Raw genomic sequence first — 72,089 nt, forward strand, 5'->3', positions numbered from 1 at the left:
TTGTTTTCTGAACAGCTTCTTCCAGAGAGCAAATGTCTTAACTTTGATAAAGTCCAATTATCTTTTATTTTTTTCATTTATCATGTCTTTATCTGGTATTTTAAGAAAGCATTGCCTACCCTAAGGTCACGAACGTTTTTTCCCATGTTTTCTTCTAGAAGTTTAACTCTTACGTTAAAATCTATGATCAAGACGTGATGCGTCTGTACGATGAAACACCACTCAGCAAGAAAAAGGAACGAATCACTGACACACACCGACTCCCACCATCATCAGGCTGAGTTCAAGAAGCCAGCCCCAAAAGAACATGTGCTGTGTCATTCCATTTATAAAAATTCCAGAAAATGCCAATTCATGTACAATGACAGATGGCAGATGAGCGGTTGTCAGAGGCTGGGGATGAGGGCGGGGTGGGCTGATATGGGCATGAGGGAGCTTGAAGGGCGACGAGACTGTTGGGTTCCGGTTGAGCTGGTGTGGACACAGCTGTCAAATTGACTAAATGGTTTGTTTTAAATATGTGCAGTTTATTACACGTAACTTGTGTCAATATAGTTTTCTAAAATCTATACGTTTGAGATCAAGGGGATCTGAAATTGTGCTCAAGCTAGAATTAAGATGCTACGCTGACACCACGCCAACCCCAGCATCTGTCTGACTCTTTATAGCACCCTGACGCTCTGCTGCTCACCTTGGCTCTTGGTTTGCATGCAATTCCTGTCCTCTAGGGGTCAGGCTCATTCTAGAAAAATAATTTTGGAAGCTGGTCAGTATACCCACTCATCTTCACATTGAGAAACAGCCTTAAGATATATTGGGGGAAATCTGTGTGTGGTGCACGTAATTTTTAAAATTGATTTTAGAGAGAGAGGAAGGGAGAGGGAGAAAGAGAGAAAGAAATATCAATGTGAGAAAGAGACATCGATCAGTTGCTTCCCATAAGCACCTGATTAGAGATCGAACCGAAATCATACCTGTGACCTTTCGGTGTATAGGTCTACGCTCCAACCAACTGAACCACACCTGCCAGGACTATGTGCATTTAATTTGCATCAAATAAAAATGAATGTGGTTTAGTATGAGAGCCCCCTCCCTTCCCCTCCCCCAAAAATGGATTCCTCTAGAGCAGGGGTGGGGAACCTTTTTTCTGCCAAGGGTCATTTGGACATTTATAACATCATTCACGGGCCATACAAAATTATCAACTTAAAAATCAGACTGCTATATTTGGTCAAACAATTTAACTGAATTTATTGAATTTCGAGTCCTGCCTGCCGTTGCCTTGGCAGGGCCAAGCCCAATGATATCGCAGGCTGTATAGGGCCCAAGGGCCGGACGTTCCCCACCCCTGCTCTAGAGTGAGGATGGCCACAGTTAACATTTTATGGGAGAACATGTTAGTGGAATCTAAAAGGGATCTTAAATTAGAAACCTCTGGTTCCATGAGGATTTTAAGTCAGAAGCACTTTGGAAAAAACAGACACACAGCTATTCAAATTATTTTCTGCCAGAAGTAAATGTTGGAAGAATTTAAACAAAAGCAATTATTTACTGAGGGTCTACTGGGACTGTACTAAGTACGTTATATTTGCTATCAAATTAATCCTTACAACAGCTCTCCAAAGCTGGGGCTAGTTGTTCTGTTTTTATGGGGGAAGAAGCAGAGAATTATAGAGGCAAATTAAGTCTCTAAATTCCCACGGCTTCAAGCCCTGGTCTTGTTGCCTTCAAAACTTAATTGATTACCACTGCAAGATACTACATTTTTATTTTAACAAGGTTTCTCAGGCCTTAACCCAGTGGTATGTATAGTTCATTAATATGGGCAATTTGCAGCCATGGCAGAAGTTTTTGGCCAGAGGGTTTTTAAGGGCTACTCACACCACACTTAGGGAAAACAGAGTCATTGGATACATTATTTAATGACTTTGTAGGGGCCTTGATGACAAATTGTTTGAATTTGTAGATGACAAGAATCTAAGAGGAAAAGTTCAGATAATACTTTCAGGATATCAAATCCAAAAATAGAAAATTTAATAAAGATTAATTTTTAAAAGCCCTGCAAAACTTTGCAAGAGTGGTTTAGAGGGAGAATTCAAGGGTCTGAAAATGGGAAATATTCTTGAGGGTCTGAGTCTATGTCTCCCATGTCCTCCCTGTAGGAGTCCACTGGCCCAGACTAGAAAGGGGATTACATTCAGGCTACTTGAAAGCAGCAGGGAAAGGAGTATTTTGAAGCAAAAATTCTCTATGATTCCCATTTTGATGATGAAACAATACACTCAGGGCACATGTATTTTCTACAGTTGATTTATTTATTTTAATATTATTCTATTTGAAAACTGCATAGTAATTTTTTAAACTCCACCATAACAAAGTCTATCATCCTGGGAACCTTGGAAAACATCTGTAATGAACCAAACCGAAAAATTCTAGTAATGACTCATTTTTGTTATCAGAAAGTTAGATATTTATGTTTAGAAAGTTTTTGGAATAGTATTTCTCTCTACTACATGTCTAGATAGAGCACTTCTTCTCAACTAGAGTAATAGCAATGTCTGAGACATTTTTGAGGGTCACTACTTGGGAGGAAGTGGTGCTGTTCACATCCAGTAGGGTAGGGGCCATGGATACTGCTATATATCTGTATATCTTTTAATGCCCAGCATGGCTCATCACAACAAAAAATCACCTGGCACAAAAAGTCAGGTGCTGAGGTTGTGAAAACCTGATAAAGACCAGGCAACCCCTTTTTGGAGAACTATTTAAAAACTGCAGATGCAACAAAGAAAACACTAGGGGTCAGTAAGAACTCATGAAATGTCACTTCCTGAGTAATCTTCGACCTGGTAAAAAGAGTTCCACATTGATTCTAAGAGTTTTTGTGGTGTGTATTTTCGGAAGTGAGTAAATAAGGTTTTGGGAACCAAGTCTTTTCACTGTGGGGGAAGGGATCTACACACAGGAAAAGGGGCACAGTGAGGAAGAACCTTGCATGGTTGGATCTGACTTGCAGATATCAGTGTAAATAAGTAAACACACACTGTACAGGCAGAATTAGGATGTCCACCCAAATTGGGGTTCCATTTCTAATTCATTTATTTTTCTCAGAAAAGCCTTCTCTGAGAATTCACTCTGAGAAGATTCCCCCTTCGGTTTTTCTCCTAACACCACATTTTTTCTTCAAATGTGGTGTGTTTCTTCAGCTTTTGATAGTGTTCCTCACAATGGGTAATTGTGTACACACTCCTGCGTTTGCTTGTTAAATGTCTATAAGCTCCATGAGGGCAGGAGTAGGTTTGTTTTTTCCCCACTGCATATCCAGTACCCTGTGCTGTGCCTGACCCCCAACAGGTATAAACAAGCATCTGCTGGCAGAACGACCGGGGAGGTTGGTTAGATGGCTCCTAGTGCATCCAGAGCAGAAGACACTGTGTTTGAAGAAGGCATAGGTTCAATGCTGACGGGGCTCTTGAACCCCCTCACTCAGGCACCTACACCCCCTGGGAGCAGGCGAAACCTGCTATAATTCAGGGACACACTTCAAAAGATGAAGACTTAATAATGAAGTTCCATATGATTTTATTTAATATTAGAATTTCTCCCTCTGCCTCCCCTTCCCCCTGGAAATCACTGAAATTTCTATTTGTTCACTGTTCCTCATACAACTTACATATATTTATGTTAAGTATGGGTTTGCCCATTTAAGCTCTTTGCTTCATGAATGTGTGACATTCAATATTTAGCTCGTGGAAACTCAGAGAAAACATATCACCACTCATTACAACTCAATCACTGTGTCTTTTTGCAACCACTGAAAGACAAAATTTTCATATTTTATTCTCTATTCATATTTCCATCCACCATCCACCAGATGGGTGTTTTCTAATGATTTGGTAACTCTGAAGAATCCTTAGGCTCAAGGTCACTGAAGATTTCCCTCGGGAGCCTAAGACTATTTTTTAAAAAAACTTGCTTTATTTCTATGTCTAGCATTTTCTAGCCAATGAAATAGAGGAAACATCGTTTTTATTGACTAGACGCTGTGATAAACAGAAGGAAAGTTGTTTAATAGTATAAAGGATTCTTGTTCCGTTTGTTTTCACATGAAAAGGATGCTGACTCCGTCACAACACGCTCCCTCTCTCGTTGTCGCCTTGGGCCTCGGACAGTATTTCGTGAAAGCGAGACTAGTCTTCACTCAGCGCCGTCACTCATTCTTCCTAATTCTCTCCGGTCCCCCCGCGTGTGCCACGCACAGCTGTGCCCACGTCATGCTACAGGCTGGCACATCCTCAAAGGCATCATTAAAAACAGGACTGCGCCACTTAGGGCCTGCTTAAAGCATGGACTTGGAAATTCTCTCTCTCATCCCAATCCCTTTATTTTCTAAACATTGCAAATAAGCTATAACTGAAATGAACTTTTACACTGAGAAAGGATTTGGCCTCCGCTGAAGTGAGAGTGGCATCAGCAGCACAAGGGAATAGCCGGCCTTGAGTATCGTCTTCATGGACAAGTGTTTTGAGGGGAAAAACTTTACTGAGTTTTCTCCACTGCGGCTGCTGCTTTTTTTCTTTTCTGTTTTGTTTTTTTTTGTGTGTGTGTTTTGTTTTTTTGAGGTAATAGATAGTTGTTGTTTTTTAAATTTATTTTATTGTTGAGAGTCCTACAGATGTCCCCCCTCCTCCCCCCTCCCCGTCCTCCCCCTGGCTGCTGTGTGTGTCCGGGGCTGTGCACAGACGCCCATAAGTTCTTGGGTCAGTCCCTTCCCGCCTCCCTCCCGCCTCCCCTCTGACGTCTGTCCACTGCTTCTTCCCGATTTTACACCTGAGTGGCCCCACCCAATCCCCTAACTAGCCTGACAAAATATATTACAATAATAATATAATACATATAACGTACATCTTAAATAATTTTGTAATGTTACAGTAAAGTATAATAATATGACGAGATCGAGTATATGGAGCCTTATTTATACATTCCCTAGAGCTTTTGCAAGATAGCTATGCAAAAAATAAATCCTCTGGCTTACCTCTAAAAACTCTCTGCAAAAGGAGATATTCATACAGTTTTAAATATCTTTCCTCACTTTATTAATTCGTACTTTAGTCACTCACATAGAGTGATAACATAATGAAAAGAACGCTATAACTTAAATAAAGATCCCTGGCCTGTCAGAAAGTAAACTCATAGGCCTAGGTTGTTTCTTTAAAGAGAAAGTGCCACATGCCACAGAAAGGAAGCTGTGGGCCACCGCAGGGAGTGTTTTCAACTCCTTAGCAAGCTGCATAAATTCAAGGCCTTTACCTCATTTCAATCTTCTATTTTATTTCTTCTGTGTTTCCTCATTGATCAAAAGCCCTACTCAATTTTAGAAATACTTGTGCCAGCCTCTGACCTAAGTAAAATCATGAACCAGATGAAATGATTAATTAAAATGGGAGGCAAATAAGCGCCATTCCTCTTATTTTTGTTTTAATTGCTCCTATTGAAGTTGCTCATGAAGATGACGGTGATGTGTGTGTCATGTGCTGCTAAAATGCTGTAGAACAGTCACATGGGTGCTGGGGCGGAGGGAAAATGTGAGATTGCCCAAGCGACAGTCCGTAGCTTTTATGGTTTTTTGTTTTAGAAACAATTCCTAAATAGAATACTTGTTTCCAAACAGCACCTTATGAACACATTTACAGTTTATTTTTTCAGACAATATTGTTCTGCATAAAGAACTATATGATTATTCTGAAATTTTAATTACTGCCATAGAATTCATTACAAGAGTTTACTCCTGATCCTCTGGCCACCTAGGTGTCTTGGTCTAAGACCGTGCCACGTGAAGCTTATTTTAAGTGTTCAACTTAATGATAATGATTTATTTGCTATTTTGGCAGATTTCCTCCCCTTATCCCTTGTCCTTAATTTTTTAATGTCAAGATCACAGAGATTAATTCATAAGATATTGTGTTTCAAATTTCATCTTTCATCATGTGCCATATTTTTCTTAAAATAGAGACACAATAAACCAGCATTTATTTGCTAGCACAGAGTTGCACATGGAACAGCCCTCAGGCAGCCCGCCCTAGAATGACGGCTGCGAGGGAGGCGAAACCTTCTTGAGCAACTGAGTCTCCTGGTTGCTCTGCTGAAGGTGGGGACATCTTTGGGTGGCACCATGTTCCCTATAGATGCTCAAACAACAGGTGGTGGCTGACTAATTTCTCTAATACTATCACTGATTGGTTCGAGTATAAATGCAAATGTAACTATACATTAATGAACCAAGTAGGCCGTGTGCAAGATGAGGCACGTAAACATGTAAATGCTGATGATAGAAATGAAATATTTTTATTAAGTACCAAATAAGGATTTTTTTAACCTATCATTCATGCTAATATAAGCTGGGCCAAAAGTAGGTTTACGGTTGCGAGTACATGAAACACAGAGTTTATTCTTGTATAATTATTTGTTCAGCATTGTATTTATTATTTACCATACAAACAACTGTAAACTTACTTTTGCCCCACCGTGTATATGATGTCATAGTCACTTTGGCTTGTCTGGGAGTGCTCCACACACATTCAGGCTCTTTCGAAACATGTCTTCTTTATTTGAGGTAAAGATATTTTTCTTTAATCTATGCTTTCTACCAGAACCACTGTTAATTAAAAAAAAAAAAAAGCATTTATCGATTGTCATAACTATGCATGTTGCCAGGTGGGTACTGGAAAAATCGGGGGGAACACTTTGTAAAGTTCTATGATTGTCTAACTACCATGCTGTACACACAAAACTAATACAAAATAATGTTGAATGCTAAAAGACGCAAATGTGTACTATCTCGGTGAGGAACAATTTGGTGATGTAAATAAAAATCACAAACGCACATTGAAATTTATCCAGCAGACGTGATTTGCACGTCATGGTTAAATTATCAAACCTAGAATAACAGAAGCTCTAAGACGCATTGTTAAGTAAGAAAAAGTTAACATTTGTTTTAAAGGGGGAGGGAGAAACTAAGCAAATGTGATCATCTGCGCGAGACAGGCCTCTGGAAAGTACGAAAGAGACTCACTGCGCTGGCTGCTTCCCCAGACCTTCCGGGGCTGGGGGCGGGGGAGGGGGAGGGGGAGGCTTCCCTGGACACCCTTTTGTACTTTGCTTATGTAGGAATCATATAAAAGCAATATTTATTCAAAAATGATATTAAACATTTTATAAACAAAATAAAAAATAAAAACACATCTTCAAAAATCAGTGCTTGTTAAGGGTCATTCTAAATGGTATATAGATTTCTAGATTGTCTTTCTTTTTTTTTTTTTAATGATTGATTTTTGGGTCCATTCTTTTCTGTTTTATACAGATCCTCTCTTCTCTCTCTCATTCTCTCTCTCTCTCTTGCAATGAGTGGAGATTTTTCTTGTTTTGTTTTGATTTGTCTACATCAGGCAGGTAGAATTCACAGACTCCTATTTCCATTCTGTCTTTGGGTGCTAAGAAATTTAGTGTATTCGTGGGTGATGGTCAGTTTATGTGACTCTTGGTGTGTCCTGTATGCAATATTCTTATCTACACCAGCTTTCAGAAAATAGAAATCACACTCTAATTCTGATCGCATTGCGTTTCTGTGTATCAAGGGGGTCCTATGCTGTTTAAAACGAAATATACTAATCAAAGACGTCAAACTACTTATATATTCAGCAATGAATTTATGATTAAAGTGATTCTCTAATACGTTATAGTGGAAAGCAAATGTCCTATCCTTACTTAATGTTTGGCACCATGTAGTTTCATTGAGCACTATTTCTGTGTGTTTTTTAGGGGGTAAGTCTATAAGGAAATGCTTGACATTCTAGCGGACCAGAAAAATTTTCTCTCTGCCCGAAGGAGAAGCAGAGGCTGACCCTGGGTGAAAGAATAAAACTGGGAGGTGGAGAGAGGCAGCAGCGGCCGGAGCGCGAGCATGGGAGCGTGTGGCCTGCGGGCTGGGCGACAGACACACGGTCTGCAGGGAGGAGGCAGGGGAGCGTGAGGAGTAAAATAACAAGTGCAAAGATGAAACCACAAGCCCACATTATCCAAGCACGACCGAAGGGCAAGTCTAGCAAAAACCTTTCAGTGGCCTGACTGTTCGGGGAGAAAGAAATACTTCCAATGGCGCAGGGCAGCTGATCAGGTAACTGATGCCATAACCCAGAAAGTATAATCCATGGGTTCCTTCGGGGACAAATCCAGGCATTCAGTACATTTATTTATGGGGAAAAAAAAGAAAAAGAAAAAAAAAAGGCTAAAGCGATTTAAACATCTCTCTTTTTTAAAAAAAAAATCAATCACGTTTTTTGAAATGAGTGGAGCCAAAGGCAGCACATAAAAAGTCATAGCCAATTAAGCTTCATGATTGTACTTGCTGAGAAGCGCAGGCTCCCATCCCGTGACAAAGGGCCCCCGACGGCCGTCCGCCGAGCCGGCTGCCGCACCCTCCAGAAACATGTCCCTGGCAAGGGAGTCTTGGCCAGGACACTGTTCGTTTTGTTTACGTTGGAGATACACTGGCTCAGCCCTCGGCCTCTGTGCATTCTGTTGGAACTAGATTCAATTCTTTGAATTTGATTCTTAGAGAAAAGAGTCCCCAAAGCCGTATGAGTCCCCTTTTCCCAAGTATAGTGTTCTTTTCTTTCTCCCTGTAGAGCTGAGGAGGGGAATGGATGCCAAAGCTTAATGAGAAGAAAAGTTCCCAGCATTAAAATAAAAATAATCCACAGCTGAAATGTTTCACCCCATTGCACACTCGCCCTTGCCCCTCACCTTTCTTATCAACGGGCTGCTTCTGCCAGGACTTCCTTTGGAAGCTATGGTGACTCAGAAGTCAGCTTAGACAATGGGAGGTATTTACAACAAATTTTGGGAGTGTATTATTGGGGTGTATAGCATAGTACTCAGTGCAAAGTACTCTAGGCAACTAGTAAATGTTTGGTAGTACGATATTACCAATGTTTTCCCGTAGCTACACATTACAGAATTTCTGTTCCCTTCTGTCTAAATGTAATTGCTGTGTCCAACCTAAAGCTATTAAAAATCTCAATTGTGAGGTGGTGGAGATTGAGAAGCAAGTTGTTACAATGAAGGAGCATCATTGGAATGATTCACCTGATAGAAGCTTCCAATCCAGTGAGTCAAGAAAAGTGGTTAATATTAGATTTATTACATCAGTAAATTTAAAGTTGAATGTTAAGTTTTGACATGAGCAAGGGTATTGAACTAGCTGTAAACTGGAGTGTGTCCCCAGCTCACTTAAAAGTGGAGATATGATTCAAATTTTAAATGCCTGGGGAAAATACTCAGAACTTTCCCTGAATCATTGCCACTAGATAAAACTAAAAATGCAGGATGCTTGCAAAATTAACCCAGGGAATGCAGTTGGCATTAGATAATCAAGCCTGCAGACAACACAAAGGAGTAAGACTCTTCCCGTAAGAGAAAGCAGAGAGGAAAAGAGGGAGAGACCCAACCAAAGAGGGGATGGTCCCAAAGAGGATCCTTGGGGGCCCTTTGCTGCGCTTCTAGACAGCTGTAATTAGAAAGTTAACAACTATCAAGCATTTTCTTTTGTGTTAACTTGTGAATCTTCCAGCAGCCTTAGGAAGGGGGCAGGATCGGAAAGTCCATTTTGCAGAGGAGGAGACTGAGCCTTGAGTTGTTCCTGCCTCACCCAAGCTTGTCACCTACCAAGTGTACAAAGTCAGGATTTCAACTCAGATCTCCTGGTGCCACATCTCGGCTCTTTCTGTCCTGTTCTCAGTGGGATCCTCTGAAAAGGGACTTGAGACACTGGGCATCTAGAGGCCAGGAGGAATAAGAGCTTGATGATCAGAAAGTGGGAATTAAGAAGTGGAGAGAAACACACACACCTGCAAAGAAAGAGCATGAAATAAAAACACATTTTCCTATGAAATAATTTCAAGTATGAAACTTCTTTGTAAACTTGAAAAATTCTGCAAGTGCCATTTCTAAACTGTGCCCATTCCTTTGTGAAATAAAGAAGAAAAACAACTTTCTTCTTTTTCTTTCTGCTTCGTTTTTTAAAAATATCTTTTTATTGATTTCAGAGAGGGGAAGGGAGAGAGAGAGATAGAAACATCAATGATGAGAGTCATTGATCAGCTGCCTCCTCCTGCACACCCCCTGCTGAGGATGGAGCCCGAAACCCAGGCCTGTGCCCTGACTGGGAATCGAACCGTAACCTCCTGGTTCATGGGTCAAAGCTCAACCACTGAGCCACACCAGTGGGGTTCTGCTTCATTTGTCACCATAGAGGCTGTGGCTCCAAGTCTCAGAATACAGACTTGTGGACAGGACAGGGCTGATCATGGTTAAGAGTTGGAGTCTTATATCAAACTTTCTGGGTTTGAAAATATAATCACTTATGTGTTAAATAACTAAACTTAAGTCTCAGTTTCCCTTCTTTAAAATGGAAAAAAAAAAAAATCAAAACAGTAATTCCTGCCTCTCAGGGTTTGGTGAAAATTAAATTGGGCCGCCCATGTGAGTGCTTGGTAATGCCACGCACCCAGGGAAGGTTAGCTCCTCTTACTCAATACCTGGTTCAGCTTCTGCTGAAGAATATTATTTCCTTGGAAGAGGCTTTCTGAGGGTTAGTAACAGTTAAATGAAGTTCTGTGCGAGTTCAAGGTGACATAAGAAAGAAGTGGTGCTGATCATAATTTTTTAACGGCATGCTGTAATTTGTGTAACCAATGTAAACCAAACCAAGGATGGATATTATATGTGAGATAATTGAAAAATAAAAACATTGTTAATAAGTATGGTTTATTTCCTTCAGTTGCACTTATACTGAGTGTTTTCTACAAGTAAAACTCAGCTAATTTGAGGAATCATAAAGCTTTTTGATTATAAAGTCACTCCCTTGCTTACAGGGTGAAAACTGTGCCATAGAAAAGAATAGTCTTGTTCCCTTGTGAAAGACAGGGAAGAAGAAAGGACAGTCCACCTTGAAGGTTTCAGGGTTTTCTACTTTGCTTGTCCGCTTGGTAAGGGTTAACTCCGAATCACCCTCAGTGACCTCTAACATGGCCTCACGGATTAGCTTGGAGACTAGGAGGCCCCTCCTGCAGTTATGCCAGGCAAGTTAGCCCTGAGTGGCCAAAGACATCAGCCATTCCCAACGCTGCCAGCAGTGAAGTCAAACCTCGTGGTGCCCATCAAGCCTGAGCTGGGGCACGTGTAGAACCATAGCTGTGTCTTTCATGTTGGCTGAGCCTATCCAGCTTTTAGTTTCTCAGAAATGAGTTCCTTGGTAACCTATGGGAGAGAAAGTGAGAAGCAACGAAGAAATAAATTTCCCCTAGAAAATAAAATTATACTAAAACGTGAAGCATCCTAAGGGTTGCATGTGAGGTTAGGAATAGGTAAGGCTACTTCCCACTGTCATTCTGGGAAGCAGATTCTATCAGAGTAAGTGGGGAGAATTCAGCAAGAATTGCAGTCAGAGCATGTAGCCCTGGAATTGATGCCTTTGAATCTATGATACAAAGCATGGAGTCTAGGCCTGGGCACACCACCAAGAGCCACTCAGAGAAACATGGGTCATCATGGGGCGTTTCTACTTTTCTTCCTCCTATGATTCCTCTATAAATTGCTCAACTTATGTATTATAACTGTACACTTTGTATATAAGGGCCCACCCTTTTCTGTTGGCCACATTAAAAGATGTCTTTGGAACCTGAGATCCTTCAATTCTGACAGCACAAATTATAAGTCTAGACTGACCAATATAACAGTCTACCTCAACTCAACTCAAAATTCTCATTAGTCAGGTGTCCGGGAAGACTGAATTTATATCAAAGTAAGTAACACACAAAACAATGACCAACTGGAAAGACCAAAAGAGGAAGCACATGGCTGTGCTTTGAATGTCAGAAGCTTTTACAAGTGCAAGCAACACATTCTAGTGCGTGGGTGTTCTTTATTTAGGGGTGCTGCTCATTGTTTAAGCGGACATTAGCACCGCCTTCAGTAGCATATACTCGGTTATTTTTAATGCTCCGGCCTCCTGCATGTGTAATTCTAAAGCTCAGAGCCTTCTCTTGTGGCTGTGGCCGCGAAGGCTCCGTGGTTTACCTGTCCCAGGCCGATGTCCTTGCTGAGCAGGAGGATGACCATACTCAGGTGATCCTCGGTGTCAGGCATCTCAATGACCTGGACCCCAGGCTCCTTTATGAAGCCCAGTTTCCAGTCTTGCAGCCTTGCTCTGGGACTGTAAACTTAAAAACAGAGAAACAGCACAGCTAATGCCTTCTCATTTTTCCATTTAAGACAGGAAATTTACATTTATATTCATTCTCCAAAATTGCTCGCATTGAGTGATCAAAACAAAAGCTGTTCATCTTTCCACAGAATTATATGGGATCATTATTGTGATGACTTAAAGGGAGGGGAGCCTAAACAAAGAAGCTATTGAAGTACAAAGCATTTTCTGTTTTTATTCAACTGTCTTTTTTTGATGCCCACAAGCAGTTAATTCACTTCAAAGAGCTGAGAAATATGCACCGTAAGATCTTATCAGGACAACCATTTTTTAAAGTCAAATAGATCCTTTCAAGAATATAATTTAGGAATCTCTCCAGCTCTAGTAAAATCTAACCAGTCTGCCGCATTGAGTTGCAGATTACAAAATAGTTACAAATAAGCCAAGAATGTAGAATTCAGGTTCTACATAATGAGACCATTTAAGGAAATTTAATTATGACTGTAACCATATTTTATGTTTGTCTCTTTGAAATGCCAGTTAACTAGTTAAATATATCTGTATTGTGTATGTCAACCAAATAGACCAGATTTTACTGCAAAATTAAAGATTCTGTTTTATTAACTGTTTTCTATAGCAAGTCTGTTTGCTTTTGGAGTATGTTTACCTCTTCAAGTGCCTCTCTATAAATCCTGCTAAAATATTTTATTCCATTTTCCTTATACTGTGGTACCTCCAACTGGGCTGATTCGTGAACGAACCTGTAGAAGCTACTTAAAAATACACGTACTCAAGTACTTCTTGCAAATTAGAATCTTCAGGGATGTGGCCCTGGAATCTTAAATTTTAAAAAACAGATATTAAAATATATAATTTCACTATTTGTTTTATGTCCTCAATATCTGATGTCAATAGTCTTTGGAAAGATAGTTCTAAGATACTTTCAGATGTGACTAATACGTTTAGCTAGAGTATTATATTTTTCTTTGAAGTCATTCACAATTTCTTTTACAAGAAAAATATTTATTCACAAGCATAAACTCTCTTTATTTTTACAGTTTACTGTAATAAATTTTAAGTTGCCCAATAATTTCAAGCATTTGTTGGTAATACATTTGATAGCTTAAGGACTTAATTATAATACACAGACCCATTCTTTCATGTTGAATAACATGTTTTATTTTGATTTTAGCCTGATATTTAGCACACTTGTGGGGCACTAAGAAAAGAAGTTGAAGACTGAGGGTGGTAGGACAGCGTACCTAGAACCTTTGATTTTGACTGTGAATCTCCTTCACCAATTTTGATGTGCTTTTAAGATGATACCTATTTTACAAATGATCTGCCTGTTTTTTTCTTCTTAATATTTTCTTTTCTTTAATTTAAATTTTTTTTCAGTTAGTATCAGGACCTGCTTTTGATTTCAGGAGTTACTATTAGTTCTTGCCGGTCACCTGACTCCATTTCCAGTTTGCAGTAACTACCTCATAATGGTTTAAACTTAGCCCAAAGCTTAAACTTTCTGTAAGGCCTTTCAAGGTCTACATTTTTCATTCGTTTTTAATTTTACAACTACAGTGCTAAAAAACAGCATGCCTACTTTCAAAATAGGATAAAAGTACTATGGAGAATATGTTTGAAAGGTTCAATAAGTTTCTTCAAAAATATCTTGTAAATCTAAACCAGTAGTTTATTGAGTATATAACTAGGGTAGTCACTTGGAAATTAATTTACCTACCTAATGCCAGAAATAATTAACATATTTTAAGGGCAAAAATGTTGAGAATTACCTTCGAGAGAAAAATAAATTAAATCATGAAACTACCTCATGCAAGCTGAAAGCCATAGTTTTGGTTTGGTCTTTCTGAAATGTGTACTTGCAGGTCCCTCCGAAGGAGATGGCACTAACCAGCACCAGCTGGTCAGAAGACATGAGGCTGCTGGGTGGCAAGAGGTCTTTGATTTCACCTTTGAGAAGAAAAACAGTAAGATCACACCTGGTCAGCTATGAAATATGAATTTTTTTCACCAGTTTTGCTTTGAGTTGACATAAGTCATTGCCACTCAATATCTTCAGCTGCACTAAAAAGATTTTTGAGCAAATAGGTAAAGAATTCATAACTATTTAATAAGTCAAGAATGTGGGCTGCAGAAGAAAACAAAGTGAGTGTAGAGCCTGTCTACTGAAAGGGTAAGGTCTGTGGTGCACAGGGAGCTAAAGAGCCATCTCAGACAGTGAATAAAGAAAAATTAAATTTATTTAAAAAGGATGGGGTTGGTTATCCAAGGGGAAGGACTACGCAGCACTGAGCCAAAAGGTATTGAGTCCATGGTGGCAACAAAAATATACTTGGGACAGTGAAACAAGGAAGAGCATAGAAGCAGCAGGAGAGCCTGGCTGGGCTGCTCGGGCTCCCTGAGAAGTCAGAGAGAGACGGGGCCTTGGAGACAGGTTCAGGGGTAAGCCTATAACCAGTCACTGCTGCCCATTGCTCCCCTGGTTGCAAGTCTCATGGGGTCCCTTCAGAGGGAAGAAGGGGGATGGAGATGGCATTGGCCTGCTCCCCTGCTGGGGAGCATGAGGTGTGTCCTTTGTCTTGAGCATATTTATCTCTTTTTTGCAGGCAAGAATTTTAGGGAAGGACTCTTGGGAATGTCTCAATAGAATACTCATCAGCTTTCCAGGGGTGCTCTTTGGGGATCGTGGTCTCCATTGATTGGTCAGTGCCATGGCAAGGGGTCATTAGTTAATGTATCTGGTCTTGAGGCAACCAGAGTACCACTTGTCTGGTTTCACTGCTTTCCTGGGCCTGGGGCTGAAATACAACTGAGGCCTCGATGTTATATTTAGGGAGGACATGCTCAGGGGTCTAAACCACATGATCAGCAATATCCTAGGGGAGGACAGGTTACCCTGGGACAAGGTTCTTGTTTTCCCAGTCCTGCCATTGCAGGGTTCTTGCCCTGGTGAGTCTTCGTACCCTAGTTTCTGTTCCTGGCCCATCTAACACCTACTTTATGGCTACGTACATAACTTTTGATGAAATTTATTTGTCTTACTTTATTAATGAATGATATGTTTCTCTACCTTTGGTAAAATTCTTACACTAATAATAACTTGGATGCCAGATAGGACAAAAGGGAAAGGACAATGAAAATCTCCTGAGGAAAGGTTATGTATTTTCTTACATGTACAGTCTTAGAGTGAGGAGGACCTTCAACAATCTGTACACCTAGAAGCTATAGAAAAACAATAGTCATGTTTGACTTTAAAATTTTAAATGTACATGGCAAAAAAGAACTTAAAGTAATAAAAAATAACAGATTTAAACTTAGCTGCAAGACATACAATAAATGTTAATATCTATCATATGTAATAAGCTCTGACAAATGAACAAGAAGGGGGCTAAATGACACATAAATGAACAGAGGACATGAACAGGTAATGCACAGAAGACTAACAAAGAATTTATAACAGTTGTGCAGAAGGTTGTTTATAAGGGTGTTGCTTAAAATTTATAAATTTATTAAGTATGCTTATTTTAGTCTTGTTAATATTGCCAAAACATTTTAATAAATAATAATCCATCTACCATAAGTTTTTATGCAAGTCAACTTGAGATGGATCATAAACCTAAATGTAAACACTAAAACAATAAATCTACTAAAAAACAAAACAAAAGAGAATATCTTCATGACCTTAGGGTAAGCAAAGCTTTTGCAAAGAATATACAGAAAGCACAAACTGCAAAAGAAAAATACTGAATTATTGGACTTTATTAAAATTAAAAAATTTTGCTCATAAAAATACAGTTAAAGTAACTGCATGAACAGGAGAAAATATTAACACTATATGTATCTGACAAAATATTTATATTCAGAATATTTAAATAATTCCTGCAACTGAATAATAAAAGATAAAAACAATTCAAAATGGGCAAATAACTTGAACAGGTGCTTCATGATTAAAGATAGAAGGGCTAATAGACATAGTTTTAAAGATGCTCAATGTCATTAGTCATCAGAGAAATGTGAATTAAGGCCATAATAAAATACTACTACACACCCACTAAAGAAGTTAAGTAAAAAAATATTTAAAACACCAAAAAATGAAGACATTACTTGAAAGAGGAAAGGTAAGTTTGAAAACCCAAATCTTTCATGTGTTCTCAGGCAGAAGTCTGAGTACTGAAGAGCGTTAGAGACAGGGGGTAGGCACTGCTACATGTGTGTAGCTACCTTTATATTGCTGTAATAGAAGGCAAGATGAAGGGTTTAAAAAAGTGCTTTAAAATCAATCCAGGCTTACTCATCTGTATTGTTACTTAATTTTGTTCATGCCTACATTTGGGAACCCCACAATTGTTTGTGGAATGAAGAATGAATGATTGTTTGTATAAATGAATGGGTCTTAATATCATTTGCAGGCAGCTAATATCAGTGGTTACTCAATGAGCACACAAAGATAGTGAGTTCATATAACAGGTAATTAATTTCAAGTCCTTTCATAAATGTTATCTGATTATAAGCTCAAAGTATCTCTGAGATTTCAGTCGCTTGTATCGTGGTCTTCACTAGGAAGTAATGTTTCCTATAGTCCTATAGATTTAGTTGAGGTATAATCATATGCCCTATATCATAGGTCGTATTGTCCTGTATTCCAGGGACTCTGTATGAATGGTGTCCCCTGGTGTTGCTTCAGTCCTCATTGTCACCACCACCACCATCACCACCACCACCATCATCATCATCATCAAAAGAAAGCATAATTATCAGACCTGGAGTTCTGAGACTCTGGCTCAGCCTTTGAACATTGTGGGAGAGAATCATTAAGGGGATGAAAATATGAGGGTTTTTTCCCCCCATTTTGTATAGAAAGCAGTGAGTGAAACCTTTGAGTTTATTGGTTCTCTTCTAACTCAGGCTGCTTGGCTGTTAGAAGAGACAAAACATTATTTCCAGACTCTCTCTGCCTGGCTGGTGCCTTCAACACGATGGGCCACTGGTTGCAAAACCAGAAGCAATCACAGGTATGCGTGGAGCCAGCAACCAGCCGGTCCTCTCTCTCTTTGAAGGAAGGGGGAGCGGGAGGAGTGACTCTGCACACACTCATCCCAGGATGACTTGTAAAGGTTCCAGCAGCATTCTTGTCGTCAACAATTTCTCCCTCTTTACAACATGTATTTACTGAGCACCTGTTATGGGTAAGACACTTAGGTCCTATTCTCCCAACACATGGAAATAGAAAAAAATTGAACACAAGAGCTTTCACATTTAATTTTTCTTCAGTTTAAATATATTATTAAATCCAGAGTTTGACTCCAGATTTCAAATTCATTTCCAATAGAATCCTGACTGGGGAGAAGCTTGTTCCACTAGTTCGTTATTTCCTCTATAATAAGCAGAGAGATAGTAGGCATGTTGAAAGATGCCTACTAAGAAATATTTCTTCCAGTCACCCAAAATTATTGGTTGAGTTAGAGCACTGGTGATCTCTCTGGAATAATAGTACAGATTGTAAATCCTTGCAAAATATTCTTTATGCAGGAAGGCCTTGGGAACGTAAGGGTGCATATGGTGGGGGTGGCAGTGGAGACTCCCGGTTTTGCTGTGGGTCAGGGTGGCCTCATCGAATGCCTCCCTCTGTTCCGCCACTGCTGTGCCCACTCATCCCCTGCTCCTCAGAACAGAGCTTTGGAAAATCTTGCCTTTTGCACCCATTTTTGAAAGAGCCAATTAGGTAGGTACCCTTAAGTGAAGGTGGACAGTCTCTAGTGTTGACACAGTTGGATGTCTGTGAAATCTCCGCAACAAGCGGGGTTTGAAGTCGTCACTTGATTTTCTTCCATACATGGCTGCAAGTGTGTTTCTGACACACTTTTTCCATCTGAGATGCACCGTCTCCTCTGGCCCCAAAGAACACCACGGCCAGGGCGGACGGGAGACTCAAGGGAGAGAAGAAGATGATCTCAATCGTGGGGTCAGAGCTCACCTCTTTAAAGACATCAAAGCAGACTGTGTTCTGGAATACAGGGCAACTGCCACCAACAAAGACGTAGGTCAAAATACCACCACTTAGCCATTTCTTTCAAATTATGAAAAGAGTTACCTCTACTTTGTTAAATCTAAAATGTTCAAAACGAGGTTTTATGGAAGCAACAAGAACACAGATTTTGGAATCAAACGAATTCCAACTCTGCCACATTCTAGACTTATGAACATGGGCCAATTATCTAAATTTTCCTAGTCTCTGTTTTCTATTCTGCAAGTGACTAAGTAACAGCTTCCTTACAGGATTAGTGTGAGGATTAAATTATGTAATGTTTATAATGTTTGTTTGAACTGTGCCTGCATATAGTAGGTGGTCAAATGTGTCAATGAATATTGCCATTATTGCTGTTGTTATTGTTAGCTTAGGTTAGTTCACTGGGTTAGGTAATAACAAAAAGTACAAGTTTATAGTTTTAATCCCAATAGAAACATGACATCTCTGAGTCTTTCAAAAATACACAAAGGAACTGACTGAATGAGAGAGTAAGGACACACCAGCCAAAGCCTATTCCCACCATTGCAGAAACACCTCAAAGAGCACCTCTGCCCCCCCCCCCCCATGGATTGGTGGTGCCATCAACATATATAATGGAGAGCATTATTTTATACATTTTTTAAAAGGAGAAGAAATATAATGAAGCACATTAGAGTCCTACAGAATTTTTATCCCACTTTCTTCTATGAAACCATTCTCAAATATTTATTAAGAAAAGACAGAGCTTATGCTGGGTGGAGGAGGTCAATGGGGGGGAGGGAAAGGGGGACATCTATAATACTTTTAACAATAAAGATAAATTTTAAAAAAAGAAGAAGAACAAAAGAAAAGAAAAGATGGAGCTTCCTGTTCCGGGGTCTGTAGGGCTGGCAGAACTCACCTGGGCTTGGTGCCTTCAGGTGGCTGCTCACAACCACACAGGGCTCAGGAGCCTCTCCACAGGAGCCAGCCCAATGCCACTGGGTGTTCAAGGAAGGACAGTCTGTTGTTCTTTCTTTCTTCGGTGCACTGAATCCTCCCTTGCCCTGGGCACTGTCTGGAGGCCTGAGGTGAGAGGATAACAGGGAAACCTGAGCATTTCTGCTCCAACCTGCAGCTAAGAGCAGACAGTCATGGGACCCTGGTACTGTAGACTCACTTCTGCAGCTCTCTTTCCCATGAAGGGGCTATTTTGAAGAACCACCTGGAGCTGATGGCCTCTAGAGAGTCATGCTGGGCCTAGGAGGAGGGAAGACCCTAGGGTGCAAAAGTTATGGAAGCTCTCACTTTAAAGTGTTGACCCTGTACCTCTGCCACCTTGACCTTGGGAGTGAGCGCCTCCTTAAGAATGAGCCACCCTCTGAGTGAAATTTAAGGAGGCCTCCTTAAATTTTGCTCCCTTTGGAGCCTTGCTTGCCTCACTTAACTTCTGACCGGCTTGGGATACCTGGTCAGGGTTTTGGATACAGGAGGCTGAACGTCTGTATTTTGGTGGCTCTACAGTTATCTTATATTGCACTACAGATACCTTAAGGGGCTTCCATTAAGTTATTGGAATTAGAGTGAAATTCTCCCCTTGTCTATTGTTGGTGCAAATGGAGTATTTCAGTCGGAGGAAAGTCGAAAAATCTTAAAAAAAGGCCTTATTTGTCCTGATGTTCTAAAAGGGGTAAAGACTCTATATGATAAGGTTCCTAAAGGAACATGTGAAAAGGAAAACTAGAAGTTTCTGGGTTGGGGTGAGAATATAAATAGAGAAGTTGTAATTTTTACTTCTGATGACTGAAGTTATAGAATGTCTTGCCAATACCCAGAGGCCCAGCTGCAATGTCTCCAGGCCGAGGGGTGGGGCTCCAGTAAAGCAGCCTGAGGAATTCCTACACAGAGAAGAGCAAGTTGAAATAATTTGCCTGGTGGGGTGGTTGATGTTTTATAGGCACCAGAAGTGTTCCCACTTGCTTGAAAAGCTATCACACTCTTCACATCAACACAGAAGTAAAATCTTCTAAGACATCAGTATATTTCTGATGCCTATTGTCATATAACTAGGAATAGAGTGGAGGGTGGGCAAAAAGTGGGGGTCAGAGGGGGTTCAAGTTCACAAGAAAATAGAAATAAATGTAAAGACCAGGACCTGTTCCTCAAAGTCTGTGAGGCACTTGACCCATTGTTTCCCACCCCCCTCATTTGTTCAACTGTTTGGGAAGCCTGCCCCCTGGTAACTCACATGATCACCCTACAATCAAAAACTTTCCTCTGGCTATACCAGATTTTTCTAATTGGATCCACAGAATCCAAAAACACATGTTTGTGCTGCTGAAAGACAATTAGTTGAAATAGCCCATCATAGGTCTTTATAACAGAGAGCTCGTAAGTCAGACAGACTTGAGTTTTAGCATGAACTTTGCCTTTCACCATCCATGTGAGTAACTGACCTGACTTCTCTGAACCTGGTTATAAAGTAAGGATAACAGCAGATGCCTGACAAGGTTGCTGTGAATGTTAAATGTGATAATGAAAATAAAGCCTCTAAGTCGAAAAATTATTCAGTAATGCTTATCTTTCCTCCCTCTTTCTAGTGATAAGGGATTTAACTCAAAGAAGACTCACAGACTTGAGAAGAAAACTATCAGGCCCCCTAATTAATTCTACAAATGGAGGGACTGAAGTCCTGCTAAGGACAGAGTCTAGGAGTATGTTATTCTTGAATAGCGGTAGGTGGGAATGGAATTAATCAGAAAAACCAGTTTCTTCTCCTAAAAACACAAACCGCTGCATACCAGTTCTATTCACCCCCCTGCAAAGGTCTCTGAAAGATCATGGCCATTTCAGGTGTGGCAAGTTAGTGACCAAATTAGCTTAGTCAGAGGCTTCTCTATATCTTTCAAATCATGTCACATTCACTCATTCATGCCATATTCCTGGATTCCACAATATTTGTTTAAAGTTGATATCTGCCAGGTCTACCACGAAGCACCACAGAGCCATGCTATAAGCTACTGGGAATTTCAGCATGGTCTATTGATCCTCAATTTATTTGAATCTGTTTTATAAAGCTACCTGTGACTTACTCTAAGTATTCATATGTGCTAATCCTTTCCCCTTACGAATTTAAGTCCTAGTATTTAAAATGAGCTTATCAGTCTATGTAAATAGCTATAAAAGTAACTTTCCTGTGTAATAAATTAACAACATTTAACAAAATCAGATTTATATTTGAAAGCATTCTTTCTTTTCCATTGCTTGCTTGCTTGGCCTAGAAAAAAATATTGCTGCAGTCTCACACTTGGTCACGAGAAGAATCACATGGTATAGTTATGTTGTATTTCTTTATTCTGATAAATAGAGAAAACATGCATAAACTACACAGCATGTGAAATAATACACTATACATAACAACTCGTAACAGTTAAAAGGTATTTAATATTTGAAAAAACTATGTACATATTAAGTGTCTATCAAGGAAGAGCCAAAAGACATTCATTCATTTGAAGTTATTCATGAAATATTTTGGTTGGCCCCCAATTCCAAATCCATATTTTTTCACTTTTAGATTAGAGATTGATTTTATGTCAATGTTAAAGTCAACTCTAATATCTTCTGAAGTCACCAAGGAAAAGTTATCCCTCACATTTATTTCTAGCATGTGGACTTACTTCCTAGATCATTTACTATAAAACTAAAATATCTGGGTTACCTACAGAATTTCAGAAAACATCTTTAGGACTGATTCTCCATTGTCATTATCAGTGGAGTACATGTTCACAATTCCCAGATGCCATACCCAGATCTGTGTGCAAGTGGCTATGGGGCAGACTGGTAGAAATGAGTGTGGGTAGACAGGCAATGAAATTATGAATGGGTGAGGCAGATGGTGGTAGAAATGCTAAGAGCAAGATTGGGATAATCAACCAGGTGTCTGAGAAGGGTCAAGTCACCGAAGTCACCTGCTGACCAATGTTAGAAGAAAGTAAACTAAAGGGAGCTCCACGTGCTTCCCATTAAACTATATCTATTCACTTGAGGTGGTTCCTTAATGTTGATGGGACTATCATAATAGAAACCAATTGGATTGTCAAGGGCAAGAGACTTTGCCACTAAACAAGATGATGTCATTCTTCCTGATGACAAATAAGAATGGGTGATCAGCCCTGAACACTGTAGACATAGGGAGCAGCTTTTCTACAATGTTATTTTCTGAGATAGCAGCTGCCTCTGTACCGTCCTCGTTAACCTCTATGTACGACTTGTGCATCAGTTTCGACAAATACAGACGACCTCCTGAAGCTATGCCAGAGAAATCAGCTCTAGATTCATCAAAGATATCTTTCAGCCCCAGGGCTTGTAAGTAGCGTTTGATTTCATAATTCTTCTCTATCTTGAACTGAGGAAGAAAGACCTTGACGTACTGGCGGCTCATTTTCCTTGGGTTGGTCCATTTCATTAGATTCTCAAAGGTCAGTTGGTTTTCAATCTGTAGTAATATTTAAAAGGCAATTTAGAACCATGTGGTTAAGAAACAAAGGAAGCAACTACAAAGATATATGGTTTTCCATAATTATCCTCTCCTGTATACTGTATTTATGCGTCAGTATGTGAATGGGTCCTGGAGAGTTTGGAAATGGGAAATGATTAAGGCTAATAGTTCAAGCACTCTTTAATAAATCACATATTTACTTTGTTCTGCCATGACAGGGTGTGACTTAATTGTATCCCAGGGAATTTCTGTTCTCTGCCCACATATGAACATATTTAGCCAAAGTGGAACAATGGGCAGGCGAAGGAACTAGGGAATCAGACATCATCAGAGGGAGAAAGGAGCTCAGTAGTCATTTAAGTCAGTGTTGCCTCACCATTTCCTCCTGATGAGAGATATAGAAAATGGTAATGTTTGCGTAGCTTGCAGGAACAAACCAATGGGAATGAGCCAGGTGACCCGAGGCAAGGAACACGGAGCTCTAGCCTCAAGGACTTGGGTGATCAATAGCTCCCAGTACAATCACTCACACTGTCAGGGAGGCCTGGATCCAAAATAACTCTCCTGCTCCACATGAGGTGACTGAAACTCAAGAGAACGTGGGGAGATGTGCCTGAAGTGCACAGCTAGGAAACTTAGTTACATAGCTAGGAGCCCACATCTCTCTCCAACGGCATTGCTGCCCCCAAATGATTCACATATTAGATTCTCCTGAGAACTGGTCATAGATCACTCCAGGCTTAAAATGGGAAGATTTTTCATGCATGTTGTTTCCAGATCTTATATATGGGCAATTGTTCTCAAATTCAGGCCCACTGGAATCCCAGACAGATTTTCACAGCTATTCAACTTTACCTGTATTTTAGCAAGAATCCAAATTTATACAATAAAATTGAACCTTATTTAAAATTCCTGTATGTAAATTATCCATTTTGAAATTAATCTGTAATAACTTTTTATTCTGAGTTAGAATTTTTTTCTCATTTAGCCCACTGCAAAGCCAACGTCCTCATCATTACTTGGTAATGTAAGATTATGTAGGTATGTAGACTTATACTAATCTTATCTGGGGCAATCTTTACAAAAAGAGACAACTCAGACAGTAAATACAAGAACAAATCTATCTTTTGAGTTGCCTACTGCTTGTTTTATCTTTGCCTCTTTTTCTATGATTGCAGATTATTTCAAGTTAAATAATTGATGTGTGCTAAAATCTCATTGGTATAAATATTATCAAGTGAATCATTTAATATGAGTACCCATATTTTATATTGTCACACTTTCCATTTAAAAATGCCAATTTATGACATTTCACTTGCTGTTCATGTTAAACAAGATAATATAAATGAAGCACCTGGCACATAGTAGCGCTCAATAAATAGTCCTTTTGATAGGAAGTAGAGAGAAGGGAGATGAGATCTAGGCTTCTAGAACTGCAGGCTGCAGACCGAGTTGGCCAAATTCATGAGGAAGAGAAGATGAAGGGCTGGAAGAGTATTGGGATCTGAGATACAGCGATGACGTCTGGCTCGCATGGCCACCACCCTCTGCCCCTTGCACTGTGCCAGTCTGTTACTTTTGCTACACCAGTGGCAGGGCAGGCCTTAACCTCTGCTTTTCCTAGCAACACAGCAGCAGAGTGAGATCGTACATTTTAATTCTCAAAAGGCTAGGACTTCAAAATGCCAACACATCACTCCTGCCTGAAAATACTTAGTCTATCAGAATTTCAATATACATTGTAGACAGCTTTCAAGCCCAAGGACAAAGAAGACCGAAACTCATGCCCTAGTCCCTCCACAGCTGAGATTTGACAGGGTTCCAATTTTACAACTATTTAAATAAAATCATGCTAAACTGAGGGAAGGCAATTTCGAACCTATAACAATGCCAGGCACATAGTAGGTACTCCTTAAATATTTGTCAGATAACTGAATAAGTGGGTAAGTCTTTACTATTCCAACAACCTGACATCATAAAGTTGATGGGTGAACACACAATTAACAGCATCCGAAAAGCTGTTCCCAACGCTGGAAGCGGGAGGGGCAACTTACCTGCAAGAGGTTTTCATTCTTAGGCAGCAGTATGTACATGTTTATGCCGCCCTGATACCTGAGTTCCAGAACCTGCATGTACGGGTCCTGAACGACAGACAGATTGAACATCCGTTCTTGATACATCATGGCCACTGCTTTCCCGGGACACTGGAAGTCAAGTCACAAAAACATCTCAGTGAGCCCACCTTGTTTCACTGGCGGACCAGGTACAAAAAGGAGAATGTTCCCCTTCTTGTAGGTTTTTCCTCACATGTTACCAATAGTGGTTGCATTGGTGCGCATCTCGGTGCTGAACTGAGTTTCAAACTCCCCAGCTGTGCTACCTTGGGCAAGTTACTTCACCTCTCTGTGCCTCCATTTCCTCATCTATATTAGGAGGGTAATGATAGTCTCTATTGCATAGGATTATTGTAAGGATTTTGAGAGTTAATATATCTAGCACTTGGAACATTGCCTTGCACTTAGTGTTTTATCTGAAAATGTCTATATAATAAGTAATAAATAAATTTTAAATAGCATTACCTTTAAATATGAATGCTATAGATTTTTTTCTCTCATTAGAAATAAAATACAGACTACTACTATTAAAACTACATGATTTAAGAATGAGGTCTTGTAAAAAAATTTTTTTTCAATTCCTGCAAAATATTTTACAACATCACTCAAATTAACACAGTAGCTTTAACCTTGAGAAATATCATTTGCAGATTTGGAAACATCACAGACGTGTAATAAACCATCCATTTCCTAAAAGAATGTAATTCTGCGAACTTGTCATCTTGCCTGTCATCTCTCCCTTTCGTACAGAAAGCTGGACAGGAGAATGAGAGATAACTATTTGCGCTGGCACCAGTGCCCTCCTCCCTCTGGAAAGCATGTCCTCTTTGACTGAGAGTCTGAGCCTCAGAAAGAACACCCCTGGAGCAGTGAAGGGGGAAAGGCACCTGCCGAACCCAGCCTGGTGCAGATAGGCCCTGGCATCTTACAGCCACGGTTTCGCATTTCTGTGCCAGTGCAGGGGTCACACAGCTGAGTCATGCCAGAGAAAGGCTGAAACAAGGCTTCTTAGCAAAGGGGTCATTTCACCAAAACTGACGTCAGTGATAGTTTCCATAGTCTATTAGACACTGTATGTCGTAGCTATAAGGGACATAAGATGGGCAGGAAGGTCACAGTAAACAGGTATTACATATTAACACTTATTTAAGTAAAAACTTCTGTAGGACCATAAACAAAAACCCACAAACAGTGTAGGGGACAGGCTTGCTGTGTCTTCATGGGAGGAAATGACTCAACAAACGCCGTCTACGTGGGGAGGTGTCAAAGGAAAGCGGGGAAAAAACTCACTTCCAAGCTCTTAACAGTGCCAGCCCATCCCTAAAACTCTGGTGCTCCCTAACACCCTTCCCACTGCAATTAGACAAATAATGTCTCTAGAGGCAGAGCTACATTTTTATTCGGCTTTATTACATTATTGTTTTGTCACATACAAATTTCAAAATATTTCCACGCCCCTCTCTTTGTTCCCACGGAGACACCTGCATTGTAAACTCGCTCCTCAAGGCTGTGCTTAGGACCCTGCGTCAGGGACACACGGCAGGGCTGGCTGCACTCCACGCAAGAAGGCTGCAAAGGGCAGTCACCGCAGCCAGCCTGGGGGTCACCCTAGTCCCTGTCTACCTGCACTTGTGTCTCCTCCTTCCTCTGACATTCCTCCCAGACGCCTAGCTCCTGCCACACTGTGGCTCCAGCCGGCCTAGGTGGCCTTTATTCCCACCCCCTTGCTCGCCAGTGGCCTTTCCTTTCCACCAGCATTCAGCACTCCTGCGTCTTAAACTTCTGATGTGGGGAAATGCAGAAAGAACATTTCAGTAGCATTTTCCACTTGAAAAATAAAACTAAGTTTAAAAGTTAAATCTCAGTGTCTCCACCTTAACATAATAGACTGAGCGATTGGAAGGGAGAGTAGAGGTGAGCCGTGGAGTCGCTTGGCGTCACCGGGGAGGGGGCTTCAGAGGTTTTGCTAACTTGCTCAGACCAGGTAGCTTCTCTGAGGCCTCCGATGCGATAGTCCTGACTCCAAGGCCTTTGACGTTTCTATTATACTAAGATTATTATGTTCAAATTGGTAAAAAAAAAAAAAAAAAAAGACTATATATTTTATGAAGGTTGTTTTAAATCGAAGAGAATTAAATGAAGAAATAGATATAACCGATACATAACTTTATTAAACATAATTTTTGTTTTGTAAAAAGAACCACATATTTGCCTTGACTAAGGAAAAATCGTTGATACTAAATGACTCTAACTGTGCACCCTGCAGTAAGAATCCCTAAAAAAAACCCCACACTTTTGTCATATTTTCTTCTTACAGGCCCCCTATTGGAATAACTTCAAATAATTTCATATGTTATTACTTTGCTCAATTTCAAATATATTTTAAGAAATAGCAATTTACAGGGCACCTCCAGTTGTATGCCATCACCTGCATTAGCAGGAAAATAGAAAGTTTATTTTATAAGCTCTTGACCATATAATATTGTTAATGCAGCAGAAAAATTAATAAAGAACAGGTGAGCCAGGCATTTGTCCACGTAAATACTATGATTGCTGTAAAGAAATACTATCGTAAAAAACTTCCTAGATTAAATAGATTTCACACCTTGGGGGATCTGAAGCGGCAGTGTACAGTGTCGCTCTTGGTGAAGGCCGACTCCCACTTGCCTTTGAAGTACACGGCGTTCACCAGCACCATGACCGCGGAGGAGCTGATGCTACCTTCACTAATGATGTTCGTGATCTTGCCTTTTGAGAAAGAAATTGAGGAAAAAAATGTCAATTTTTTTATGTCAATTAGGAAAAAATCTAAGATGAGATAAACATATTTTTTAATCACATAATTATAATAACCTATGAACAATTACTCTGTCCAGCACTTTTTAAATGCTTTATGTGCAAAATTTGGTTTAACTCTCACAAAATCCCTGTGAAGTAGGCTTTACAATTGTTTCTGGCTCCTGCCAAAGAAACTAGTGCAGAGAGCGGTTAAGTAATTTGCACAAAGTCACAGAAGAGGATTCCAACCCAGGAAGGCAATTCCCAGATCCCCTCCCTGCTCACAGGCACCAAACTGCCTTTATTTCATTGATGAAGCCACAGCAACCCAAGAATAATTCAACCCATTCCATTGAAAGAGCTATTTCCTTCCTTCATTCTGCATTAATGAGATTTTTGCTAAATGCTTTGGACTATTCTGGATACTTGAATCACAACAGCGAAAGACACAGTCCATGTCATCACTGGGCTCACACTCCAGTACAGGGAGGCCACAGCCAAATGCACTTGTAGCCCCCTGGTGCCGACACCACACCACGCGCTCAGTGCTGTGGGGTCACAGGCTGGAGGCACCCTCTCTGGCTGGGCCAAGGCGTGGGCAGGGAGAACTTCCATAAAACCGGGACTGTTTCTTCAAAGACATGGAAGCCTGGAAGGGCAAAGTGAATTTGGGGAAACCCTAACCCATTCTGATGCTAACAGTAAAGCTGGGGAAGTCTGAGGCAGGGGCCAGCTAATGAAGAGCCTTCAGTGTCTGCTAAGAATCTGGGATTGTCCTGAAGGCGGCGGAGAACTACTGCTCATGATTCGCTGGAAGGCAAGAAAGGGCATGGTCATGATGGATCAGGTTTGTCTTTCAAAAGGAAGGCTCTGGTAGTGTGTGGAGAATGGGGAGGGGGGCACTATTGGCAACACTTGAAGTGTCCGCCCAAGTGAGTATTGAGTACATATGCTTATCAAAATGAGAATAATTAATATATACGTATGTATTTGCATGGAAAAGGAACAGAAATAAATGGTACAAATGGAGAACAGTATTAGTAACCTGATACCTTTAAATACTAAGCAGTAAATAAAAGCCCGTTCAGTTATTAGAAAGGTAATTGCATAGTTTCTCTTGATGTATGAGTAGAATATTTGAAACATATAGTTGCTGATGGTCAAAGCAACCCTCTACTGATGTAATGATGAAAAATGAACAAAGAGACATCTCAGACACCGTATTCTTGTTCCCAGGATTAACTGATGCTGTTGAATGTTTGCATTTAACAGTACAAATCACGTCTCATATTTCTAACACAGAGCCAGACTCAGCAAATGCATCTGTATTGTTTAGAGTATAAAACGAAACCAAGCCTTAGGTAAAAAAAAAAAAATGGTTAGCTTTGGAGTCGTTGGTTAACAAAACAACAAGGAATAGATTTCTTTATTTGCTTTGTCCAGAATGTTAGCTGTGATTCAGTGTTAAGCTGAAAGATACTTACCAATAAAGAAATGTACTTTTTTCTTGAAGGTACTACCTGAGCCGCATATACTACTTTGATAAATAAAAATAATTTTTAAATTAAAGATAAAGTATGCATCCCTTAGAAAAAGCAATGATAAGAAATATATTTCTTAGAAAGTAGGATGTCATAATTTTAATGAGATCCTTCAGTCAAAGAAGGAACAGTAAGATGCTGGATTGATTACTAGATGAATTAAGTTGTGGTCATTAAAAATAATGTCCTATAAACTACTCTTAGCCTTGTTCACTAACCAGGCTCAATATATTGAGGATAACAGAAAATTACCTTAACTTATCACTAATTTATGAAATGGCCATAATAAAATCTATGTGTCTTACAAGATTATTTCCCAATCAAATGAGATCATTTAATAACCAAGACTTCTTAAAGGTATAAAGCATTCAAACTATTAGGATTGCTCAACATCGCATTGCAGACAAATACTAAAGCAATTTTAAATACCAACAACCATTGCTTTGGATTATGAAGAGCAGTTCCTTCTGTGCACAAAAGACTCCTAATTTTAACGTTGACAGTTCTCAGCATTCACATATAACTGACCGACCTGTAGAAAAATCGAGCATTGCACTCACCATGTGTCTCATTTGCAACCCATTTGTTAATTCTATATCTGGTGTCTTCTACAGCATTTGTAAAGTCAACTCGTTCCACTTTGGCATTGTATAATTTTTCAGCACACCTCATATAGTCCTATAAACACAAACAATATACAGTTCTATAAGTGTTATGTAGTTCTTATATTTACAAGTCACCACCAACTAAGCATATAAGAAATATATTCCTGAATTTGGCTCTTTATTTTTACCAATTTACTCACAGATTCATTCCTTTCTCAGAGGTGAGGAAATACAGCTAGAAATATGGAAATATGGCTGGAAGGGAAACTGAGGAGCTCAAGCAGACCGTTTAACTGAAGTGTATCTGAAATGGATTGGGGGAGACTAACAGATTTGGGCTAATGCCCACCTCCTTGCTTTACTGCTGCTTTCTCACCATAAATACTTCAAGAGGCTCCAAACTTGTCTCCCTTGCTTATGTCACCCCCATCCTACTGAAAACTTGTCAAGGCCATTTCCTGAACTTAAGATAAAGCCCACATCCCTGGACCTGACCTGCAAGGCTCTGCTGATCTGCATCCACTTTCCTCATTTCCAGCCACTGTCCCCTTCATATTCTGCTCCCAGCCAGACCCAGCTACAGGGAGCTCCTCAGAAGTGCCAGGTATCCTGTCTCCTTGGAGGCCTTTGAACAGCATTCATTTGCCTGGAACGTCCCCGTGGTTATGCCTTCCTCACTTTCTCGTTCCAAGCACAGATGCCCTTCCTTGATACAAGTCTTCCCTTGGCCCTTCCTGTGTCCTCCAACAGTCCCTTCACCTTCATTTTCTGACCAGCTATTATCTCACGGCATCTTACTTACATCTGATTTTCCAAGCCCCTCATAAGACAGTAAATTCGGTAAAGTCAGGACCATACATGCCTTAGTTATTATTGTATTCTCAGTCTCTGGCACATTGCCTTGCACATAATAGGTGCTCAATAAATATTTATTGTTTTTAATAAAAAGAAATCATGGTGATCTAATTTATCAACACACAAGCAATACAACAAATATGCATATACATTTTGAGAGAAATCTTTTCATCATTGGGGAAAATGAGATTCATTACAAATGATGTGTATTGTCAAGGGATATCCACTGTCTGTCTGAAGGATGATATTACATCTATAAAGAAGGCTTCCATGGGTAAGGCTCTTTTCATCTTCTGATCCATCCATCCATCCTTCCATCCATCCATCCATCCATCCATCCATGCATCCATCCATCCATCCATCCATCCATCCATCCATCCATCCATCCATCCTGACACTGGCTACAAAGAGTAATTTTAAGAACAGTCCCTGGCCAGAGAACTTGATGAGTGCAGGGTGTCAGAGCTTCAGAAAAATTCTGGAAGAACTTTGGGTCACCAAGAATTTGTGTGTGTGTGTGTGTGTGTGTGTTACACATAAAATTTTTGTTTAGTCCAGCTAGTATGTCTTGCCAATCACCTTCAGGCACTTCTGCTTCTGTCCTTAGAAAGATACATGAAGCATAAATGACAAAGAATAAAACTATTGAGGATTGTCTGTTCATATGTTTATTGGCCAATTAAATGTGTTCTCTTGTAAAATGTTAGTTCAAGATTTTCGACTGGGCTGTTTGTGTTTCTTTTATTGTTTTGTAGGAGCCTTTGGTTTTGAATATCAGTGTTTTGATGCTTATATGTATTGCAAATACGTTCTGCCACTGTGGCTTGCCATTTTACTCTCTTTATGATGTCCTTTAATGAAAATAAATTCTTAATTCTAATGCCACTTGTCCTGTCTGCTTTATCCTATAGGATTAGTGCTTTATGTAACCCAAAACAAAGATTAGAAAATCTTTGCTTGTTTAAGGTCTTAAGAATAATCCACATTTATCCTCTAAACACTTTGTTGTTTCACTATTCACATTTATATCTAAGAGCCACCTGGAATTGATATTTTGGCATACAGATAGGTGTCAAGATACATTTTTCTCTATGGCTAGCCAGTTGAGCCAATGCCATTTATTACAAATGTCATCTCTTCCTTGTTGCTCTGTAGAGTCACAATTATCATAAATCAAGCTTCTCTATGTATCTGTTTCAGGGTCCTTTACTGTGTTCCTCTGGTCTACTCTCTCTCTTTGTAAAAATGCCAGCAAATTTAATTATTATAGCTTTTGAGCCTTAATTTCCAGTAATGTAAATCCTCTGGGTTTTTTCCTTCACAATTTACTTTTCTTAGTTCTTTGCATTTCCATGTAAATTTTAAAATCAATTTCTCCAAAATCAATTGCTTTGAATCTGCAAATAAATAGACATCTTTATAATACTGAATGTTTTATCCATGAACAAAATGTATCCTTTGTTTTTAAATTCTTATTTCTCTTAGCAACTTTTTGATTTGTGGACATCTTTCATTAGATTTATCCCCAGGTGTTTAATGTTTTATAATGCCACTGTGGATTTATTGTTTTTAATTTGATTTTTAAATTATAAAATCATAGAAATAGAAATGAGTTTATATGCTAAACTTGATAATTCACTATTAAGCCTAATAACTGATTTCTAAAATCTTTTCGATTTTCTACATACACAATTGTTATCTGTGAACAATGCTGATTTTATTTCCTCCTTCCCAATCCAAATAAATTTTATTTTATTTTTTTCTTCCTGTCTGTGACCTCCAGTTCAGTGTTCGTACTGGTTATGACTCCAGTAAAATGTTTATGGAAATGTTACAGGAAACATCCTTGTCTTGTTCCTGGTATTAAGGCAAAACATTTGGTATTTTACCAAAAACATTTTATGTAGAAAATTCCCTTTCTAGCTTGTGAGAATTTTCTGCATCTATTGAAATGATGTTAAGTTCTTTCCCCTTTAATTTTTCAATGTAGTGAGTTACGTTTATTGGTTTTTAAATGTTAACTCAATATATCATTTCTGAATCCCCACCATGTCCTTATGATTCTTGGCACTTTGTCAGTGCTCAGGAAATAGTTGTTGGATATTGAATGAAGATGGTACATCGGGGACACTTTTGTTTTAGCTGCCACACAATACCATGCATAATTTCCATTTTCAATGCATATTGAAGATTCAAAATTACAAATTAAACCATGAAGGTTGAGAGCCATAGAGACTATTTTGTACAATTCTCTCATTTTATCAACCAGGAAACTAAGGCTTGGACATATGAACTGATTATTGAAGAACACAGAGCAATAACGTGACACAGTTAGGACTCGGGTGAACCTGCCCCTTACCTGGCACTCTTCATTCTACCTGAATGCCTTTTAAAAAATGAATATGTGATCCAGCCATTTGGGAAGCCCTTTGGTGACATATGGTACTGCAGGATTTCAGATTGGGAAAGAGTGTTCCTCTAATAGTTCTTGCCTTCTTACAGGCTATGGTTGGCTCTGTCTTCTTCCCAGCAGAGGCTGTCCTCTTCAGGCTGTGGCCTGGGCGAAACTCTTCTTCTCCATGGCCTGCACTGATGCAGTCACCTGGCTGAGTTGTTGAATTAAAGGTTTTTCATTGTGTGTGTTCCTGTAAGTGGAGGAAGCGAACTGAGATTTCCCAATCCTGTGACCAAGAAAAAAGTTTTCTCTCTCTCTCTTTTTTTTTAATTGAAGAATAAGCAGCTTTCATTAATCAAAGTTCCATTACAGTGTCATGATGCTTAGACTATGAGTCATCTCTTGCTTTTGAAAATATCTGGTGGTCACTCGTGACAGTAGAAGGCCTGGGTGAACGCTGCAGGCTAACCTTCCGTTTCCTATACATTTAATGACGATCAGGTCCACAGCTTCTGGTTGGTGAGAATTAACTGCTCTGTAAACTTCACTGTGTCATCCTCTTCACGTTGCCCAACGATAGCAGACTTTCAGTGTCTCCATTTTCCCAAGTTCTTCATCAGCTCTCACCTTTACTGTGTTTCTAGGCGCCTTGCTCTGTGCACTCACTGAGGGCCAGAAAAGGGCCCCCGGGAGTCTGCTATAAATAGTAGCTTGATAGACACGGCGACCTCCACTGAAGAGTCGGCAGCCCTTCGGGGACACAGCAGCATGCGTGGGAATAGGCCCGAACTGCGGGGCTGAACATGCACGGTGGTCCCTGGAACCCTAGTCTAGGATTCTTGGGGGAAGATTGAAGAACAAAGTGGCCTAATGCTTTGTAATGGGCAGGTTGCCCAAGGATTTAGGAGTGGTGCTGGAAAGGGGCAAAGAATGTGAGTGGGCGACAGGCAGAGGACACTATAATGGTTGGGTGGAACACACAGAGCTGGGAAGATGCAAGTGAGGATTAGTCCAGAGCTGTCACAGAGGAGCAGGTTCATAGTCGTCTCGGAACTGGAGAATTAAAAGGGTGAACAAACAAACCTGCCCAGAGAGTCACTGCCACTGTGTCTGCTTGGGTGGCACTCGCCAGCTTCTGGCTGCCACAGCAGTGACGGTTGTAGGGTATGGGCTGAGCACAGCAACATAGAGCGTGCGTCTGACCTCACTGGCATTTGGGTGGGCACATACTAGGACGAATAAACTGATAATACAAACACCATAGAGTAATACTAAAATTTAGACTGCCGACCTCAAGGAAACCTACTCCCGCCTCTGGGTCAAGTCTGAACTGCTCCTCTGCCAATGCTGGCCTCGCCTGGCTATGTCTCTGACCAGGAATTCTTTTTATAACTGATTTGATTGAAAAGATAAGTAAGGAGAAATGAAAGGGCATGACTGAGAAAAAAGAAGGTGAATGCAACACTGGAGCTGCAAAACTACCCCAGCAGACATAAAGCTCAGAGAAAAAAGTGGACAGATTTCTCCCCCTGCTGCCTGTGGATAACCCTAAGTGGGCCATCTGCTCCCCGCAGCCCAAAGGACAGCTTTACATCGCAGCCACGGGACGAGTTCTCTTCGATTTTGGAGCCTGTCCATCTAGTGACCCTGAATATGTGGATCACTCGGGTGAAGTGAAGTTGTACCTTGAAAACAAGTGATGATATTTTGAATACGCCTGGGAACATACTTAGTGGTGACAAGGGAAAAAAATCACCTTTGTATGGTTCAGCAGAAAGATGTAAGCCTTTGTTCAGATGCTGGATTGAACAAGACTCAGGTCCAAAATGAAAATAACCTTCTAAGACAGGAGGCTGAACTTACCTCATGAAAGTCATGCACTTTTTCTATAAAGAGACCATTGGCCATGCTGAGATCGTAATCCTTGTGATATGCGTTTATTTCGGAGAGAACATTTTTCAGTTGAGATTGGACTCCTGGCTGTTGTTAAAAAAAGTTATAGAAATTTATTCTTGGACTGCAAAGATAGACATACTTTTATTTACATAGGAAATAAAGCATGTACGTTGTACCATAAAAGAATTGAAAGATAATAACACTATAAAAGCAGCAAATAATGCCACATAAATCTACAACTTCTTACCCTTTCTCACAGTAGTGTCTGTGATCAAAGTCAATTAAAGGATTTACTAAAGTAAATGATTAACCATAGAATAAAATTACTAACAGAAGATAATAAATTTGCCTACTATGTGCACTAAATAATTCATTTTACCAATGTAAGTTGGCAGTGAATATCAAAGATAAAAGCAAAACATTTAGTTCCACACTACCTTGCCCAAATCTGGCCAACACACAAGTAAAATATTGGTAAATTAATAATTAACAAAGAAATTTCCAAAAAATCATTTCTGAAATATTCAGAATATGGAAATCTGAGTAAAAGATGCTCCTTTGCTTTGAAAGGACAGAGAGTGTAATTCAATATGTCAGAGAGACAGGGATTTCTCTAAATTTAGTCTCACAGACTGTTTTTCTAAAAGGAAACATTGTCTTTACCTGAGTGTTAGGAGAGTTTCCATGTCCCGGGACGGGGTTGATGTGGAGTATCTGCAAACAGGGACAAGGGAAGACATTAGCAGGTCATGCTGAACAAGAAGGGACCTGGGGAGATAAAATAAGGCGTGGAGTCTTCCGTGTGTGTGTGTGTGTGTGTGTGTGTGTGTGTGAGCACATGGGGCAGGGGTGAGCTGTGCAGCTACTCCACTGGCTTGGTTACAACATCTGGCTCACTGGAGAAAGTATACCTTGGAAGAGTGAAATCAATGGCCATGAATGACATGTGTTGAATTATTTTAGTTTACTCGTTCTGGGCGAGTAATTTAATAAATGCTCACTGATTAAACCTGGACAAGAATGAAAAGGGGCGAACTGAAAAACGAAAACTTTGTTTAATCAAGAGGGAGGCAAGACTAAAGCTTACCTCATGGGCTCCAAAGCCTAAAACGGAGAAGTCATTATTGACTATCTAGAAATGCCTAAGTAGGAAGTTAATTTGGGACTTGGGAAATATGATTTTTGATCCTGCAATTATTTGAAATTAAGCAGTTTGAGTTTTCCTTTTTCCAGGGTGACTCTCAGAGCCCCATTTTTCTAATAATTGCTCTGTGCCCAAGCCTTGATTTTCTGTTGCACTTTGTCTGAATTCCCCCAGACCCTTATGTCTGTGGGATCTGAAATGCAAGCTCCTCTATGAAGACGCGAGAAAGGACACTGGCCATCTGACAATCACTTGTGCAAGTGACTGGGGCAAACTGAACGTGTGCTGCCTCCTGGGCTTGGATGGACAGCACATGAAGGCAACCGTGGGCTCATCTAACTTATATTCCTCCAACCAATGGTTTGAAAGGCTTAAATAGCCACCAGGCAATCGTGGATTTGTCCCACTGTCTCAGTTTATGACTCCTAGAATCTTATTGGTTGGATTTTTTTGGTAGAAATATGTAGCTTTTCTTTAAGGTATCCTGTCTGCTATATTTGAGACACATCCCTAGTGGGCAGTGGGGGTGAACAGAAGGGTAATTTAATTAAACAAGTCAGTCTTGCTATCAGTGCCTCTGTGGGGCTTTTGACATCAAGGCTTCAGACCCCCAATTCACATCAACATCTTATTGGCTAGGGGAAAATGGGACAGCTCAGCGAGAGATATGAAAACTTAACAAGGCCAAGAGTGTCACTATTAGTCTTAATAGGTCACAGAGAATGAGAACCTACCTCATTGCTACATACTCTTAATCTTGAATAATAATATGAGATGGAATGAGAGATAAAGTAAAATCAAGGAGGCAGATTTCATATACAAATTAGTAGTTAATTTAAAATTCACAAGTGGGGGTCTTTGCAGCCTGAGTGTCATTTTCTCTCTAATTTTATGACGTTATGAAGTATGAAGAACATCAGCCCCCTTTCTCATTTTGCTTTGGCCAAACACAAAGATGTCCAATGCCTTACAGAATATCGTATAGAGTTGTGAGGGTCCTTAAACTGCTTCACTGTGTTGTGGTCAATTTTATTGCGACTAAGACCCGTCCATTGGTAAACATGGAGTTGGGACCTTGTCATTAAGAGACAAAGGTTCAATGAGGACCTTACATTTCCATGGAATTATTTATTTTGTTGTTACAAGGAGAGGAAATAAAAGCATGGGTCCTTATAATCTGGACTATGTCATTACAGTTGTTTCATTCTGCATTGTAACATTTAAGTTAGAAGCTAAATGAAGTTGACTTCTCATTGCCCTTGAAATGAAAATGAAAAGGTTGCAAACAGAAGTTATCACCCTCAGTCACCTCCGTATAAGACGGAGAGAGAGAGGCACTGGCCAGACTGTGTCCACCGACCTTGAGCTTGGGTCGTCCCTTAAGTGTTTTTTCTCCCTAAGGTGAGGGGCTGGGAGTAGGAGGATCCAGTTCTACGAGCTTTGAAACAGTTCAGGGAGAAAACTTTAACCAGAAGAAGGCTGAGAAAACATTGGAAGTCATAGTTATTATTATGTAATCTTGAATAAAATGTAAGTGGGTTTGTGGAAAACCTTTTAAATGATATGTGCTCAGACTTTTAAATATTTCATTCACTCCCTCATAAAAAGAACCTAGTAATTAATGTGAAGCCTAGCAAGGAGAAATGAAATCCCTCCCTTTTTGGCCAAAACTCCTCCTAAATCAGATTAACATTTTAAATTTTCTGCAGTTTTGTTTTGTTGGGTTTTTTTTTTAGAGTCCTAAAGTCCCCATTGTATAGATTGCCATTTGAAAGTAAATGGATGTACTAGAAAAATAAATACAATAATAAAGTGTCAGGACTCAAAGATCCCAATGTCTTTTCTGAGCTGACTTGTGGAACCCAGAAATTATTACAAAAATTATATGAATCTCCAGAAGTCTTTCTTGGTAACTTTTGAGAAAAAGTTTAATAAGTATCAATATTTAACATCATTCTTTGATTATTTCTAATTTTACTCCATTTTGATATCAATTTGGTTGCCTTTTCTGACATTTCTAATTGCCTTTTAGTAAACTAGACTGATACAATATTAAGGTGATACATATCTGTTTTTCTATTTTTTAAAATTCTAAGAAATTACAGATTCAATAGTAAAACAACCATAGCTAAAGATGAATGATGATACTAGTAAATATTTAAATGTGATAAATATTAAATAAAATTTCAAAGGGCATATTTACCATCATTTGAAATGCTAGGAGTTCTATGCTTTTTTATACCCTAGAGTCCCTATGTAGGAAAATCAAAATTACTTTTTCTTTTTTTTTTTAATAACTGGTAACAAATTCAGATGATGGTAAAAAGAAGAAAATTATGGGTATATACAATGTAAGGAATTTCAGGATATTAGGATTGAGGGTAAAAAAATGATACAATAAGTCACCTGTATCCCAATAATTCTGCATAGGCTTCTCCCTGTGTTTTCATGCCAAATTAAAAAACTATTATATCTTCCTGCAGAAGTGGTAGAATAAGTAATATATTATAATGATTATTGTTATAATGCTTTTGATAAAACCCAATTGTGTTTTAGAAAATTTCAATTTGTATAACTTTTAAATAATATTGTAATATAAAAACATGATTTAGGATAAAAATTTATAATATACTGTATTTCAATGAAAATGTTATGTGAGAGAGAAAAGAGAGGCAAGAAGCTCAAAAAATGGAAATAAAATTTTAAAAATTTTATATTAAATCAAGAAAGTACAGTCATATTAGAGCTAAATAAACAACTATGAACCTGAACACAAGACCTTATAAATAAGTGTCCTTTTCTGGTTCCCTCACTCAATGGCAAGCAGGTCACCTTAACCCCAGTGAACCTCACTTATGCCGACTCTGGGCTTCAACGCTATTATCCGGCAAAGGAACCAGACTTTGCAGAGGGTAGCTGACCTTTCTTTGAGCCAAGAAAATTCAAGAGACATCTAGAACATCCCATTGTCAGTAAGCAAAGATAGTTTAGAGTAATCTGGAAGAATTATTTTAAAAGACAAGTTTGAAGGGATTTGTACTGGCCCAACTGCAACCATTTGAGCATCAAAAAGAGAAAAGACCGTTGGTCCATGGCAGTGCTTAGAAGAGACATACAGATGGATGCCGTAACAGGAGGAATGGGTGGGCAAAAGGGGTGACAATGGCCTTCACAGGCAGCCTGGACCTGGTGTCTCTCCCGCTCCTGAATTCTGATAACAAATTCCTGAGAGAAGTGAGAGAAACCGTGACCATTTCACTTCCCTGCGCAGCTTGGCTCAGGGCTCATAAGCACTTTCTAAAAGGTGGCGGTGACAATGCGATGACCACCCAGGGAGGCCGCTGTTGTGTCATTTGTGGCCAGGCCACTAGCATTTCAACTGGGACTTCTCTGGAATCTCCTTGGAGCCCTCCTTTCTCACTCACGTCCACTTAGACGGTGGCTCTCCAGCTTCCCTGCGCACCCCGAGGGCTGACTGAAACGCAGAGGCTGGGCCCCATCCCTGGGGTCTCTGGTCAGGTGGGTGTGAGCAGAAGGCCAAGGCCAAGCATCTGCATTTCTAACAAGCCCTCCGGGTAATGCTGAGACGGCTGGCCTTGGAAACACTCGGAGAGCCTGTGCTAAGGTGAAAGGCCAAAGCTGCGGTTCTGGAAACAGTGTCGCCCCCTCCCAGCTGACAAACAAGGGCCCTGAGCTGGGTGCACTCTGCACGCCTGCAGGGGAGCCCATCGGGGTGTCCTGGCTTCCGGGGGCTGTGGCAATCAAGCACTGTCGGGGGAACCAGCTGCCCTAAGGATTCACGGCAGGGGTCACGACGGGGACTGACCTTATCCATCTGGGCAGCGCCGTCCCCTCGCGCACCCAGGCGGACCATGGCCAGGGCGGTGAAGATGCTCAGGGAGGAGAAGAACACGTTCCCGCTGCCCTGGTTGTTGTCCATCTCTCGGAACAGATTGAAGCAAAATTCCGCATTTACTGTCGCCAGGGAGGCCATCGTGGAAGGGAGCGTCGCCTGAAGGACATCAAGGAAATGCTATGAGTTCAAGTACATTTTCTCTGAGTATACTGGGTTTTACATTCTTTTACTTTTTAAAAGCTCCATGCCTTCAGCCTCTGGTCCAGTGCTCTTGTTGCCGACCCTTTAAAACTCTCTCTTCTGGCAACAAGGTTATGACACACTCGTCTTTTTTACATGGATACTCTCTAAGCAAGGCCTCTGTGTCCTGCCCATGGCCTCATATTCTTATCTAGGACATATTCCCATTTCTCTTTGATGCGGCATTTCTATCCAGGGTCCTCTGAGAGTTTCTTTTTTATTGAAATTATTGGGGTGACACTGGTTAACAAAATTCTACAGGTTTCAGGTGCACAATTCCACACAACACGTCGCCTGGACACTGTATTGTGTGTTCACCACCCGTCCACCCTCCATCCATCATCGTTTATCCCCCCTACACTCTCCTCCAACCCCCCACAGAGCCTCCCCCAATCATTTTCAAGTCCTAAGCAGACACATTCATGGGGCCTATTCTAAAATCACCCAGATTTCTAAGGTGAAATAAAGCAAAAGTGCTGTTTGCAGTAAAATAAATATTATGACATTAAATAGTCTATTAAAGGGGCTACAACCCTGAGGATTTAACACAGCATTTTCTCACCCACTGTCTCCATCATAGCCTGCATTCACATTCTTAGAATAATCATACCCTAACATTTTTTTAGGGTGATCCTAATTTCAAATACTATGCCTCTTTGGTCCTGTAAGTGTATTTATTGTTTTCAGACCATTTTCTGATCATTTTCTGATTCTTTGGGGGAATGGAAATGTAATTACCACATTATGTATCACAAACATTCACAAGACTTTCCAACACAGAGGTCTATCTCTTGCTAGAGAACCTAAGGTACAATAGCAAATGTAGAATCCAGAACGAAAATGAATTCTTGATAATGTTGTTTCCGCCCCCACCATGGAATTCTTCAGGAATCTGTTTTGGTATTTCTTTGCAGACTTTCTCCATAATACTCAACCTGATCCCAATACCACAGTAGAGGTTGTCCTCACCATACGAATTAACATGAATACTCTAAATTATTCCCCCTGTATATTCTTCGATATCACATCCAATGGTGTGGCAGTTCTCAAGAGACGAGGACCTTTAAGGGACCCAGTCTTAATCCCAACACTATGGCTAATAGTTGTGTGACCTGGGTAAAGTCTTAAACTTCTCTGAGCTTTTAAGTTTCATCTTACTCAGTGGGATGATCAATTTACAGGACAGAAAAACATGAGTCCTTCTACCCTTACACCTGTAAGAGGAACGCACCATGGCATCAGGACATTTGAGGTGAGGGGTCAGGGTTGGGTGGGAATTAAAGAAGGTCAGGAAGAGGGACATATGTGTGGTTTGAAATAAGAACATTCCAAAATTGTCATCTTACTGACTTCGTTGAAGTCACAAAACCTCATGCCTTTATTAAAAATGACAGTAAAATAAGTTTTCAATTTCTATTTCACCAAATGGGAGCTTGAGTTTAAAAATAAATGAGAAACAACTCTATATAATACCTGACCCGCTGTAGATGGTCAATGGGTTAAAGCTGCTCCATTCATATTCTCTAGACAATGGTCGGAATCTGTTCTGTCCTGAAAAGCAACAAATTGGACATTTCCAGAGTGTTCTGAGGACCCCATATGCACTTTGGAATTCCAAGTCCTGAGAACATCACTGAGGCACGAGATCATAAGTGAGACTGTCTTTCAAGGTCAAATTCAGCTACTTTTCAATTCACTGTAGGTCTCACTCTATGTTGTACCCCCAGGAACACAGGGTGAGAAAATCATTCACTCCCCACACAAACTTTACTACAAGAAAGAACATCTATGTTCTTTTAATAGCTATCCAGAAAAATAGTTAACTAATTTCGTATTGAATCCAGTGAGCAATATTGGCAGTGTCTAAGGAGGCCCCCAAACTTTTCAGGGACTCAAAAATCATATATCATGTCTGAAAAATAAGTATAATTTCTAAAATGTGAAAAATGGTAAGATTGAAATTATTGAGCATACAAGTAAATATACTAAATTGAAGCATAAGTTGATTTTTATATTAAGTTTAGTAGTCATAAGAAGTTCCTTAATTTTAGGGAGAAATTATGAGCTAGATTCTCTTGAAATAGTTTCCAAGACTTTGTTGATTGCTGAAAATCACTGTTAGGAAACAAATTATTATTATTATTATTATTATTATTATTATTATTATTTTAATCCTCACTCAAGGATATCTTTTCCATTGCTTTTCAGAGAGAGTGAAAGGGAGAGAGAGAGAGAGAGAGAAACATCGATGTGAGAGACACCCCGATTGGTCAAGCCTGCAACCGAGAGACAAGCCCTTGGCCCAAATCGGTCTGTGGGCTGGTGCTCTAACCACCTAGCGAACCTGCTAGGGCAGGAAACTAACTTTAAATAGAAAGTCATAATACCCCTTTTAAACTATTTACAGTGAAAATTATATTTAATGGAGAACTGTGGGTATATTTTAATACATTCGGTATAATATGGACTAGAATGTTTAAAATAAGACCTGAAAGATTTTTAAGTGACTCTTTTTGGGGACCTGACTGCTTGGCCCAATGGAGTTCTGGAAGCTACTTGGCAGTACCATACCCCAAAGCATAAAAACACACATTTCAATGAATTTTCTTTGCTCAAGCTCAAGCTTATCTTGTTGCTTTACTAATTTATGGTTTACTACTTTACCTTCTGAGGTGGAAAAAAAACTCTTTCAAATCATTCTTTAAATCACTTTCTAAGCAATAATTGCAAATTTTTAGTTTCTAATCTTTTAGTCATCCTGGTGACTTTTCACAAAAGGTACTGAAGAGAAGAGAAGCTACACAGAAATGTGTATATCTAGGCATCAAGTACATATTTTTTTTATCACTTAGGAAAGTTTTATGGCAAAGAGGCCATCCTAGAAAAATAATCATTACAGAGAAATATGAACCCAGACATTTCTAGACCATTATCAACTCTCAAACAATGGCTTTTAAAATGATAAGTGGCACTAGAAAATATACCTTTAAGCATTCTTGTTCATACATGTTGAAAATAAATACCAAAAAGCATGTTCATGTCGCATAATTGCTTTTATAAGCTTCATGTAGGTGCACTATAGGTTCCAGAAATGAAAGTAAGATTCTTTTTCTTCTCATCTGACATAAAGTAGGAATGTTGTTGGCAAACAGAGAACAATATATAAGGCTGACTTAATTGTGTTGCACCCAAGTTTCCATCAGGTGACAGATAAATAAATACTAACATGGTACCAAAACTCTAATTTTTCTTTCTCCTATAATTTCTTTTTGCAGCAACTCTTTAAAAACAAACAAAACATAATTTAACAAACTATCAACAAGTACCTGATGACTTGAGTCCTGGCTAAATAACTACAGGAAAGTGGAAAGGAAAGATAAGTTATGTTAAGTTACAGAAAAGACATCACTATGATGTTCTCTCCTATGCAGTCGTCTGGACAGAGCAAGGAAGGAAAATTCTTTTCATATTGTAAGAACTTGGCTTTTGATTAATTCTATGTTTTACTACAAATATACCATATTCTTATGTTCTTTACATAAATACTTTAGCTTAATACATTGATATGTAGTTAATTTATAATTTTTAAGTTATAACTCATGAAGATTCTTCAATCCCAAACATCAGACTTGAGGATCTAGAAGCCCACAGAAGCCTGGAGCATATTGGCTCACTTATGGGGTATTTCAATGCAAGAAATGTTTTACCCCTTCCTTTCTGTTGTCAAAACAAAGAATAAATACATCCTCACTAAAGCATTTTTTAAAGTCTAATAAGATGAAAGAAAAATAATTTTAAAATGAAGCATAGGAAAAACAAGGAACAAAATACATTCAGTAACATACCAGATAATATATTAAAAGCACGAGTATCATTTTTTTTAAAAACTACAGTCAATAAAACATGAAATTATAATGTTTCATGTACTCAAGCTTATTATACTTAACTGATCAATTATTGCCTTAAATGTTTGATCAAAATATTATCTAATCTTAGAATAATTTTGTCTGTAAAAGGAAAAGTAATCCTATTTCATGGTACATTACTAAAAGAAAGAGAGAAAAAAAGACTTCTGTATTTACCAAACCAAAATACACAGATTGGAGGAAAAAATTAATAACTAGTATTTAACATGTTTAATTTTTATTATTACCATAAAGTTAAATGTAATGCTAAAAGTAGAGTTACTCCTTTACAGAAATATTTTCAAATCTTCCCATTTCTATTAAAAATGTGGTTTCAAATGTTGATAAATCCTTAGTCAGATGTGCACTTTGCTATGCAACTAAAACAGAGTTCAATTCTAATCTCAGAATTTAGTATATTCCAACTTATAATGCCTTCACTGAGAACACTGGAAATACAGAATCTAGATTTGTACACAATCCCCTAAATGCTATTTTTCATTCCAAGAACAGCACCTAGAGTGTTCAGCTGGCCTGGCCCCTGCACAGTGGTGCTCCCCAGGCTCCCAGGACACCCACAGAGTCAGCCATAGACAGAGCATGAGACAGAGAAGCTGAGAACAGGACCAGGCAACGATTTTGATATTGTTTGATGAATTTGGACTCTCAGATACCGAGAAGCAGCCATAACTCATTCACTTCTCTCTTTCTCTAAGTGCCTGGCTAGACTTTTAAGCTGTGGGCTTTGGAGATACTTACCTTACACTCTTCATAGAGGAAGCGAGCAGCTGGTTGGGTGAGTCTGAAAGAGTTCCTTGCTCTACTGTGAAATATAAAGACTCTGACTCAGACACTCCCTACTTCCTTTTGTGATGACCATGGTAGTTTTAGATAATGTTGTCAAGATGGAATTGTGTTCAGGCCCTTTGTGGAGCAAATGAAAAGAAGTGGGTAGAGCATTCACTACAAATCCAAGTAGTGAAAATAGGTATTTTTTAAGGAATCAAACTTCAGCAGGAAATTCCATTTAATTTGATCTTAACATCACATAGTACTTTCACATAGTGTGTGTAGATGCTCATACATTGTGGTGCAATGGCACTTTTATGTATGGAAAGTATGCTTTTCAGGTTCAATCCCTGATGTTAGTTATTGTTCATTCAAGTCTTCCCCCCCTCCAGTTCTGGTATCTAAGGAGGAACACGGCAGAGCCTCCCCTTCAGGGTTTCTGTCCCAGCATGTGTAAATTTATCCATCACAGAGGAGCACCCTATAGTCCTAGGGAAATGGGGAGAGCCAAGTGCTGGACAAAGCGGGGGGGGGGTTGCTCTGGCTGGGGACTGGGGAGTCCTGGATTTGAGGGAGGTAAGTGAGCTGTTTCAGGAGAGAAAGGTTTTACTTTACACAGCATTTCTGACTTTACCTTATACACCATTCCTACAAGTCTTTGCCCACCCTGAGAGTAAGCCTTTAACTGTATGTTTTAACGCTAAAGTGGACTATCCTGAAAGTGCGGAGTTCTCTAAGGTGAATATTCTATCGGAAGAACAGATGCGTTTGAACACATTGGACACCTGAGGAGCTATGTGCCACCATCAGGATTACATTAGTGATGGGAACACTGAACGCTAACAAAAAAACTGGGCAAAAATGACAGTGAAAAACTCTAGAGGAAACAAAGTTTACACCATGAAATGTATGTCACAGCACCCTTTATAGTTCATCTGTGGATAACATTCTCTTAGTTGTAATGATTTAAATATTACACACTGAGCTGAACAAAACTTATATATCTCTGTAGGAGTGTTAAGAGGAGATTGTGGGAGGACTGGGGGACAGAACATCCAAAAGGCACATGGGCCTTTCATGAAAGGAGGTCTGTAAGGAGTCTCTAAAAGTGAAGAGATAAAAGACCAGCATTGGCATGTTATTTAGGTGCCTGGAGGAAGATACAAGCAGCATCATTAAAAGCAATTGAGCCCTAACTGAGTTTGCTTAGTGGTTAGAGAGTCAGCCTTCAGACTGAAAGGTCTAGGGTCTGATTCTGGTCAAGGGCATCAGCCAAGGGCCTTGATCCGTTGCAGGGCTGCAGGCTTGATCTCTGGCCCCCTGGGGTGCATGCAGGAGGCAGCTGATCTCAATGTTTCTCTCCCTCTCTCTCTCTCCTCCCCCCCTTCCAAGCTCTCTGAAAAGCAATGGAAAAAATATCCTAGGGTGAAAATTAAAAAAAAAAAAAAAAAGAGCAATTGAGATTGGAGATAAGTATACACCTGTGAAACCTTCACCACAAATCAATCGTATCTCAATAAAGCGGTTAAAAAAAAAAAGCAGTTGAGAGTTGCTGTTCCTGTTCAGTGGGAGGCAGAGTGGGAGGAGGAGGGGAGGAGGCCACTGTTTTACAGGATAAGCTTTTCGGTCTCATTTGGACTCCTTCGATCATATATAAACTTGGAACAGCTGGAGTATATACTAGGTGGAGGTTAAGTCCCAGCTCGGCAGCTCTCCTAGCTGTGTGACCTTGAGCAACTGACTCCATTTCCCTGAGCCCCCACTTTCTCATCCATAAAATAAGAAGTCAGATCAATTATATTTTCATTTTAAATGCGTGTATGTGCATATTTCATAGATGCACATGTGTATGTGAGTATAAAATCTCCGGCATGGGGCTCGGCGCAGGACAGCCCTTGGAGAATGGGGGTTTTGTGGCTGCCATCCCTCAGTGCGCGTTCGGTCCCTCCGAGCCCAGATGTGCAGGGGCCTCGTCGGGCGGGCTCCCGTCCCGGGTGCGGGAGAGCTTTCAGGAGCCCAGGGCAGCGAAAGTTCAGAGTCGAGAGCAGGGAGTGGCGATGGCTGACAGCACAGAGGTTGATGTGCAGAGGGAAAGACTAGGGTGATTAATGTGACCCAGTTTTCTTGGGGGTTTCCTGATTTTAACACCAAAAGTCCCGCATCCTGGAAACCCCCCCAGTCCTGGTGAAATACCCACTGGGATGCTCCCTCCTTAGGCCACCTTCCCCAAGGCTTTCCCCAGACCGTCACTTACCTAGGGCACCCCAAATCTGTGCTCCACACCATCACATGGTCATTCCATTCTCACTGTCCTGAGTCACACAGAATGTATTCTTGACACCCAGAAATATGCCCCCATCTGCTCACTGATATTTGAAATCACCGTGACAGGAGACATGGGGTCCTATGCCGCAGTTAAAGTCAGGCTTAGGAACCAAGCAAGTCAGGAGCAAAAGAACACCCCGCAGGGTTCCCTCTAAGAAAAGATCAAGCCAAGCAAAAATGTATTTCTAAAGATGCTTACGTAGATGGGCAGGCTATGCTAAGGACAGGATTGCCTCTACTTGCCTCTAGTGGGGAGGGAGGATTTTGCTGGTAAAAGAGTGGGGGAGGGAGCTGGCAGTGTTCTATTTGTCAAACTGCAGGCACATACTGAATGCACTTTGATGTATTCAAGCTATATTTCATAATTCCTAAAAGTCAGTAAAAAACATAAAGAAATAAGATGCCTCGGAGATAGGATCACAGTGCTTGCATGTAACTAGTAAGCGATCTGCTCCCGGGAGCAGGATGGGCTGGGACCCCGAGCCGAGGATAAGCTGAGTGGCATTGAGGTAGACAGTAAAGTGTCAAAACCAGGACCGACAGACATGGCACGTGACAGAGACCAGGGCTCAGGGTATTTCCTGGAGCAAGAATTCGGGGCGTGACCCAGGCTGCCGCCCCAAAAGACCAACAGCCCCTCCAGAGAAGCCACCCGCAGAGGTTTCAGGCTTCTGAACGTGAGCCTTGGCCAGTTTCTCTTCCTCTCGAGGTTCCGTAGTGAGCTTGTCTCTCACCTAAGGCAGCAGAGGAGGGAGCAGCCTATTTGAATATGCGAATCAGTAACGTATCCAACAGCGTCTGGCAGCAAAGACGAGAATCTGATCTCCTTTCCCAAAGTGATTTGCTGTCGCTCACGGAGAAAACGTTTCTCCCCCCTCCTTAAGAAGGGGGCGACGAGGGGCCGCATGGCAGTCTGGTTAACCACTGTCTCATGAAACCAAGCAGGCCTTTCTAAACTGATCTTGTTTTCTAAACTCCTTAGAATTGGGCTTTAAAGGCTGTCCCTAGGTACAGCCTACACCCTGGCCAAGCACCTGCTTGTTGATGTGTAGACCTAGCTTCTGGGATGGTTTCCCTGTGACTCAGAGTAAGTGCTGTCCCTAAAGAAACTTATAATCATTCAGCCTTTGCACCAGGTTTCAAACGAGCACCTAAGGAGGTCATTAGGATGTTCATTCAGTTAGTGTGTGAGTCAGGTTTCAAGAGGTAATTTGCCCATCTCTGTTGTTTACGAAGCCAATGGGTTTACTGTAGCCCAACCAACAAATGTCAGGGGCCACGATATTCACCAGCCTGTCTCGGCACAGACCCTCTGTTTGTGAGAGGGAGCATCGCCTGACTAAAGCAAGACAGCAGTGACTCTGGGAGTTTACAATTTTAGTGTCCAATTTTATTGCAATGTGTCATTGAGCTCTCATAGTCTAAATTCTTCCAAACCTGTCCTGTGTAAATGTGCTTGGCATCGGGACCTAACGTACCATTTAACACAACATATTCATCCTTCCTCCAACTCAGGTGCTCATCTGGACCCCAAACTACCTTGGCTGTGGCTTCTCTTTGTACTATTTTCCACCCTTCCCCGACTCTCTCTTCTTCCCAGTTTTCTCTGACTTGGAATTTTCCAGAGACCTATCCGTCAGTTAGTAACCTCACCTGGATGCTTACCTGCATTGAGCAGCTTCAGATAGGAGCTGAAACTTGGGGTGTTAGTTCATTCTTGTTACTCTGCCAGCCTCCTCCCCACCCTCCTGACCTGGCAATGGAAAGTCACTTCTGCAACACCCAGACCCTCCCTGCTATCGTACAGGCCAGGGTTCACTGAAGTGTTTTTTCCCCTTGAAAAGTGGCCAGGCCTAAGCAGAGGTAGATTAGGACCAATCAGTTGCTGACACCTTTGTCACTGGAACATGCCACACAGGGGCATGCATGCTGGTCTTGGCTCCAGGATCACATTGTTGAGCTAGAAGTTGCACCCACCTGCACCTGTTCTGCACAGAAGGAACAGCAAGCCTGGTTCTTCTGGCTGAATGTTTCCAAAGCATAGCCAATGCTTACCCAGATGACTGAGTCCTCTATTGTGAAAAGCTATTGGAATCTACAGGCACCATCAACTTATGGTTGCTTCTCAATTTTGTCTAGTTTTGCCTCTTTTCCAGGATGAAGGAGGTCCTGGAGCTTAGCCAAAATCAAACAGGGTAGCTGTTGCTCACCTCCATGATGGCTTATGAGTAATAAAATAGAGAAAATAAAGTCACAAATAATGCCTGAAAACCAGGCTTAATTTAGTGGTTCCAGTAAATGTTCTGATGGAGAAGGTTGTTAATATGGGAAATATAAGTTTACAAATGGATTTTCTCTTCTCTGTATGCTGATTGCATTGATCATTGACTAGAGTGAGCTGAAATATTTTTAAATCCATATCCTTTCTATTATATACCCATTGTAGGGATAAAGGACTTTCAAGTGGTGAAATGGCTAGTAGGTAAAAGGCAAAAGACCTGAGTGACACACGAACTGGATAATCCTCCTGGAATTACCAGTCAGCCATAATTAAAGTTCTTCTCACCATTGTTTTCTTCTCCACACTAACCCAGACAACCCTCCCACTACTGTGTTTACAGCAGTTCACTCCCAACTAACCAATCCCAAAGTGACATAAGTCCAAGGAGGAAACCCAGCCATGAGAACTGGCCTGTCACGTCCATTCTCCCTTGCCATACAATGATAACCCAAGTTTCCATGGGCCTTACCAGTTCACAAGTCACATGAGTAAGGTCACATGAATCTTAATAACCTAAATTTGACTGTCTCTTGTCCTCGCTTGTTTACCCGGAACTGAAGCTTGCCGTGAAGTTTGCTCATCTCTGGAGCCATCACATAGGTCTTCCATGCTTCTCTTCCCTTCAGGCACCCTCATCGACATCCTCAGTCTCCAGGACTTTTGAGGATCCCTCACCTTTGTTACTGCTGCTGCTCATTGAGAGAGCACCAGTGTCCCCGCAAAGAATACTATTTCCTGGTGCCCCGAGAGACCCCAAGCAGGGGGTCAGCACCTTCATTTGGTTGCAGTAAGAAATGGGAAGCTTGGCCAGGAGTGGCTCAGCGGTTGAGCATCGACCTAGGACCCAGGAGATCTCGGTTCGATTCCCTGTCAGGGCACATGCCCGGGTTGTGGGCTCGATCCCTGGTTGAGGTGTGCAGGGGGCAGCTGATCAATGATGAGTCTCTCATCATTGACATCTCTCTCTCTCTCTCTCTCTCTGAAATCAATAAAGATATTTTAAAAAAAGAAAAAGAAAAAAGAAATGGGAAGACGGTTGATTCTTCACTCTTAGACCTTATTGCCAGGATGTAGCAGAGATGCTTACTGCTAGATCTTCCAGAGCTTACCATCTCCACAGTTTCTTTGGCTGATGCTTATCCTTGGGACCAGGCAAATAACAGAGATTCTCCTGTGTTTCTTAATTCACCCACTGTACCCATAGATCCCCGTGCAGAAACACCATAAACATTCTTCTTGTAGGTTCCTTGCCTCATTTAACTGAACAATTGTAAATAGGCACTTTGGGGAACTACCAAACCATCATGTGACCAATTTTCTCTCCTATTAATGAATTTTCTAATTTTAACAGTTTATATGAAGGTTTCATCTGAAACATATTCTACTGTTCTTATCCTCAAATGAACCTCTAGTCATGTCTTCTCTTTAAAGGCATAATATACAGTGAATAAAAATGTTCACCTTCCCCAACAGAATGCCTGGAAATAAAACAAAATGGTCTATCTAGACCCGTAAGTTATTCTCTGCTCCACACTGTGGATGTCCTACCTACCAAGGGAGCAGTTTCATAAGTAATTAGGGGAAACCCCAGTGTCTGTGATGCAGGCGCTGCTTTCTCATGCTAACTCTACAAGGAAAGGGATGTTTTCTCCACATAGCTTTGATGTCATGACTGCCCATCTAGGAATGTTTTTATTGTGGCAGTTCTCCAGCTACCTGAACAACATTATTTTCATTTTTTGAAGATTAAAAAAATATTTAATCGAGTTTACCATGGGTGTGCTTTGTAAGGCTATATGTTGTATATATATTCTAGATACTAGGAGACTCCTTCAGGCCAGAAACCAAGACTTCGTCTTCTCTCTTCCCCCATGTATATGATAGTGTTAGCCTGAATAAATGTTATTGAAGGAAAGAAATGACCTAGAATAGAATAAGCCAATGAAAACACTGACGAAGACAATGTATTGGAAGTGAGCCTCACAAATGAGCAAGCATTTGAACTGGAACTTAGAAAATAAAAATGAGGATCATTTCAGGGAGAACAGCATGGGGAAGACCATGTACGTGATGTGTTCTGGAACTAGGTAGCACATGCCTTCTAAGGCAATGGTGAAGGGTGGAGGCCCTTCAGGCTCTGTTGCCTACATGGGTGAGATGTCATTAACAGGGACAGAGAATTCAGGGGTAGGAGGATGAATGACAGAGGGGGAAGAAATAATAAGCTCCGCTTCAGACATATTGATTTTGCCCATAGGATATCCAGTTGGAAAACGTAGCTGGAAATTCAAGTCCTGTACGTAAAAGTGGCTGGTGATAGAGATGTTAATTTGGGTGCCTTTCACACAGGTTATAATTAAAACCATGAGTGAGATTCTCAGACCGAGTCCAGAGCAAGAAGAACAACTCCTTGGGAAGACTTCTTGGGAAATTCTTACAAAGGGTAGACATGTCAAGGGTGTGGAGAGGCAGAAGCCAGAGGTGAGAGAGGTGTAGGGAAGTTGGAATGAACATCTGCGCCTCCAAAATTCTCCTTTTCCTCCCTACATTAAACCATCTTCTATTCATTGATTTCCCCCCCCTTTTCCCCCTGAAGTTTCTCTTTGCACAATTGAGATGGGGAAAATTAATTGTTATAATACACTGATGGCTACTTCTTGATTGACCTTCCCCTTTGAAAAGCAAGGAATTCATGCTACATTCGTTCTGCCTTGCATTCGGGAGGACTATTTGGGGAGGCAATAATTAAAATCCATCCATAAAAACAGCAATAACACCATTAGTCAAGAGAAATTTCCTTCACATCCTAAAAGATATTCAAATATCCCCTGGAAGCTGAAGCTACTTGGGTTTTATTTGTGCGTTTGGTGTTTTGTTTGCTCTGAACTGCAGAGACTGAAATTTTGATATAAACTGTATTTACCAGATCTAATCCTTCGAATCTAAGTTATCTATTTGAATAAAATCTTGTAGTAGCAAGTTCCAGGCCTTAATTGCATGTTGTGTCATGGGTGAGTCATTCTAAACCCTTTGAGGGTTACGTCTATTTTTACTTCTGAACATTTCTTGGCTGTTTCACTACAGGCAGGGCACAGAGAATTCAATAGTCTACCTCTCTTATTTACATGGGAATATTTACCCTCTCCTCTCTCTCTTCGCCACTTCCTTCTCTTTTGTCTTTGGAATGAATACACTTAGCTTTCACCTGGCAATGGATACAAGGCGTAGTATTCTCCTCGGACCTTTAAGTGAGCGCAATGGTAGGAACGTCCTGGGATTTCTCGCCATCAGAATTCCAAACACTGGAGGCCTGAGTGTTTCCACTTATTTGTGCTCTGTCATTTTATCACAGCAGAACAATGAATGGGACAGTCCCAAAGGATTTAGTCATCACTATTGCCTATTCACCACCTTTTTTATTTGAACTCTCTCACTTCTATGATATTTATAACACACTGAAATAGGAGGTTCCCCCCCCAAATCCAATTCTAATTTCTTAAGCAAATTAGAGTTCCCTTTCCACTGCAGAATTTCTACTTCCCAAATAAGTGCACTAATTGGTCCCATTTGATTTCCTGAACTATTTTTTCACCTCATCTTGAATATCGTTATCTTTCATGAAAAAATACTTTAAATCTCCAGATTCATTGAGCTTTACCCTCAGTGAGCTTCACCCTTGATCAGTTCCAGTGGCAAAGTTAAATGTAAAACATATTTATTTTTTCGTATAAGCTTTTATTTTCTTATCTTTTTAAATCATTGTTCTGGTTCTCAATGGCTGCTTTAAAACTATAGTTTAGGTATATTCTTCCATTTGCAGTGTTATTTTTAAATCTCCACATACATTTTAGTTAATTCTATAAATTCAGTGGCCTGAGAGGTAAACATAAATACAGTTCTTTCTTTGTGAGCAGATAGGTATGAGATTAGCTAAAGGAAAGTTCAGAGATCAGTTAAGTCTAAATCTCTCATTTTACACTATGAAAAAACTAGGACTCAGAAAGTTTGTGCTTTTTTTTCAAATAAGAAGTTGGAACTGCTTCATACGATTATTTTAACATAGTATGAAAAAACCATTGGCACACTTCCATACCCATTCGTAGTAAGAAAAATTTAAAAACACGAAAGTAAGTAAAAAGACGCCTACTGCCTCTGTGACAACCGAGCTCTGCACTGACGGTGTTAGCAAGCCGACCGGAAGAACGGCAGCGGGTCTGAAGCGTAAGTCAAATTCCCTGCATCGGCAGATGTTGTAAGAGCATATCTGGGAAACCATGCACAATTAATGATACAAGCTAATCAAACAGCAAAAGAATTCGGTGACGTAACAGGTATAAAATCAACCTACAAAAATCAGTAGAAAGTCCAGAGTTACACCCAAACGCCTATGGAAAGTTAGAATGTGATAAAGGCAACATCTCAAATCAATGGGATAAAGAAGGGTATTTAAATAACTTTGGGACAACTGCATTACCATTTAGGAAAAGATAAAATTATATCCACATCTTACCCCATACCTAGGAATAAATTCCACATAGACTAAGGGTCTCATGAAACAAATAAGATAGGTGTACTAGAAAAAATATATATGTAGGTCAGTTACTCTCTAACTTCTGTGAAGGAGAAGGGTTTCTAACTATGACTCAAAATCCAGAGGAAAAAAAGACAAGACTGAGAAACTTGACTACAAAGTAAAAATTAAAACTTGTGTATGTCAGTCAAACATCATATGATTTCACTTATATGTAGAATAGAAAGAACAATATTAATGAGCAAACAAAACAGAAACAGACTCATAGATACAGAGAACAGACTGGTGGTTGCCAGAGGGCAGGGAGGGTTGGGGGATGGGTGAAAAAGGTAAAAGGATTGAGAAGAACAGGTTGGTAGTTATAAAATAGTCACAGGGATGTAAATACAGCATAGAAAATATAGTGAATAATATGTATGCTGCCAAGAAGGCACTGGAAATATCAGGGGAACACTTTGCAAAGTATACGACTGTCTAGCTACTATGCTGTACACCTGAGACTAATACAAAATAATATTGAATGTTAACTGTAATTGAAAAAAACTAAAAGTAATGTAAAATAAAAAAATAAAACTCATGTATGTCAGAAAACACCAAAACCAAGCCAAACTGGAGAAAGCATTCACAACACATATCACAAAGGCTTATGTCTCCAGTATGTAAAAATCTCTTAAACATGAAGAGCACAAAATACCAAAAACTTGGTAGAAAAAAATGTAGAAAAGACACACACAAAAATGTTTAGCTTTTAATAAACTTTCTTTTGTAGAGCAATTTTAGGTTCATAGCAAAATTGAGCAGAAAGTAAAGAGATTTCCCCAATACTCCCCGCTCCATACATGCATTAGCCTTCCACATAATCAACACCTCCCGCCAGAGTAGAACGTTTGTTACAACTAATGAACCTCCACTGACACATCATGATCACCCAGAGGCCAGGGCTTACATTAGGGGTCACTCTTGGTGGCGTACACTCTTGGGATTTGCACAAACTCGTGACATGTAGCTACCGATATAGCATCATACAGAGTGATTTCGCTGCCCTAAACGTCCTCTGTGTTCCACCTGTTCATTCCTCCCTCTTCCCTACTCCTATTTTAAATTTGTATGTAGTTGAAAATGTATGATTTCTTCTGTTGCTCTTATGTTTAGAAACTACTTTTCTCTGAGATCCGGTACCTAACTACCCATGTCTTCTACTAGTTTGGTTTGTTTTATTTTTGTTTCCTTCTATAATTTTTTGCTATGCAGTGAAAATCTACATATTTAATTATAATAATAATCAATGATTCTACTACTATTATTTCTTTAAACTCTTTCCTCCCAAATGTATATGATTCCCATTCATCACAAGCTAAATTTTAACTATGTAAGTAAATTTCTGAGCTATATGCTGTTTCATTAATCTGTCCATTTATTTTTTTATTAATTAAAACTGTTTGCCCAGCCAGATATGGCTCAGCGGCTGAGCACTGACATATGATCCAGGAGATCAATTCCCGGTCAGGGCACATGCCTGGGTTTTGGGCTTGATCCCCAGTGGGGGACGTGCAGGAGGCAGCCGATCAATGACTCTCTCATCATTGATGTTTCTATCTCTCTCCCTCTCCCTTCCTTTCTGAAATCAATAAAGACATATTTTTTTTAAAAAGCAACAACACACAACAAAGAACTGTTTAATAAAAATATATTTCAGCATTTGATAGGACAAGTCTCCCAAAATTGTTTTCAAAACATTCTTGACTATTTTCACTTATTTAATTTTTCCACAGGAATTTTAGACTTTTGTCTCCCAAGAAAAACATCCTAGTAGAGAGTGGCATTAATTTATGTGATTTTTAAGAACATGCTGGGTCACATGCTACTTTGAGGAGAATAGCCCCGGTGCTCTGGTACAGCACCTCTTGGAAGACTGGTATGAAGTTTCCTCAGAAGACCGCAATCTGCGGCCTTGGAGGAGCAGGAAACTGTGTACAAGATGTAGAAACAAACAGGGACAGCCAGACCCAAACAAGCACAGACTTGACTTCCTTCAAGGAAGGGCCAAATCATTCAGTCACTCAACCTTTACTTGAATATGAATCAGAGAGAAGATAAAATCGGGTTTGAAATCTCAAACATAGAGGAGTTGGGATACAAGCTAGAAAAGAATAGAGACTTAGTAGCGTCTTCTTAGATTGGGTAACCAAGCCTGTAAGTAATTGAGAAAAATTCACCTAAGCCTATCCAATCAGTCAGTCCTCAGAGAGCCCAAGTCTTGGGAGAATTCTTTTCTTTTATGCTGAAGGTTGGGTTAGTTTCACTCTCGGACCTGCCTTCAGGTTAGTTCGCACCATATAAATGGCATGCAGAGTTTCTGTTTTCATAACTTGGGAAATGCTACTCAACTGTAATTGTATTATAATGCAATTCTTTGTAGTGACCCATTTAGAAACACAGGTCAAACTTGTTCTTTTCTGGCTTCCTTGGCTTGAAATATGTTCCCAAGTCATGGAATTCTCAAAGCACGGCTTGGTGAGATCTTAGGATTTAAGTCATCAAAAATTAGTTCTTACTTTAGAAAGTTAGTGAGTATATGTTCAAGGGACATGATCTTTAAGAAGGGAAAGCAGCTACAGTAATTTTTGCCCAATAGTTGGTAATTTCAACCACACTCAACCAAAATCACAGTTATTACTAAAAGCTGCCACTTACCTAGGTTATGGTTCCTTAGCCCCTAATCTCCTTCCCTGGCCTTTCTGTTATTTTAAATATCCTTTGTGTTCCCCAAACACCTTAACATTCAGCTACTTCAATTTTGGACTAGTCATTACTCTTTAGGTCAAGTATCTGATGAATTTGAATACTACCAAATTTAGCTTCTGACTGACTTCACCAGGGTTATTTAAAATAATAAAAGCCTATTTTAGACCCCTTTGTAAATTTGAAGTGGATTATTTTCCAATTTTTTTTTTTTAAATATTAAAAGTTAGACCAGCTCAAACATAAAGTCTTTCTAGGTAGAAAATTTTAAAATATTTAAGTAATAACAACCAAAACCCTACAGAACAGTTTATTCTAGTGAGCAAATTTCTTTCTGAGAGATGCCTTAGTTGTTTCCACTTGTTAGCATTCTATTTACACTTGTTCAAAAATGAATTAGTAGCAGGAAAGTTTGAAGCACAAAGCTGCACGAAGGTGACAAGATTTTCAACAATTCTCGGGCGGATCTCAGAAGAAAATTATGTCGACATTTCCCTAATGGAAAGTAGAGGTTTGTGCGCTATGGGTTAGGGTGCTCAGTCTCTTTCTAAAACAGGATTTTCGTTCATCCTTCTATTTCTTTCCACAAACAATTACAAAATGAGTCTGTGACTAACCACAATCCATCCAAACCCCAAGATGATGGAATAATTTTAACACTAGAACACAATTGTTGGATCCTCCCCTCTCCATTGTTTTTCTGAAGTAATCTAAAGATAAGGATATGACCTATCCTCCAACAAATCTTGTCAACCTCTTAATTCACAATTGTCTGCTTACATTATGGGCATAAGTGTAATTCATTTTGTAATTAAAAATATCCTCTTGTATTTATACAACACTTGTTTTTGACCAAATTGAGAAACAAAGGTCAATGTAGAATGTGTTGCTGAATGTAGTGAAATAGGTCACCACATTAAATGACTCTTTTTTCTGTACAAGAAAAGGCAAAGATTAATAAAACCCATATTTAACACACTTATTTTAAAAGTCTGTGTTCTTAGCACTTGTTTGTAGAGACAGCAAATACCCAAAACCACAGAACAGGTGAGTGTCTGGCATTTCAACAAAACTCAGGCCTTCTGACACTGGGTCTCCTGTACTCACCGATGTCCACAGATATTTTTCTCTGAGATGGGTGGAAGTCGGACAGAGCCCATACCACGTCCTCTTAGTCTCCTTTTCTGGCTCTTTACGTTCCCTTTATGCTCTAAATGTTGGCCCTTTTTCTCTTCCCACTCTCACTCTAAGAGATCTCATCCATTCCCATAACTTCCAAGTCTACCCACCACTGAGGACTTCTAAATTTTTATCTCCAGACCTAACATCTCCTTTAATTCCTATATTCCAGTGCCTACGTGGTATTTCATAGACATCTCCAACTTCTCACCCTCACATCTACCCTCATGATCTTTCCTCGAACCTGCTCTTCCTCTGCAGACTTTCCCGTCTCAGGAAGTGGAACTTCCATTGGCCCAATTGTTCAGTATGGGATCTGAGTGTGGCCTTTGACTTCTCCATCTCCCCCACACTTATGCAATCCATTGCCAAGTGTTACTGATTTCTCCTCCAAAACTTATCTCGGGCCTGTCCATTTATCATCTCTCAACTGTCACAATGGTTTCCTCCCTCTTTACTCCTGGAATGGGTTGAATTGTATCCCCCAAAATATATAGCTAACTATTACCCCCCAGTACACACGAATATGACCTTAGTTGTATCTACTTGTCTCCTGCATGTTTGTCTCTCCTTTACACTCTGGGCTCCACGTAGGCAGTGTCTGTATCTTTTGTGTCACTAAGATAACCTTTATGCCAGCCAAGTAGACACTAAAAATAGTTTTTCAATAAATGAAATTACAGAGATAAAAGAGACAACAGGATCTCCTTTCATTGGTGAGTATTTGAAAAGAGGCATGTCCCATGTTGAATTAGCTGAATTCTATCAACTGAGTTAAAGTTAAATTTACAAAATGTTGATACAACAAATTATATTCTGTAGATATAGATTAATCCAATTAAATCAATATGACATTTGACATTAAAATGCCATTATAAGAAAAAATATCTCCTCTTTGATATTTGATCTACTGGAGAGCAAGGAAGATTTTTGCTTGCATTCACTTACTACCACATGAACCGGCTGAGACAGCCACGATACACAGTTCAAAACCATGCCAAGGAAAACCATGCAAATCGGATCCTTGGCACATGAATGTGCCTGAAGCTAGGATCCTTAACATAGATGATCTCTTCCCATGGGGGAGGTCACCATGTCTCCTAGACCTGACACACATACTGACGCACATAACATTCTGTAAGTCAGACTCAGTAATAGAGGCAGGTCTTGGGCAGGTGAGACCTGAATCAGGATACAAAAACTATGTCACGCTCCTATTTCAGAGGGAAATTCCATGGACATTTTGGCATTGTGCACAAAGCTAAAGAAGAGTGCTGACTATAATAGAACTTATTTTAATAAAATTGCCCATTCAAATCCTGCATCTTTTTGCCACTCATTGATTCAACAGACTTTCTTCAAGGGTGAATGAGGTGCTGGGCTCTGTGTCATACTGTAGTGATACTATGTTAAGGAAGACACAGTTTTCCTTCAATGGTCCCCTAATCTGGGCTAGGAGGCAACTTATGAGCAGTTACAAGGCAGCGTGAAATGTGCCACAAGGGGTGGCGTCTGAACAACCAAGAAACAGAGTTCATTGAGCACTAGAGGGAGCAGAGAAACCTAGACCCCTCAGCTAAGTTGGAACTGGCCTGGCCTGGAGGGGCAGAAGGTCAGCCAGAGCCACATGGGCAAACTTTCAGGGGCCACAGGGAACATAGTTGTCCTTCAAGTGACCGACGGAGCTGGTGGTCAAAGGCAGGAAAAAGAAACATGAAAAAGTCAGAATGAGAGAAAAACAAGGAAAGAGAAGAGCTAGGTCATGAAATAAAAAGGAAATCGGGGTTTGCAAATAATCTGTTGTGGAAGAAAAAAAAAGAATATTCCTAGAGAGCCTGACCCCTCTCATTTGATTTTATAGGAATCAGAAAATCCAGAATCTAGATTTTCCTGCTGCAGCTGACTGAGTTTCCTAGACAATGAAGAGGGACCTTCCGTGTCACTTACTCTTTTTCTAAAACCTTTATTGTTGTCCCTCATTGACCCCTTCTACCCCTCACTCACCCCCACCGCCTGCCCCCGGCCTTCCCCACACCGCTGTCTGTGTCCGTGGGCTCTGCATATCTGCATATAAATTCTTTGGTTAATCTCTCCCCACCCACTCCCCACCGTGCCTTCCCTCTGAGATTCCTCAGTCTGCCCCAGGCTTGTATGTCTCTGGATCTATTTTGATCATCTCGGTGTCACTAACTCTTAACATTGAACAGAAACTTTCAAATTGGTGAGGGCAACTAATGTGGGAAGAAAGTAGAGAATTCGAGAAAAAGAAGGCTTTTAATTCACTATAATGCCAGCTACAAAGAAATGAGGGTCCTTGTAAGTTTTTCTTTCTTTTTAAATCACACACACACACACACACACACACACACACACACACACACACACACATTACTGCCCTGGCCAGGTGGCTCAGTTGGTTGGGGCCTCAGAGGTTGTGGGTTTGAATCCCAATCGGGGCCTCTACCTAGATACAGGTTCCATCCCCAGGTGGGGTGCCCGTGGGAGGCAACTGATCAGTGTTTCTTTCTCACATCGATGTTTCTCTCCCTCTCTCCCCCTTCCTCTCTCACTAAAAATTGATTTTAAAAATATGCTTTCCTAACCAGCTTGCTGAAACACCCCACACGCCCACAGGGTGTAATGATTTTATGGGACCCGGTACGTAGCGGAGCCCACACTTGAGACGGAAGCAGGCGACGACATGCGAGAGCAAACATCTCTGGCCCATACTTTGCATCCCCTACGGCGCACTCCCCCTACATAGCATCCCTGTGCACTGAGGTCACAAAAAGCAGCCCTACTCTTCAAGTTGAAAGGTTCACGTACAAAGCCCTAACATTTATCTCACTGAATGCGGTCTCTGTGCGTGTCCACCTTGGGTGGAAGGTGATGGGAAGCCGTTAGAATGACCCGAGAGGGAGAAGTCGAATGAAGGGCTCTTCAGAATGCAGAGCTGTTGAGCCCCGTGTGCCTCGCTAGCTCACCCTTCAAAATGATGTCATTGCAAGGGAATATTTCTCAGCTAACCCATAAACTCCAGGGTCTGCCATAAAAACAAGCTAATTATACAAAGACAAATACCATATAATCTCACTTACATGTGGAATCTAATGAACAAAATAAACTGATGAACAAAATAGAGACAGAGGCATGGATGCATGGTACAGACTCACAGATCTCGGGGGGGGGGGGTGACTGGATGAAAGAAGGCGAAGGGATCAGCCCAAGAGCAAATACGCAGGACTCATACGCACAGACTGTGAGACGATGGCCAGCGGGAGGGGACGGGGGCTGGGTGGAGGTGGGCAAAGGCGGTGGGGAATGGGGACATCTGTAATAGTGTCAACAATAAAAATAAAGCTAAAAAAAACAGGCTAATTTTATACCAAAGAGCCCAGTAGGAACACTCTAGGCTCATTCTGGTTTTATCCCTAATTTTTGTTCCTATTAGTGCCTCCTCCTATCCAAAAATTTCTCATGACTTCTCACAGGAAAAGAAAAATGGAAACAAGTGGGAAATGACCAAAAAAGAGGTAGTAAAAAAAAAAAAAGTGCTTTTCATCATTTCAGAAAAAGTAGGGGGGAAAACTGGAAGCCTGTAACCATGGCCTGAAACCCCACCCTCAGTTCAACACCTTGGCTTAAACACTGTGGGACACTAGGAAATTATGATGATATTTTCCCTGCTCCCCTCGACCCAGGGGTTCATGACCTAAAAGTAAATTTGAACACCGGGCGATGGTGTAAGGACTGTATTGGCTGGAGAAACCCAGAAAGCGCTGTTGGGAGGTGGAGGGATTACAGAAGGCTTCCGAGTGGAGGTGATGCCCCGACTCCTCCTGCAGAAGAAAGGACACAATCCAGGGAGGTGGGCTGGGCTGGAGGGAGGGCTCAGGAGCCGAGATTCACAGCCCTGCCATTGTCCTCGCTCGGCCTCTCTCTGAACGGCCGGATGACCCGAGTTAACCCTGACCCACCCGGGTCTTCGATCTTTGGAGGAGCATCTCAGGCCACAGGGCTGGTGCCTACACAAGGTCACTTGTGAAGCTGTTATCTACTTACCGATTTTCTAATCAGCATTAGAAAACAACCAGGGCAGGACAGGAAAACATCACCTCATCAATTAGCAAAAAGAATAAACCAGTAAATCGTGTTTGCTATGCAGCAAACCCAACCCTGGTCTTCACTCATTAAACACGAGTAAATGGCACACTTCCCTGGGGTGAAACTTCGTTTTTTATCCCATCCTAGGCACATCTCTAAAGCACTTTCCAGACAAATGGCAGACTTTTTATAAGGAAGTCTTGCAGCATAGTTTTACTTAATCCCGGAGGATGAATCAATGTGATTTTATTTATCAGTATAAATATTACCTTCTCTACTCATGTGTTGGTATTGAGCAGCCTGGATTAAAATCTTCCAGATAAAACTGTGATTAAACACAAGATTTCTTGTTGTTACCGTTTCTGTTCTAACCACCATAGATGTTAGGCCCCACAACTATAAATAGTCCTCCCCCTCTCCTCTGTGTCACGCCTTGTAAGGGGTCCCATGAGAAGCCCGATCTCTGGTTCACTGTTGTTAGTACAAAAGCAGAAGCAGAGGTTCTATAAATTATAGTAGAAGACAATTACAGCACAGAGATATTCCAAAGCTCGCCTGGACTCAGCTTTGCATTTTTTGGAGGACCTTTGATTCTGAGTAAGTTTATCAAATACTCAAAGGTGCCTAATATTACTAAAAACAACAAACAGACTCAGGCCTCTCACCATTGCTGCTAAAGTTGCCAAATATCATTGATAATAATGAAAATATAATCAACAGGGAGTGTCTCCCAGCCAGCACACTTTTGGGGGGACTATTATCATTATTGCATTGTGGTCTCTAGCTCTTGTTTTTGACCTGGGGCTTGGCATGTAACTTGTCACCAGGGTTTTAGATCATTTGCTTTAAAAAAACAGGTAGAAAAGACGAGCTTGTAAATATCCATTCATTTCATTCATTCACACATCTTTATTCAACATTATTGTAACTCCCACAGATAGAAATCCCAGACAAAAGCATTAAACATATTCAGTGCACAAGTTATATTTTATAGGCATCAGGATTTGTTCAGCAGTTGGTAGGCATATTTCACATAAGGTAAAGAACAATGCTGGTTTTCCTATATCCAGTATGTTGGCCAACATAATAGATGCTGCCATCCTAATCTCAAAAATCACTCTACAACAACCGGCTAGAGAACAGAGATTGGATGGGGGAGATTATGCTGCCTTCAAGGAAATGCAGGAGGCTATGGTTTTACCAAGCAAGGGGGTGTCTGGCTGTCAAGAGCCCACCTCTCCCCACCCAAGAGCCACAAGAAGAAAGAGGGACAGAGACTGATGGTGAGGTGGGGAGCCGTAGCCACGCAGTTAGGGACAAAGCTGTAACTGAAGGCAGATGAATGCTCCCACAGACAGCTCCAGGGGCTGTCCGTTAATTTTAGGGAGCTTGAGAATACTTAGAAGCCTAGAATGGGTAAGAATCACCCAGCATGTGTAAGAATGCCACTTACCTCCTCCCACTGCTTTTCGGAGGCCTTCACTGCTGGCTCCGGTTTCCCCTGCCTCCTCTCTCCTAAGACTCCTCACCCCTCCCATCTCACCTCTGCCAAGGTTCAGGGAAAATGTCCCAGCCGTCCCATTGGCTCAACCCCAAGGGAGAGGTTGGTAACAGCAGCAGCAGCAACAGTGACAGCAGTGGGTGAGAAGTCCCTCCCCTCTCCCAGACTGTGCTCAGGAAAATCGGGGAAGAGACGTCAGATGGGCTTCCCTGTGCAGCTCAGGAAAGCTCAGGGCACCCCTCCCTGCTCAGCTGGAAGCAGAGAGCAGTGCCTTGGTGCAAGTTAGCCATCCCATTGCTAATTCATGAGAAGCAAGGAGCCACAGCAGCAAAACATTCGGAAGACTCTCCTTTCACATTCCCTTCTACGCTGTGTGTACCTGGACGTCGGGAAAATTATAGGTTAAGAGTCGAGAACCAGAGCTAGCAGCATAGAACACAGGGAAAAGGTAAACAGGAGGGCGAGCCAGGGACAAGAGGAGCCAAGCAGCTGGTAGAGAACTTAGCCAATCCTGTCCTCCATCCAGGACAGAGGTCCAATGCCTGGTTTTATCTACTCCCAGGGCCGTCATTAGCTAGGGGTCAGATGGTGTCCCTGAAAGATGAAGTGACTCAAGTCCCAGATCTCATGATAAGCTTGCAACATAAGGATGGTTTTGTCAACAACACAGGGCAAGGTGCAACTCTAGAGAAAGGCTGACAGCCCACATGCGCAGCAGAGACCATCTACTCTGAACCAAACATCAGGGTGGGTCGCCTGGGAAGTGCACTTTTGCTGGCAGAACTCACAAGGTGTGGTGCCCTGGGAAACTCCAGCTTCTCAGCTGGTACCCGGTGACCTTCGGCAAGCTGTTGGGCCTCTCTATGTCTTGCTTTCCTCCCTTGAAAATTGGAGAGAACTTTGGTGATATTATGATTTAGGTAATACGTGTAAAGTACTTAGTACATACAGTTAACCTTTGAACACTGAAGGGACCAGGGGCCCTGACCCCATGTAGTCAGAAATCCACATACAACTTTTGACTCTCTGAAAACTAAACTACTAATAGTTCACTTGCAAATATCCATCAATCACATGAGCAAGACCTTCAGGAGTGGGTGATGGAGACCCTGCACTCCCTGCCTAGACATGAAAAAGAAGACAGAATGGGGCCAAGGTGATGAGGCAACAAGACCAGCCAAGAGTGGCTTTCTAGGCTTCTCCTTGATTGCTGCTGACTGGTGGCAGCGGGGGACCTAGACATTCATTTGGTTGTAAGGGAAGAAAGCCCCTAAAGGGGGATTTCCTGAGATGACAAAACATCTCTTTAGAGTCAATAATTGCCTAGCAAAAATGGTCTTGAAAACCAAAGGTACTAGAAGTTATACCAAGATACACATCATTGGCAAAGTTTTAAAAGAGTGAATTCCCAAAGTGGCTTTGTTACAAATCGATGAATAAAACAGGATTATTCTCGTCAAAAATGGATTGGATGCCTGACCACAGAGAATCCTGAACCAACCTCAAGGCTTTGGAAAACAATCAACATGACAAGACAAAAGCAAAACAAACCAATGAAAACAGAGACGGGACTGAACAGAATTGAGTTCTCCCCACCAGACCTGTCCATGACTCTGAATCTCATCTTCTGCCCTGACATTTGCACTGCTAAATTAGCAAATATAAATATTGATGATATCTATAAAGAGATCCAAACATCAAAGTATGTGCAAGACCTCCTCATAGAAAACTGAAGAATATAATTGAGAGAAATAAAACTTAAATAGCAGGATATATCAGGTCTATGCATTGAAAATCTAAATATTGTAAATACGCCAATCCTCCCAAATTTTTCCCATAGGTTTCTTTTTGTTATTCCAAACAAAGTTTTTATGTGTATGTTGTAAATTAACGGCTGATTCTAAAATTTATATAAAAATAAAGAGGACAGTCTTGAAGTATAAGAACAGAGTTGCAGCCTCACATTAACAGGTGCCAAACTCTAAAGCTACAGTAATTAAGAAGATGATAAGAGTGCAAGGATAGACAAACAGACCAATAGAACAGAAGAGAGAAACCAGGAACAGGTCAACTAATTTGGTCCTGACTTAGAACAAAGGCACCAACCATTAAATGGGAGGAGAAGGGAAGGTGTCTTTTCAATAAATGATACTGCACTAACTGGATACCCATACTTTTCTTTAAAAATGAAGTTTAAGCCATACTTCACAGCATTTACAGAAATTCCAGATGGATTGCAGGTCTTACAAAAAACAAACACTAAAACTTCTAGAAGATAACAAAGGAGAATATCTTTGTTAACTTGGTGTAGACAAAAAAATTTCTTGAACAAATCACAAAAAGCAAAGGTTATAAAGAAAAAGATTGATAAATTGACTTCATTAAAATTAAGAACTTCTGGTCATCAAAGAACACCTTCAAGAGAGCGAAAAGATGAGCCACAGGCTGGTAGAAGATATTTTCAATAAATATTTGTGACAAAGATCTGACATCCTGAATATGTAAAGTAGTTCTACAAATCAGTCACGAAAGGAAAGACAACCCAAAGGAAAATATGCAAAAGGTTTGAACAGGAACTTCTCATGTGTTGCTGGTGGAAGTATACATTGGGAATCCCACTTAGGAATAGTACTCTTGGGCAGTTTCTACTAAAGCTGATCTTAAATCTGTGCTGAAGCTGCTTTAGTCCTGCATACACATACTCAACAGAAATGTGTACCAAATCAGCCATGCTCCTCTCATGGCTTGCACCCTGCATATTTAGTGCCACATTTTGTAAAATCAATGAGCTAGTCTCTTTCAAATTCAGATATATGCAAATGTGAGTTTGACTTTCAAGGCTATTGTCTAGAAAACCCATTGAGAAACCTGAGCAATGTCTTTGCCCCACACTTATAGTCTTGTCTCATAAAGGCAGGTATATAGAAAGTCTGGAAGGTGGATGTGAGGAATCAAGGGGGAAGTAACCCCTCAACTATTATCTTAAATTATCATCTGATACATTTAAAATTTTAACAGTAAACTAACTGGAAAACATATATAAGAAGAAATTATTTATATAAATCCTGCTGCATCCTGTAAACAAATACTGTGCTATTCTTAAGAATTATTTTGTAGAGAATGTTTATAGACCCAGAAGTATGTCCAAAATATATTAAGTACAAAAATCAATTTTAACATTGTATATGCAATATGACCATTTTTAAAATAGAAATTTAAATATATGCAAATATATACATAGGAAAATTCTGGAAGGAAATGGACATAATTTTAACAAGGTTAGAATGAAGAGAAGAATTAGTAATGAATTTTTTGTGATCAGGGTAAACACCACTGATGTGGTAAACTGAGAAGGGCACAACCTTATTCTGGTTTTCTTGCCCAAAGTGCACACCATCTCCCTCCAACTGGGACACATCACACAAATCCAGACCAATGGACATCCTATAAAATAATGGACGGCACTCCTCAAAACTGTCAAGGTCACGAAACACTAGGAAAGACCAAGGAACTTTAACAGACTGAGTAGGAACAATAACGAAATTCAACATGAGCCCCTGGGTCTGATCCCAGAACAGAAAGAGGACATGAGTGGGGGGAAAAAATGGGTAAAATTCCAAAAAAGTTTGTAGTTTAATTAATAAGACTATATCAATGTTAATTTTTTATTCCTGATATCTATATCATGATTATGTAAGATGTTAACATTACCGGAAATGGTGTGAGATATAAAGGAAGATTTTAGTATGTTTGCAACTTTTCTGTAAGACCAAAATTTATTAAAAGTAAAAAGAGTTTTCAAAATTAGGTGCTTAGAACATGAAAGAAAGTAAAGCAATTATCAAATATTTTTGAGTTCCTACTATTCTAAACATAGTCATGAATGAACCAAATTCCCCACTATCTGATTTAAACTCCTTTTGCAAATACTGTATACATTGAACAACAAAAAAAGGAAAAATGGAGCTGTTAAAATCAAAGTGAAAGAAATTTAATGCGCATAAATTTAATAAATATTTATAATGCTTGATTAACTAGCCCGTGAACTATTTTACCAAGATTCCAGGTGAGATTTACAAATTACATACCATCCGTCGACCACACCCTCTGGTCCCCCTCTAGCAAGCCTGCCATCTAGTGATAGGATGGGGAACTGCAGCGATATATCTACTGCCTCTAAACCAGTGAGTCAGCCCAAAATGTTTAGGGACCGCACCATCTTAAGAGGTGCTGTGGCATAAGCAGAGCTGGAACCCAAGTCTCTAAATTGCCACTGTAACTTCTCCAAAGTCCATAAATGTAGTGAGTAGCATTATAGCAATAGCGCAGAGGTTAAAACATGGACTCTAAAGCCAAGCTATTTGGGTTCAAATCTTGGCTCTACAACTAACAGTGTGGCATTAGGCAAGTTACTGACATTCTCTAAGTCTTAGTTGAAGTGACCAGGTGACATCACATACAGTTGTGGGGATCAAATTGGTAAAATGGTTCCCGGCATGTAGTAATACTTCAGTAAATGACAGTTCTCATCACAGCACAGACATATCTTGTATGCATCTCATGTTATTTTCTCACCCACTAGGAGGAGCTCAAGACACACTGATTGACACAGAGGTGGTAACTTGAGTGTAAAAGCTGTATAAAATTTAGCTGAATAACTGGCCAAATCAGTTACATTATTTAACTCAATGAAGCTTTGTTTTGGAGATGCCAGAAACACTTGACTAACCCTAACAATTTTACTTAATTTGAATGATGTCCTAACAAACCAGCAGCCACTCCACAGCTCAGCTCCCAGTTATCAACACCTTGCGCTCAGACAGGCTGGAATTCCCCTTGCACTTGTGACCATCGTTGTAACGGGTCAGCCGACTGCAGTGGTCATTGACTCTCTTAAACTGTAGCTTAGATGTTCTGGGGAACCCAGCGCAACACAAGGTGTGTCTTAAACCATCTGAGGTATGTGGGAGACCATGTATGTCGAAATAAAACATTCTTCCACAGTGCAGCCTGGGAACATCTTAATTTAATTATGTAGCAATCCTATTAGAATTGTCAACTGAGCTCTGCATTGGTCAAGTTCATTGCATGATCTCCAGCATGTCTTATTTAGACTAATGATCTTCATTTTCCAACTCTAGAACAGGCACTCAAAACATTGAAGTATTAAAGGAATGAATTCCTTAATTCATCCAACTGATATTTATTGAGTATCTATTATGCTCCAGGCATTGTTAGCACTAGGACAACATACCAAAAAAATTTTTTTTAAACCCTGACCTCATCAAGTTCACATACTAATGGGTAGAGATTCTCCATAAACAAAATAAATAAATAAAATATATAATGAGAGCAATAAGTGCTAATGAGAAAAATAAACCAAGGAGGAGTCATGCAGGGATTCAGGGGTTATGAGGTGTCTGAAGAGGTGGTGAGGAAGCCCACTGGAGCCTATTTGCATGAGGAACCAAGGAGTATCCTGGAAAGAGTTAGTGCTCAGGAGGAAATTCAGAGTATCTGTGACCCAAAAATGGTGGTTCAGGTTTGGAGACAAAGGGCAACCGTGCAAGCAGCCCACCTGTGTGCTCGAGCCTGAGTCCCAGGGAGAAAGCCTTCATGGGACAGTTCAAATAGCCTCTCTGTCCTTGAACAAGGCGGGAGACCTGCTTGAGAACTATGGGATGGGACGCAGCCGATACCCATGGATGGGGAGAGTCTTCCCATCCCAGCTTCCACTCCTAGCACTGAAATGCCTCCCCACACCAAATCCCTGGGCCCTTTGGGCAGGAACAGGAGCTCCAGGAACTCAGGGAGTCTTAGCCCAATGCAGTTCTAGATGCAGCACCAATAGAGGGTGGCACCTTCATGGACCTGTTGGTGAAGTCTCAGGCTTCACCACTGCTCTGTGGCACTAGAGAGAGGAGAGCAGGTTCCATACTGAGCCAACCATGAGTTGGAGGAAAGTGGGGAATCCCAGACAAGATTTGGGGAGCTAGGGAAGTGAGGCATGGGATTCTGAAGGACCCATAATATCCAGTGAGATCCAATACAGACTGTTAGTTTCATGTAGTCTGGGAGACACGGGGTATACAAAGTCATACAAAGATTTCATTAACAGAAAGCAGTATTTGAAAAAATAAGTCTGTAGAATGCATATAGAATTTGGAAACCCTGCCAAATCCCAGTCTGGTAAATGTCAGCCAACAGCCTTATTACGTCTTAACAAAGGATCTTTTCAACATTGATGGTGAAAGGTGCTTGGGGACCAGACTAGGGAATTCTTGGCATGGATGTATCAGAGCTCTTGTGGGTGACTCTGACTCATGTTCATATTACTGGACAATTCCATCACCCAATTAAGCATCCCAATGGCGCCTTTCACTGTTACACCTAAATTGTCAAAGATGCTATCTACGTGTAACCAAAATAAACCATGAACAGGGGTTTTCTCCCCACTGCGAAACTGCCCCAGTCCTACCGAAGTGATTATTGACATGGAAAATGCTCTTTTGTGATTTATTTCATGGAGTTCTTAATGCATCTTTCCCATCATAAAGACGGCCATTTGGAAGCCCAAGTGATCTTTCTAGAATGTAAATCTGATCAAGTCACTTTCCTCAGAAAAGAACCCCCACTTCCTGAAATGCCTTACAGGGGTCACCACTTAAAGGAGCCCCCCTCCCCCCCATATCACTCTGTCCTCATGGCTTGTTCTTGCTGATAGCAGTCTTCTCACAGCAGCCATCACCCATTGCCATGACTGTTCTAAAGTCTGCCTTCTCTGCTGACATATTAGCTTATGAAGACAAAGATAGAGACTCTTGGCTATTCACTGTATATATTTATGGCTTAACATGGAACTCAAGAAATATTTCTTCATGAAATGAACCAGGGTATCAATAATGAAATGACCAGAATCTTTTAGTCGTTCTCTCTGGGATAGCAAATTTGGTGTTTGGCTAGAGGTATACGTGTCATTTTGGATCCGGCTACACTGAGCTGGGTGCCTCAGTGAGCTCTGCTTTCTTTATTGACACAAAGAAGTAACACATGGAACCAACGGAAGGAGATAAAAGGAGAGTCTATTATTCAGCTTAGGGTCGGACAGAAATTTGGCCAAAAATTCCACTAAAATGTCTCCAAAGAGCTTAAGGCATCTAGTATATTTAGTATAGTCAATACAGAATTATTTTGAACTAAAATTCATGATGTTATATTCACACATGCAAAGAAAATGACAATATTTTAAAATCCAACCAAAGTGGAAGCCCTTCAGTTGGTTTTCTAGAGGTGGGGCAGTCACTTATTCAAGAGCTCACTGACATACACAAGTGAAGAAAATGTAATTCCTTAAAATTTTCCTCCATGACTTGATTATGTCACCCAGACAGTCTTCAAATGAGGTCCCAAAGATAAGAGAGCCAGGAAAGCTTTTTGTTTGTAAATACGCCTTCTTCCATGGTTACCACAATCTTAGGGTTCACCAACTCATGGAATAAGTAGAAAGAGATCCTAGACCCATTTTGCAGATAAGCAAACCGAGGCATAGAGGTGTGAGGGGTGTGAACTGCTCTGAGTCACTGGTTTATCCCTGCACCTCCTCTGTGACCCTGGGCCTTGTTCAACCCCATGTGCTTAGGGAGAGGGAGAGGGAGAGGCGAGCTTGCCACAGAAGAGAATGGTGTTGGTGCCAGTGTGCTTTATGAAGAACAGGAAAGGGTGGTTCGCCATGAACTGAGCTCGGATGGGGAGTCTTTTGACCACGAGGTTGTCCCCAGTGGCCACTGCTGCCTCCGTGCCCTCTTCGTTGACATCCACATATGACTTGTGGATGACCTTTGATAAATACAGGCCCCTGGCTGGTGATATTCCAGACAGATCAGCTTTGATCTGGTGGAAGACATCAGTCATCCCGAGGGATTTTAGCAGGGAGTTCAGCTCATACTTTATCTCCAGCTTGAATCGGGGCAAATGGACCTCGACGTCTCTTTCCCTCATGTTGGAGGAGCTGGTCCACTTGCGAAACGTCTTCACGTTCAGCTGCTTCTCTACCTAAGAAACAAAGCACAGATGGGCCCGCACGAGCCCAGCACACACCTCTGCATTAATTGCTGTTGGTTTTACAATTCTCAGTGTGACTGTTTCAATTCCACTCACTTCTTTTCTACTTTTAAACTGTGCTCAGGTTTTATCCGGGGGGGGGGGGGGGGGGGAATCTTGCATTCATCCATGTCTTCCGTTTTCTATTGCCTAGTCATTGATATTTCATAATTCAATTTGCCCAATGTGCATCCTACCATCTTTGTCTTAATCCATTCCCTGCGTGTAGGCTTCACCTAAACTCTCCAATGCTTCTGCGATTGTCTTCTCGTTTTCTGGGTGAACTCAACCAGTTCTTCTTGGTTCTCATATCTGAAACGTTCAATAGCAACCTCTGCTATGAACTCGTTCATCATTTGGCTTCTATGATGCCCAGGCCCCCCTGTTCCACTCTGCTTTAATCCCCTCCTGGCCCCACTCTTGAAGCTGAATTCCGAATGCCTC

The 72,089-nt window shown here is 40.6% G+C and overlaps 2 protein-coding genes across 3 annotated transcripts in view; both read right to left on the reverse strand.

The window, feature by feature from the left end:
* Positions 1-22,362: 22,362 nt before the first annotated feature.
* SERPINB7 (serpin family B member 7) lies at positions 22,363-40,101 on the reverse strand (the record flags this gene model as incomplete). Of its 2 annotated transcripts, XM_081149859.1 has the most annotated exons (7): positions 22,363-22,761; positions 24,819-24,968; positions 27,484-27,626; positions 29,758-29,875; positions 34,916-35,032; positions 35,612-35,662; positions 39,919-40,101. In XM_081149859.1, 7 exons carry the CDS (start codon positions 40,084-40,086, stop codon positions 22,363-22,365), a joined length of 1,146 nt encoding a protein of 381 aa, XP_081005985.1. The 2 variants fall into 2 exon arrangements, with proteins under 2 accessions (XP_081005985.1, XP_081005984.1); XM_081149858.1 differs by lacking the exon at positions 35,612-35,662 and having other exon boundaries at positions 39,919-40,086.
* A 30,609-nt stretch (positions 40,102-70,710) lies between these two features.
* The window catches only part of SERPINB11 (serpin family B member 11), an 11,245-nt gene continuing 9,866 nt past the window's right edge, over positions 70,711-72,089 (reverse strand). The window contains exon 7 of the mRNA XM_081149061.1: positions 70,711-71,597. Within this exon, the coding sequence (XP_081005187.1) occupies positions 71,181-71,597 (417 nt within the window). The 3' untranslated portion in view covers positions 70,711-71,180. The remainder of the gene's footprint in view (positions 71,598-72,089) is intronic.

Source organism: Miniopterus schreibersii, assembly GCF_964146895.1.
Source record: "Miniopterus schreibersii genome assembly, chromosome: 10".
NCBI lineage: Eukaryota > Metazoa > Chordata > Mammalia > Chiroptera > Miniopteridae > Miniopterus > Miniopterus schreibersii.